General features: G+C 34.6%; 3 protein-coding genes across 4 annotated transcripts; all 3 read left to right on the top strand.

The window, feature by feature from the left end:
• The first annotated feature begins 17,992 nt into the window (after positions 1 to 17,992).
• Positions 17,993 to 53,312, top strand: LOC101900135 (protein late bloomer). Its single transcript, XM_005179637.4, has 4 exons — positions 17,993 to 18,392; positions 51,210 to 51,368; positions 51,433 to 51,771; positions 52,685 to 53,312. The coding sequence occupies exons 1-4, from the start codon at positions 18,333 to 18,335 to the stop codon at positions 52,754 to 52,756; spliced, it is 630 nt and encodes a 209-aa protein (XP_005179694.1). The 5' UTR covers positions 17,993 to 18,332; the 3' UTR covers positions 52,757 to 53,312.
• Positions 31,655 to 35,130, top strand: LOC131804033 (uncharacterized). 2 transcript variants are annotated; one of them, XM_059126265.1, is made up of 5 exons: positions 31,655 to 31,965; positions 34,041 to 34,126; positions 34,197 to 34,429; positions 34,509 to 34,662; positions 34,734 to 35,130. In XM_059126265.1, exons 2-5 carry the CDS (start codon positions 34,045 to 34,047, stop codon positions 34,847 to 34,849), a joined length of 585 nt encoding a protein of 194 aa, XP_058982248.1. In that variant the 5' UTR covers positions 31,655 to 31,965; positions 34,041 to 34,044; the 3' UTR covers positions 34,850 to 35,130. The 2 variants fall into 2 exon arrangements, with proteins under 2 accessions (XP_058982248.1, XP_058982244.1); XM_059126261.1 differs by having other exon boundaries at positions 31,655 to 32,025.
• A 7,757-nt stretch (positions 53,313 to 61,069) lies between the features above and the next one.
• Positions 61,070 to 70,816, top strand: LOC131804031 (protein late bloomer-like). The gene is made up of 5 exons (XM_059126254.1): positions 61,070 to 61,391; positions 61,519 to 61,692; positions 61,880 to 62,035; positions 62,103 to 62,297; positions 70,661 to 70,816. Exons 1-5 carry the CDS (start codon positions 61,332 to 61,334, stop codon positions 70,736 to 70,738), a joined length of 663 nt encoding a protein of 220 aa, XP_058982237.1. The 5' UTR covers positions 61,070 to 61,331; the 3' UTR covers positions 70,739 to 70,816.
• Positions 70,817 to 72,089: the final 1,273 nt, after the last annotated feature.

Below are 72,089 nucleotides of genomic sequence, written 5' to 3'. Positions count from 1 at the left end.
TCACGTCGCTCCAGATTTCGAAAAATGTTCCCATTCGAATAGTCATTAATAGTATTTTTATTTGAATTTATCTTTTTATACCACGGAGATGTTTTTGAAAATTCGTTTAATAAGCTAATGTTCAATTTTGTCTTCATAAACTGTGTTATATCTCTAAAATTATAGTTGTGTACCATTTGTAATGGGGCATTAAGGGCATCTTTAGCCGATTGATCTGCAAATTCGTTTCCTTTAATTCCGCAATGAGCGGGAACCCACATCAATTTTATTAGGGGTGAACTGTTAATTAGATTTGTTCTTATGTACTTTGGATAGTAGTCATTGTTATTAATGTTTTTCACTGCTATCACCGAAGCTAGAGAATCTGTGCAAATTATAAATTTCTTTTTATTATGTTTGGCATAATTAACCGCATTAAATATGGCAATAATTTCAGCTGTAAATATTGTTGAATATTGTTCTGGTAAGAAAGCCTTGTGTAAAATAGAATTTTCTGTTGTGATGCTGAATGTAGCTAATTCATCCTTCTTTGACCCGTCAGTATAAATGAAGTTAAAGTTATGATATTTGTTCTTAATTTCTTGAAAAATCTGAAAAAAGGTCTCTTTAGATGTTGATGGTTTTTTGTTTAAACTGAGTTCATCTAATATACAGTCATTTAAGTTTTTAATATAATGTTTAGATGTAGGTAATTTTTTGACAATTAAAGGTAAGTTGTTGTCATTACAATATTTAATAATTCTATTATTTGTCGATGTTATTCTTTTTTCTCTTTTTGCTTTTATATTCTTTTTTATTAGAGTTGAGTTTGGCGTTTCCCCGCAAAATAGTAAGTTTTTGTATAAACGTCCTGTAGCATTTTCTCTTAGGACTTCAATTGTGGGAGATCTGGATTCAAAGAGCAAGTTGTTAACAGGAGTAGTGCGAAACGCATTCAGAGCTATTCGTATAGCGCTATTGTATAATGTTTTTATTTTATTTATATTTTGCTTTGAGGTATATCCGTAAAGGAATATTCCATATTCAATTTTACTAGTTATTATTGATCTTATGACAAACAGTATAGTATTAACATTCGTTTTAAATTTAATGCAACTGAGACATTTAATGATATCGAGACGTTTAGATAAGGAAACCAATAGATATTCTATATGAGAAGTCCAAGAATATCTTGAATTAAAAAATACACCCAAAATTTTCAATTCTCTTTCTGTTGGTATACCAAATTGATCAGTATTAATTGAAAAACTGCAACTTTTCTTTCGGCAAACGTGCAGGTGCTTACACTTTGTTACTGATAAGACGGATCCAGAATAAAGGCCCCAGCTATTTATTTTAGAGATAATTTGACTTAAATCGAGATTAACTGAATGTTTAGAGAGTTGTTTGATTAATAGAAAGTCATCTGCATATGCACAAAATTGTATTTCTTTGAATTCTTCTAGAATACTACATAATTTATTATATGCTATCAGGAACAAAATCACAGATATTGGGGAACCTTGTGGAATTCCATTGTGAAGTGGATACCATTGAGACTCTCTATTGCATACTCTAACCTTAATTTGTCTGTTTCGCAAAAAGTTATACACATATTTTATTATGTAAGAACCTAGTTTCCACTTTTTCATTTGATCTATTATAGCGTGTATACCTATTCTGTCGTAAGCCTTTTCAAAATCTAATGAAATTAATGAGACATGATTTTTTTTTGATAAAGAATCTGTTATTAAATTGTCTACATATAGTAGATTATCTGCAACTGATCTACCTTGTACAAATCCAATTTGTCGACTGCTAAGTAGTTTATTTGAATCAATAAACCACCTGAGTCTATTTGAAATTATTTTATCTAAAATTTTGGAAAAACAGGAATTGAGTGAAATTGGTCTATATGATTTTAGTGAGGTTTTGTCGCTTAATATTTTATGAATTGGAACGATAACACTAGTTTTATATGATTGTGGTATATATGAAATAAATATGTGGTTATATAAATTTAAAAGGCGAATCTTTAGTTCACAAGGTATCATTGAAATCATTGTGTAGTTTATACGGTCTTCGCCTGGCGTTTTCCCTTTAAGAGTTGAAAATGCTGAATTTAATTCTAATAATGTGATTGGATCTTCTATGGACATCGCTGAGTTAGTGGGTACATAATCTATTGCGGGATAGGTTACTATTTTATTTTGTACAAACTCTGATGAAAAGTTTTTATCTTCAGACTCTTTTGACCAATGTTCGGCAAAGGCATTAGCAATGTCATCTTTTTTCATTACAATGTTATTGTTGTACGTTTTTATGCAGTGAATATCTCGGTTATGATTCAACCCGCTAAACCGTCTAATATTGTTCCAAATTTTGGAGACCGGTGTTAAAGGGTTTATTTCTCCTGTAAATTTGTCAATGCTAAACTGCTTTGAAATTTTCATTTCTCTTCTAAATTTAGCATTTGCTCTCTTAAAATTTATCAGATTATCACTTGACATTTCACGATTAAACTTGTTCCACAACCTATTTCGTTCCTTTTTCAATTTTTCCAATTCAATGTTCCACCATGGTACATTCTTAGATTTGTCGTTTTTTATAATAGGAATAGATTCATTAGCGGCCTGATGAATTATCTTTTTTATATTGGCTGCTTCTTTATTTACCTCTGAACTTACGGGACGAGATTTACTGTAAAATATTATACGATCATTATATTTGTTCCAATTAGCTCTTTTAATGTCAAATTTAGGGTGTGTTTTAACATGATCTGTTGATGTTTCAGGGAATATTGTGATAAAAATCGGAAAGTGGTCACTTCCATTAAGGTCAGGAAGGACATACCAGGTAGAACCAATTGCAAGTTCAGGTGAGGAAAAAGTGAGGTCAATATGAGAAAATGTACTATGAGTTGAAAAGTGGGTCGGAGAACCATCATTCAATAGGATAAATTTGGATTGATTTATAAATTTTGAGAGATTATTACCTTTTGCATTGTTTAATGAGGATCCCCACCGTTTATTCCAACTATTAAAGTCACCGGTAAAAATGGTTGGAGTTGTGATGTTACCAAAAGTGTTGACTAACTGATCTAAACTAAAATTTGTGTTCGGAGATATATAAGTTGATACTATGGTAAATTTAGATTTGGATGAAATTGTTGCATAAAGGGTGTCGAAAGTGGTGTCAATGAACTTCACATTATGTTGAAGAGAGTCGTGGATTAACAAAGCAGAACCACCATATACATTTCCTGAGTTATTTATGTTGTACATTTTGTAATTTACTGGAATTGGTATGTTTCGAATAGAGCATAAATGAGTTTCCTGCAATGTTATAATCTTAGGGCTGTGCTCTTTAATTATCAAGAGTAGTTCATTATAGTTATTGACGTATCCCTTAATATTCCACTGTATTATTTTAAGAGACATATTAAAATAGAGAGAAATATAAAATAAGAGTGTAGAGACTATTAATTAAGGTATACAATTTTTTAAAAAATTATTTTGAACTTAGTGGAATTCGTCAGTTATAGACTTATTTTCGTTATTACACTTTGTTAATACTTTTGATTTATGACTATTAATAGATTTAAGTTGTCGTTTCAAACGATTAGAAATCTTACGTGGCAAAATCTTTGCATTTTTTTGAGATTTTAAATTGAGAGTATTTGTTGTCTTACAATCTGCGGTACTAGTAATATCTTCTCCTAAAGAACTAGTTTCTCCTTCATTCTCCTTTATCATCTGGACATCATTTGTTTTCAATAGAGAGTGACTCTCTTCGTCATCGTGTTGAATTTGGTGAGTTGGCTCCAAATCACATATTAGTGGAGACATTTGTAAAGTTGAGAGTGAATTGTTGTTTTCTTGTTCTTCACTTGCTAGTTGTTGCTCTTTGGAATGATGTGGTTGGGTATTGGAGAACTGCTGTGTTTTGGTTGGTGGGGTACGGATGGCAGGGGTTTGGTTGATGTTGGTGTTTATTTCAGGTAGTTGATTAGCGTTGGAGAATGTACTCAAAGATCTATAATTTGTTGTTTCTCTGGGTGTAGAGTATGCTGCAGAGTAATTAAATCTCTGAGAAAAAATTTTACGGGCAGTTTGTATGTCAACTTTTTGTAGAGTTTTGATTGCTTGAATCTCCTTTTCTCTTAAAAATATGGGACACTTTTTATCAAGGGAATTGTGTAGGGTGTCCTCCAATTTGTAAGAATAACAATTTACACAATGAGTTGTTAATGTGCATTTTTCGTTGTTATCTAGGTTGAGGTGATGGGAATTGCTGCAATTTGCACATATTTTGTTGTCTTTACAGTATTTTGTAGGGTGGCCGAATTTAAAGCAATTATAACATCGGAGTGGGTTTGGTATGAAAGGTCGAATGCGAAGGCGCTCATAACCTACATATATGTCTTCTGGGGGGGCACTGGTTGAGAATGTCAAAATCACAAGTCCAGTTTGTATCATATTGTCATTGGCTTTTCTGAGAATTTTCTTCACTTCAATTACATTGAAAACTTTAAGTTCCTGTAGAATTTCGTCTTCTGTTATTTCAAAAAGTTCTCGTGTAAATATAACACCTTTTGAATTATTTAAAAAATTGTGTTCTGTTACATCCACAATTATAGTTGCTGATATTTTTATTAATTGAACAAGTTGTTTAGCTTGATTTAGATTTTTCGTTTTTATTAGAACACATCCATTTCTTGTTTTTTTGCATATCTCCACTTCTCCGTCGCATGTGGAGTCAATTACTTTTTTCAGTAAGAAGGGAGAGACTCTTTGTAAGTCTCCGCCATACTTTCTTTGCATCACAAGGTATTTACCACCAGGTGTTTTGTTTTTTAGTTCTCGTTTTTTGTCATACATTATTGGAGACTCTTCTCCGTTTGTCTCACACTCCATTGTATGTAACGGGATGGCAAATATTTTGTGAAATTTTGTTTAAAGAACTTTTTGTTTTCTTTAAATGTTAACTTTAAATGTTTTGTCTCAAAGTCACGTCCGATCGCTTTCAACTCTCAAACAAGACTGTAAAGCATTCTTAGTTTACCAACGAACACCCAAATTACATACTCCACACATGTGTGTATTTTCTTACGTCGAGTCTCTAAGGCAATTGAAAGGCTTCTTTCGTTTCCAACTCAGAAGAAGTTAATTTTGGCGTTCTGTAAATGTATGATTCTGTCTTGTACATGAATGGTAATTAGAATCGACAACTCGAAATAAAACTAAATGGGTCGAATTCTATTGTTAAATTCAGTCACTTGCTTTTGAGTTGTAGAGTTGTACAAAACCCGTGAAATTATTACAAATATTCGGAAACTTACCAAAATCATAATCTGCATTCAAAATTAAGACTTTTTGTATCAAAATTAAGACTTTTTGAAATCACAGAACAAATATTTATTTTTAAAAACATGTTTTATTTTTCATTTTTGTATATTTTGCAATTTGCTTCTCATTTATTGATCAGTTCTATAAAAATATATCTTTGCTGGAGTATCGTGTAGGCTCAGAGAAGCCCAATTTATCTCGACTTCGAGTGAGTACCTAGGTTTTGCTTCCATATTAGATTGCTCTGGAAAAACTGAACATTAGTACACTTTACATTATATACATTCAAAGCAGTACTTCCACAACAAAAGGCCAAATTTTTAAATGATCTAAGCCCCATTAGCAGTGTGAGATGAAAAACTGCAACCAACTTCAGATTGCTGAAATTTCCAAGCCACTTGTACTACATTATTCCAATGACAGCTCATTATATTGTTTACAAGCGTACAAAAGCATTTTGGTGCGAATTTTCCAGAAAAAAAATATTCGTGATGGAATTCAAGCGAGATAGGGTGATTTCTTTATATTTGGCTGGAAAACCACAAGTGGCTATCGTTGGAGCACTACAGCATTTAAATGTAAATAAATCTTTTGTGTCTCGTACCATCGCTCGTTACCGTGATACTGGTAACGTAGCCCGACGTCAAGGAAATGGACGGAAGAAAACAACAAGATCAGCAGAAATGGTTCGAAAAAAGCGACTTGATCGAAACCCTCGTCGCAGTGGCCAAAAAATGGCTCGTAAGCTCAACATATCGCAATATTCCATTCGTCAAGAATTAAAAAATGAGCTCGGGGTTAAGCCATTGAAATTCCAAAAAGTGCAAGAACTTACACCGCAACAGAAAGAAAATAGACTCAAAAGAGCTCAAGAGTAGCTTTGCTTCGCCGAAAGTGGTGAACCGCTGAATTTGGTTTTCTGCGATGAGATTTGTAAACAAACAAAATGATTGAGTTTAGTTGCCAAAGAGGTCAGCTGAAAATGTACACCTTCGGTTGGTCACCAGGATTCAAGCGCCGGTCATGGTGATGGTGTGGGCCGCCATAACAGCCGATGGTCGCTTTCCACTCGTATTAATCGACCGTGGTGTCAGAATAAATGTCGAATATTATCGCGATAATATTCTGGGGGTGTATTTATGCCTTGGGAACGCAATCGTTTTGGCAGCAGACCTTGGACATTTCAACGGGACTCAGCACCATCGCTATCAAGAATGGTTACAAAATGAGATTCCTCGCTTCATTTCCAGCGCACAATGGCCACCAAAATCTCCGGATACCAATGCGTTGGACTATTGTGTCTGGAGTATTTTGAAAAGGTTGGCTCTAAAAATACCAAAGTGTCCATCACATCATATAAGTGACGGTTTCATTGGCCGTTTGAAGGCCATAATTCGAGCCAAAGGTGGTTACTTCTAACAAATCTAAACTTATTCTAAAATTTGATGCTATTTCCGATTTGTTTTGCTTTGAAAATTTGAAATTAAAAAAAAATTTAAAAATTATGGCGTTTGACTTTGTTGCAGTTTTTTTTATCTTAACCTATATATAAAAGTTGTGTTAGTTACTACACTTATAACTCAAGAACCGCTGATCCGATTTTAACGATTCGGATAAGTTCGGGATTGTCTCTTGGCTGAAAAGGATAAAATCCAAAAATACGCGGAAAAAAATTGTGCGTTAAAAATTGCTTGTGATGTATTTTTTTTTTTAATATTTCATAATTTTAAAAATCCTATGCAATTTTATTATCAATTTGAATGCTTTATTTAAATGAACATTTTTTTTTTGTTTGAATTCTGAATGTAAGCTAAAGAAAATTAGTTTAGTGCACAATACGATGTTAAATTGTGATATTTGGAAACAAACAAAAAAACGGCCGATACAGCTAAATAGGGGTCATATTAAAAAGTGGATCTACTCCTTTCATTTGGCAGTAATACGCCCATGAGAACTCGAAATTCAAATTCATTGGGACTGGGATCAGTAAAATATCGAATATAAAGGGAATTGCAATATGCGGACTTAGTGAGAAAAAATTCATATCCTCCGAAAATGTTTCTGTTATTTAAATCGCAGGTACCATCATAAGGGGGTTTGTGCGCAATAGAGGGAAATAATGGCACTGTGCAACACCTAATGTGAGGTTGGGAAATTCTAAGTGAATAGTATTCGGTTAGTAGATCAAAATCCCGATTTGGCCGGGTTCCTAGGCCAAAATTTTTTAGGGACCATTACATATAGCCTTAACAATACACAAAGACTTCGCAAATTTGATACGTTTATAGAATCATTTGTAAAAAATATGGGTCATGTCGGTCTACGATTTGGTATAGCCCCAATGCAAGGGTATACCACGTTTTCAAGTATTTTTATATTAAAGCCATATTTTTCAAACTAATAATAATATAAGCTTTTAGAAAAAAAAACGTCTTTTCCAAATAATTTAAGTATGGGTCCACGTTTTGGCTATTTCCAGTTACAGTTTACAGTTTTCAATTGACTTGAAAAATTTTCTAGAGTCTCGACCACATTTTTCAATCGATTTGGTTAAAAGGACAAAAATGGCAATATATGCACAAAATTTGGCATAGTCCGCAGTAACAATACCTCCCAGGTCCAACGATAGTGATGTGTACCGATAGGTGGACAAACGGACATACAAAAACATAGACGTTATGTGGACTCTAACTCACAGGTATTGAGGTATTATGGCAATGCGTATAAAAGAGCAATTAACTTTGACTATTCTCAAGTCATTCTGCTCTTAATTATGAGGTGGACAAAAGTAAATTTTTATATATTTTGCAATTTGTTTCTCATTTATTAATCAATGTTTTGAAAATACTCTTCTCTTCTATATTTGATTGCCTTGGAAAAACTGAACATTAATACACTTAACATCATATACATTCATTCCTATACCTTCACAACAAAAGGTCGAATTCTTGAATAATTAAAGCCCCCTTTAAAATGTGATATCGATATCCGCCCTTCTTCAACAATTTTATATCCCAATACTTCTTTATATATGAGAGCAAGTGTGATAACAAAACAAATGGTCGAAAAAACTTTTTGAACAATTATAGTTTACGTTTCCAAACCAACCAACAGAGACCTCAATATCAAATTACGGTATTCCAGCTTTATATAGGGTGAGATAAAAATCTGTAACAAGGTCAAACGCCATAATTTTTATTTATTTATTTTTTATTTATTTATTTAAATATTTATTTATTTATTTATTTTTTGAAAAAAAGTCGGAAATAGCATCATATTTTAGAATAAGTTTAGATATTTAATTGGCCAGCTTTGGCACGAATTATGGCTCTGCATTTTTTTGGCCCATTCCCGGTGAAGCGCTTGCTTTTCCAAAATACTCCAGACAGAGTACATGTTACCAAATTTTGTCCAGATTAGTACTTTACTACGTCTCATTCGTACCTAGAATTCTATGTCAAATTATCTTTGATTGCGCTGCACTAATGCATCAAATGCATAAAACTATTTTGTCCAAACTCATTTAAAAACATAAACCTTTTTTCTCCGCCTTTTGGAATACAAACTGTGTTAAAGGTAATAAAAAATATCGAAATATTTATGACTTCACACCTTTACTAAATTCTGGAGCAGTATTCACTTACTGATTATTTTTATTGCTTTTGATTTTTATTTATTTATCAAATGTAATAAAAATATAGGAATTTCAATATCATTAAACGCCTCCATAAAATGGAGAAGAAGACAAAAACACTAACATGTTTGAATTTGATTTTAAGACATTAACTTTAATATTTTCGGAGAGATTTGTGATTTACACTACTTTTGTCATGTATGCTTCGTAGATATGTATACGACATAGGGTGCACAAAACTTCAACTCCCGCACTATGGTGAAATCGTTTATTTAAATATATGTTGACTTGTGTGAAAATTATTCAAACTGTTGACCCTTTATGGGGGATGTTCCAAAGGAGTGGGACAATGTTGCCCATTTCGTATCTTACGTAATTCTGATATAAATGTGCCACATTTGAACTATATCGACAACTCAATTCACCTCTACATGGGATATATAATTTTTTTTTTTTTTTTTTGAAAATTTGGAAATGTGCGTGAGGTATCAGACATAGTGGACCGAAGTATTCCACCTAATCTTATTCTGAAAAATATTTAGATTAGAAAAATTTCAAGAAAACATAACATTCGTTTCCAAATTATGCGAATAATTGTTAATATAAATGTGTACATTTTGTGGGGGAACGCCAGAAGTAGTAGGCCGATATATTCATCTTCACACAGGATCTGGTGTTCGCCACAGAAATTTTATATTGAAGTGACTGAGAGTGAAGCATGTTGTTTGTTCGCTTACAAATTCGGTATGTAATGCTTTATTATATACAATTTAAAGACTACCAATTTCGGCATGGTACTTATATTGATTGCTGCTGTAGGCTGATACGGCTTGCTACTCTAGATGAAAGCTGCTGATACTTGTCACTGCTTAAGTCGAAGGCCCATGACGGTTCCGATTCTGATTTAAAATATCAAAGGCCCGCTACGCCTCTTTGATTCGGCCTTGTCTTTGATTCAGCGTTGCTAATATCGAAGGTCCACGACGGCACTCCGAGTGAAATGCCCAAAACGGCACTTGGTTCCCGTTCCAATCTGATTTTTTTTTCTTTAAATAACCGAAGCCCACGACGGTACTCCGAGTCAAATGACCAAAACAGCACTTGGTTCCCGTTCCAATCTGATTTTCTTCTTTAAATATCCGAGATCCACGACGGCTCATGTATTACACTTAAATTCAAGTTTTACTTCGAAATTAACAGTTTTCTTAAATTTTCCGTGATCCTTGTGTTCTATCTTTTCCCTTTCCACCCACCTGTTAATATTGTTCGTCACTCGCGCGTTACCCTTTCCTTGGCCTTTGCAAAGTAGGTGTACAATCGTATATACCTTTTCTTCACCTTGTGCCAATGTTTCTTCAGTTTATGGTCAGATATCTGATTCCGCAATGGCCTGTCAACATGCCTAACGCGATTCAAGACCATCCAGAGAAATTCATGACTAGCCCAAGCGTTGCTGTCAAGTATCGTTACGTGAATGTAGCTGAAATCAAGGAATGTGGACATGCAAACATTAATATTATCACATTCTTCTTAATTATTTCGACTTATTGGAATCGTGCAAGACAAAATAACTTGAATGCTATGGTTGGAAATTAAGTATAATATTCAGTGCATATTGTGGAGTGCTCTAGAGAGCTCCGGTTGTCAGTAGGGTTGCGGCTCTTTACACTGTGGTTTATTTAGAAACATGCGATATGTACTCAATCGTATGTCATTAGACGGGACAGACGGTGGCTTACATCCAATGTATGACTTGTGGTCTAAGCCCCGTGCTCCTTTCTAAAGCGCTTCTTAAGAATACCCTTCTTTTTATTACGTTCTTGGATGTTCCTGCTCCAGTTTAAACGCTGGTCCACATATTGAGATATGTGGCGCCCAAAGAAAGATCCAGTGTCACTCCATCCAGCGAATTGAATAAATTTAGTCTTTGCAGAGTTTATTCCCAGACCATTGTCGTGGGCTCAAACAGACAGCTGTAATGGTGCACTTTGCATTGGCCAGCATCACCACGTCATCTACATATGTGAAGTTGGTCGAAACTCACTAGATTAAATTGATTATGCTGCCTTTTAGCATCCTATCCATCTATTCAATCAGTATAGGGGAAATGCCAGAGGCATGGGGAGCTTAGCGAATCGACTCCAGCTTAACATTGTTCAAAACCTTCTCTAAATCTTCTCAATGTATACGACAACTTCGAGTTTTCAGTGACCGATATTTAGCATAAACGTAGTGCGATGTGCTTATTGTACGGGTAATTTGTACGAATTTCCGTTTCCAGTAACCTTTCTAAGGTCTTCATCAGAGAGGGAAGAAACGGTCTTTGGGCAAGGTGGGTCTACGATTCCCGTTTTTGGGAATATAGATCACCGTTACCACTTTCCACAGACCAAGCACGAAACAAACCCTAAGACAAGATTTAAAGACTTGATTCCAGATGACCAACACCAATTCACCAAACCATAGTTGGTCCATGTACCATCATTTCGCTTTAAACTCAGTGTGGGCTTGGACCGTATTTTACGAAATCTGACAACATTTGTCCACTCCCTCACAGAATCTGCAATAAGTTTAGTATTACTAGCTATGTTTTAGAGCAACCTTGCTATTCCATGAAGAATGATAAGGTATTTAGCTCACCATACCTGCTAGGATTTCCCCCCAAGGTATGTGATTAGACAAGATTTCTAATAGCTTGAATGATCATCGGTTGAGAGAGTATTCTTACGGCATTCTCAATATCATTGGTCGAGAAAAATATTTCCACTCCGACGTAAGGAATTGAATTTGCTCTAGTCGGTTCTTCTTGTTTTTCCATAAGATTTCTGTTTAACTCCACATTTGGACTATCGAAAGGATATCAACTGGTGATCAGAAGTATTTAAAGAAGTATAAAATTTGTAGATGTTCGCACCAGGCGATATCGATATTTGACTCCGAGAAGGTTAACTGGAGTGCACTGGAGTGGAGTGATGCATATTGATGTGCACTAGCCTTAGGCTAGACTCCTGGTCTACTACTGCTTGCTTCGTTGAAGTGAAAGCGAATCATTCTTAACCCAAAGAAGTCACCCTTGACTTCATAACGAGTTAAAAAGCAGTAAGTTCGGCCGGGCTAATTTCAAAAATAAAATCCTTAAAAAATTCTGTTAATATTTTAAAAATACTGATTATAGCCGTTATATTGGGGTCTATATGACGTGGACCTACATAGGCATTGTTTGTCATAAGCCATTACCATATTCAAATTCGAAACTTGAAATAAACGGTGAATAATGCAGCTAAAATCATCAAAATATCGTATATAAGGAGGTGCCGTTAAATTGGAGCTGTGCAAAGACCTGGACCACCATAGACAATTTTCTGCCACAGACTGTAGTTCCCATTACGAACTCTAAATACGTAATTTGAAACAATTCCGGTGAATAATGTCGCTAAAATAATCAAAATACCGAATATAGGGAGGTACTGATATATGGGGGCTATACGAAGACGTGGACATGCACAGACAATTTTCTCTCTTAGGCTGTAGTATCTATTTCGAACTTCAAATACCAAAGTTGAAACAATTCCAGTGAATAATGTCGCAAAAATATCAAAATAGCGAATATCGGATGGTGCCGTTATATGGGAAAAATAAACACTTGTTCAAAATTTTAGCCTTCTATCTCAATTTGTTCGAAAGATAGCGTGATTACAACAGACAGACAGACATGGCTAAATCGACTTAGAATTTTACGCTTATCAAGATTACTTTGTTGGGTCTGACATGAGTATTTCGAGGAGTTACAAACGGAATGACAAAGTTAATATACCCTCCATAGTATGGTGGAAGTATAAAAATACCGGTTCAGCCTTACCAGTGGCTAATTTTAAAACCTTCCCGTTGTTCTTGGTAAATGAGTTTAACTCACTCCAGTTTCCAGTACAAAGACTTCTGATTCTCAACAAGCTTTAGGATCTCTTTGAAATCTTTTAGACAGCATGTCAGCAGCCAACGATCTTCGCTGATGTATCCACTGGGACCAGACTGATAAATAACCGCTACTCTTAGGTCCTTCGATGTCATCCGTTGAGCAGAAACATATGAAAAATGTTTACATTTTTAAAAGTTTTTTTTTTATGGACCTTGCGCATATGGGTAATAATGTGTACCCACAGTGGATATAGTAAGGACATATTTTTGTACGGCACGTCAAGGGCCTAAGCTTGTGTTTATCATGTCCCCTAAGAATGGAATTGGAAATTTCATGTAAATCGAAATCGTTTTTAAAGATGTCTTCGGAAACCATTTCAAAAACACATTAGTTATTTCATCATTGCTTGCAATAAAACATGTCATAGCAACTTCTTTCATGACAGTGCGTTCCAAATGAATCGCAGGAAAAATAACCTGTCAACTTTTATTTTTAAATCTAAAGTTTATGACCAGATGCCCCCAAAAAAGAATACGCCTACAATTTATTGTTGACTCATTTTCGCCACACTTATCACCCCACCCCCTTAACAGCATAAAAATCTCGTCTCGCTGTTATTTGACAATGTTGATGTCGTGATGAATTTTTCTACGAAAAAATAAATATGGCAAAAAAATATTTTATTATTTAAATTTATTATAGAAATACATTCATACGAATTTAAGAGAAATGCAGAAAACATCAATTACAGACATCTGCGAAAGGAATTGCGAATGCAATTCAATTTTATTTGTGTATGTGGGGATATGGAGGAGTATTTAGCCGAGTACGATACCAATTTGATTAGTATTATTGTCAATAAAGTATCTTCATTTCCATGGAATTCAAGGAATTGGTTGACCATTCGTTTGAGACTCTTCAAAATAATAATTTCAGAGCATGGATAGTTTTTAATTTTTTGGATACCGTAGCAATTTTTTTATCCGATAATGACACTATGGTCAGGTTATTAATTCAAACAAAGTCTAGCAACATGGAGAAAGAAGAGAGATACCCTCCCCCCCTTTCCATTGATGACCTACATAGAATTTATGCATGTCCGTCGGTTCGTCCGTCCGCCTGTCCATGTTTTATTGTAAACAAAATACAAATCGCATTTATTGAACGATGGAGATGAAATTTGCCACAAAGCCCTACTGAAATTGGAGATAATCGGTCAAAATTTATGTATTAATCCTATATATTTCATCGTCCGATTTGTCTTGTAATTTAAAATTTGGCACATACGACCGTATTATTCCTAGAAGTATATATGTAAAATTTGGTGAACACAGCCCCAATATGCACTCCACAACAACGATCTTCGAGAAAATATATAAAATACAGCTCAGAAATACCTTTGCCAAATTTTATCGAGATTGGTTCAGATTTAGATATAGATCTCATCCAACAGGATTAACTTTGGCACATTCGGCCGAATTTTGCCTGAAAGTTAAAAATCGGTTCAAATATAGCTACATCGGAGCTATAGTTTTAATGTAATGTAAATGTTTTAATCATATCATACCCTCTCTAGCAATGATATTTGGATTGAGAAGCATAAATGCCTCCTTTAAATTTAGAATGAAATACATTAGTTTCTTTCCGTTTCAAATTATGTCTGATCTAAAACCATAGTAAGCATTCAAGTCGATCTCATAATCTGCTTCACATAAATTTCCAATACAAACGTTCATTTAGCGTAGCTCTACTAACTATGCAAGGTATCATAAATTCGGCTCGCCCTCCTTTTCACATTTCTTTACTGGGTTTAGTTAGCTAGCCTTCTGTATGGTTTGAATTGGCGATCTGCTGATTGGTAATCGGACACACAATGCACTTAGCCACTTTTATGAGAATTTATTGTAATTAATCGACGTGTATGCGGTGGTGAGGACATTGGAACCAGAGACTTTAGGTTTTGTAGTCTATAACGAGTGGTTTTGAGTAGGACTTAACCCATAAACCTTAAGTGAAACACGAGTCGTTATAATTTCTATTGATCTAATATTCATTTTGCGTCATCGATGGTGTTGACTTGTTTGCAATCGGATGTTTGTTGTCGGTTCGATGGTATTTGACTTGACGGTAATCGGGATATATCACAACTGTCGGTGTTCGGATGCTGTCGGTTCAGGTGGGTGGTAGCCGATTCGACAGTAGTCGGGTGTGTGACTCTGCCCTACGGCAATCGGATGGCTGTCGGCTCTATGGCGTAATCGTGTGGTTGTTTTGTCGGGTTAAGCGGATGACTGTCGGTTCAACAGTTGTCGTGTATGTGGCTCGGCTCTGCTCTACTCGGATTGTGTTTGACTTGGAATAATCGAGTGTCCGTCGTGTCCAAGCAATCGCGTGGCTGTTTGTTACACAGTAGTCGGGTGTGCTTTGTATTATACTTTTTATACCCTACACCACAAGGTGGTCAGGGTATTATGTCTTTGTGCATTTGTTTGTAACAGGGACAAAAAAAAAACGAGATACACCCATAGTTCCTTTTAATGATCTGCATAAAATCACATTCTGAGTCGATTTATGCATGTCCGTCCGTCCGTCCGTCCATTTATGTTTGTAAAAAAGTACAGTTCGCATTTATTGCCTGATCCAGATGAAATTTTGCACAAATCATTTGTTTTGCACAAGGACGAACCTATTGAAATTGGAGATAATCGGTAAAAATGTAGATATAGCTCCCATATATATCTTTGTCCGATTTGCTTTTTATTGTGCACCAAACGTGTAATATCAGCCCGAATAGTATGGAATTTGGCACATACAATAAAATTAGGCCTGAAAATAATTATGACAAATTTGATCGAAATCGGTTCAGATATAGCTATAGCTCCCATATATATGTTCATCCGATTTGTTATTTTTGTCCTCCGCAGCCGTAATATGCACTTTGTAACAACAATATTTGGGGAAATATATCAAATGCAGCTCTGAAATACCTTTGCTAAATTTTATCGAGATCGGTTCAGATTTGGATATAGCTCTAACTTCGTCCGATTTACCTTTTATTGTGCATCAAACGTCTAATATTTGCCCAAATTGGATTGAATTTGGCACATACGACCGAATCGGTCTAGCCGTATATGCACTCCATAAAAACAATATTCAGGGAAATATATGAAATACAGCTCAGAAATATCTTTGCCAAATGTTATCGAGATAGGTCCAGATTTGGATATGACTCCCATATATATCTTTATTTGATTTCAAATTAATTTTGCACCAAATGGGCAATACAAGTCCGAATTTAAAAGTACAAATGCGTCGGCATATTTAGTCCTTTGAACTTTAAATTACAATTATAATCATAGCGTGTATGATTGAATTCTCCCATAAAAACTTTTAATTGTTATGTGGAATTCTACTAAATTAGCAAAGTGGTGTAGGTATCATAAAGTCGGCCCGTCCGACTTTAGGACATTCTTCACTGGTTTTTATTTGTGGTGGAGAAGAGATCGGGGAGCTGACTGAGAGCTGGGAGCATGCTGAACTGTGAGAAGGGTTGTAGAAAACGGCCACTTTACAAGTCGAACAACCTCAGTCAATACTGCCATTTACTCAATACATGGAACGATATAAATAAGTCAGTTTGCTTGTAAATTTTATAGGATTAACTCATTATTTCGTCTTTATTTTTGGAATGTTTGTAATGAAGAGGATATGTGGTTCTCATTAGTAGCACGCATGTCTACCTAATTGTTGCTGGTTTAAGTTTTATTTATTTATTATTATTATTATTATTATTTTTTTTTTTTTTTGAAAGTCCGATTTGAAAATCAATTGTTTGATTGATTTGAAAAATCAACAAGTAAAAAAGCAGTAAATTCGGCCAGGCCGAACTCCTTGTGTGGAATTTCAGACAATTCCATTCGAACTTGACCTGCCTGCATACAAAAGACAGATCTGTGCAAAATTTTAGCTTTTTTATGCGTTTTGACTATAGCGTGATTACAATAGACGAACGGACGGACAGGGCAGAATCGTCTTAGAATTTTACGCTGATCAAGAATATATATATATATATATATATATATATATATATATATATATATATATATATATATATATATATATATATATATATATATATACTTTATTGGGTCTAAAATTATTATTTCGATGAGTTACAAACGAAATGGCGAACTTAATATACCCTCCATACTATGTATTGTGGAGGGTATAAAAATTATTTACTACGTATCCCTCATTGATTCTAGTTTTGGTATAGCACTCATATAAATGTCCTTTAAATTTGGGTTCTTTCTCAATGTAATCTGTGCCCAATGGGTATGCAACCCTTTTCCCTGAAATTACCAGTAGCGGTCTACATTTCATGGTTGGTAAGCATATGATCCACTTTCAACACAATACTACATATCTTCAGCATTAATAGTAGATCGAAAATAATGAATTACTACCGTAACAAGTCCAGACGGTCCAGAAAGTAAATGTTCGACTACTCAACGGTTGCAAGGCTTTGGGAAATGACACTATTTTCCACCCTTTATTTGAGTTGTTTGATTTTCAAATAAAACCCCCTTCAAAGTTCTCTCCCGTTATGTGCACATTTTTCATTTTCCCCCACTTTGACCCAATCTAATGTTGGTGTATTGTGTTTATAAGCCTTATGTGGACCGATGACTGATGTTCTACGATGGGGGGTGCATAAACGCTATATTCTTTTGATAATTTGTGGCTTTGATTCTCCTTTTTTGTTTTGGTTTGGTTTTTTGGCAAACTGACTGTCTGCTCGCTCACAGACCACGTTCTACCTAATGAGACTTTTAGCTATTTAGTCTGGCGCTTCGCAATTCTCATTTGGTCGAATGAGGAGTGACGTCATTGTTGTGTACACCGATTCGACTTGGTCCCGATTCTATCAGGTCTGTTCGCCGTCACAACACAGACAAACAGACTAGACCGACCAGCCATTTCCATTGTCGGTCGCTGTCATAGTCAGTCATCTGGTCGTGATGGCATGGTGCCCGACGCTTTCGTTGGCGTTGACGTCTCTGCTGCTCTGTGTTCATTGATTCTATTCAATCTATTTGGTTTCGTAGTGACTCTGAGCTCATCGCAGCAGTAACGGAGCGCAGAGACCCGACAGAAAGTGTGAGTGCGAGACAAGCAAACTGCTGGGTGACTGCTACACTCGCTTTAGTTTGTAGATGAACAGCAAACGTGAAAGATTGAAAAGGCCTTTCGAAACGACAGTCGCACGGTTAACCGGTTTTTCATCTCGTCCAAACGAAGTTACGACCAATTTTAACATTTAACAAAAAATACGGAAAATAAACGAAAATAAAAATACCTAATTAAAAATTGCAAAAGCTATTAATAAATTAATTAATTGAAGAAGAATATTTGACTAATCTGCAAAAGAAAAACAAAACCGAAATCAGATAAAATGGGTTGTGCCACTACGACAGTGAAAATTTCTTCAATCGCTTTCAATATTATTTTGGCGGTAAGTTTTCAGAATCAGAATCCGTAAAAAACGAATGGAGGATGTTCATTAAAACATATGTATGCTCGATATACGTATGTACATATAACGGACTATATAAATCAATATTTTTGTTAGTGAAATTTTCTAAGAACATCCGCATTTTTCGTTGAAGTGTCACACGGCCAAACAAACACCATTTCCCTTGTAAACGTCGATTGTATTTGAAAATTTGTTGAACATTCTAAATGAAATGTGTAAGAAGTGGGCAGGTCTAATTACAGTTAAAAATTTTACCTACTACGAGGAAAAATATTTTGAAAATGGTTCACAAAAAGTAGTGAAAACTGTGTGAGAAAATAAAAAGAAATGGGGAATAAAAGTGCGAACTTTTTTGATTCTGTACCAATTTTAAAAAGGGTTTTTTTTCTACAGATCTAAGAACTAATTCCATCGAATTACTGCAAAACACTTGTTTGGTTCTGAAGTTATGGAAGAAAAAACAAATCAGTAGTGCGATTCTCAAGCTCATTTTTTGAGTTTCCGACAAAAGTCGGTTAAATTAAAATGCTTATAATTTCGGTACTTAACGAAATTTATCGGTAAGTTATCGACAAAATATACCTTCCGATAAATACCAATGTTGTCAACCTTAAATTGATTTTTTATGTATAAAGATTATGGGTTTCAAAGCTACCAATTTTTGTTGGTAACTTATAAAATGAGTTAGAGAATGGTACTACAGATCGACATCTGTAAACATTTCGGACAACAAAAAGCTTTCATACACAATAGAAAAAGCCAGCTTATTTTGAAAAAACCTCTCATTAAAATTTATAAATTTATAAAAAATATGATGTACACATATTTGTGTGGACAAATAGGTGTGTTACAATTAGGTCTAGGACCGAAACTCAAACCCTATTTGTTCAAGGAGTGGTTATTATACATTTGCAAGCAACTGCCTTCACTGCGGTGGTGACCCTAATCCCACAGAACACATCTGGGATTTGTGAGACAAGAGGATTGGGTAGCATGAATGTATTTACTTATTAATATTCATTGTACTAAAAAAGACCTAGTACTAAAAAACTTAAAATACGTTATTTTCATTTTTTCAAATATTTAGTTTAAACGCATGTAAAATTTATTGGTGTGAACTACTGAGTTTTGGATTATTTTTTGTTGTTTCTTCATAAACCTTAAAAGTGTGAATTTGTGTTCCTAATAGACTTAAAAAAAAACAACAAAAACAACAACGAACTTTGAATGCCCTTCACCATTTGGACAATTGGCAATTGGCAATTTGACAATTTTCAAAAAAATAAAATCAGTTCCAAATTCTGTTAAAATCTTAAAAATACCAAATGTAGCCATTGTATTAGGGTTTATATGACGACGTGGAACTGCATAGTCATGTTTTGTCATAAGTCATTACAATAATCAAATGCGAAACTTGAAAAAAAAATTCTGTGAATAATGTAGCTGAAATCATCAAAATACCGAATATAGGGAGGTACCGCTATATGGGGGTTATACGAAGACGTAGACCTGCACAGCTATTTTTCTGTCTCAGGCTGTAGTATCCATTATAAACTCCAAATACAAAATTTAAAACAATTCCGGTGAATAATGTCGCTTAAATCATCTATACCAAAACGTGGACCTACATGGCCCATTTTCAATATCAAAAGTCCTGCAGCCATAATACACATTTGAGCAAAATTTTATCAACCTACTTCATTTTGTTCGGAAGCTTAAGTGGTTTCCACTGACGGACAGACGAGCGGACATCGCTAAATCGACATGAATTTTACGCTGATCAAGAATATACTTTGTGGGGTCTAAAATGTATAGATCGAGGTGTTACAAACGGAATATACATTCCAATGCATATCACTGGCTCAATACTATGAGTGTAGTGTGTTCGTAAACTTTATTATCTCACTGTAAATATATCGCCAGAATATTACCACTTTTTTGTGCATGTTCAAATAATGGGTTAATAACATAATTTGTGATGAGTATTTTTGCTGGGAAACTAAGCGTATGCAGAGTCTTTTCAAACTTCATGCTTAAATGCCGATTTTCTCACTTGCCACTCTTTTGCATATTTGAATGATCAATAGGTGTCTCGTTGTGATGTCATTGAGCCACGGAAGCGTGTTAATTTGAATGTTTACTCAAAGCTCGCATCAGTGATGTTTTTGAACAATTTAATTATTGGACGGAGAGCCGAAGTTTGATAACACATCACCGAAAATCATAGCACTGTTTTTACTCAGAACTTTCACGATGGCCTTACTGTTTTCCAAATTCTGATTTTGTTACTATTTTACTGTGGTAAAATTAAAAGGGCAACTTAAAAAGGTAAGGTAAAAATTTTGATACCCTCCACCTTTGGGTAAAGGAAACGTTGTTATATAAAAGTATATCTGAATTTAAACGTGTTCCACTTTTAACTATATATACTGGTAAGACCGTTTGGGTAATGCTGTTAATCTTTAAAAAACAGAATAAAGTGAGTGAGGCCGTTCTACAGGGTGAGATGAAAAAACTGCAACCAGCTTCAGACTGCTGTCATTCCTAAGCCACTCGTCCGACAGCTGTTAAAATTATTTTAGTGACAGCTCATTATATTGTTTACGAGCGTACAAAAGCATTATGGTGAAAATTTTCAAGAAAAAAAAGTTATTCGTGATAAAATTCAAGCGTGATAGTATGATTTCTTAATATTTGGCTGGAAAACCACAAGTGCCTATCGTTGAAGCACTCCAGCTATTAAATGGGAATAAATCTTTTGTGTCTCGTACCATCGCTCGTTACCGTGATAGCGTAGTCCGACGTCAAGGAAGTGGACGGAAGAAAACAGCAACATCAGCAGAAACCCGCGTCGCAGTGGCCGAAAAATGGCTCGTGAGCTGAACACATCTCAATATTCCATTCGGCAAATATTGAAAAATGAGTTCGGAGTAAAGCCATTGAAGTTCCAAAAAAGAGCAAGAACTTACACCGCAACAGAAAGAAAATAGACTCAAAAGAGCTAAAGAGTTGCTTCGCTTGGCCGAAAGTGGTGAACTGCCGAATTTGGTTTTCTCCGATGAGAAAACATTCGTTGTCCAGCAGTTTGTAAACTACCGAAATAATCGTGTTTACTCACCACAGAGGTCAGCTGAAAATGTGCACCTTCGGTTGGCCACCAGAAGTCAAGCGCTGGCCATGGTGATGGTGTGGGCCGGCATAAGAGCGGATGGTCGCTCTCCGCACGTATTAATCCACCGTGGCATCAGAATAAATGCAGAATTTTATCGCGAAGATATTCTGGAAGGTGTATTAAAGCCTTGGGTACGCAAACATTTTGGCCGCTCAGCACCATCAGGGCTCAGCACCATCACACTCAGCACGTGTCACCCAAGAATGGTTACAGAATGAGGTTCCTCGCTTCATTTCCAGCGCACAATGGCCACCAAAATCTCCGGATATCAATCCGTTGGACTATTGTGTCTGGAGTATTTTGGAAAGCAAGGTTGGCACTAAAAAAATACCAAAGTGTCGATCACCTCAAGCAAGCGCTTCGCCGGGAATGGGTCAAAATCCCGCAGAGCAACATTCAGGCAGCGAGTGATGGCTTCATTGGCCATTTGAAGGCCATAATTCGTGCCAAAGGTTACCAATTCGAACAAATCTAAACTTATTCTAAAATTTGATGCAATTTCCGATATTTGTTGCCTTCATTCAATAAAATTAAAAAAAAATGTAAAAATTATGGCATTTGACTGTGTTGCAATTTTTTTATCTCATCCTGTACCCACCACCAAAACACATCAAAACAACTTTAGTTTAAAAAGTCAAAATCTATCGAAGCCATAAGATCGACCATTGCGAATATTGAAAAATGTCGAAAAGTCTAAAAGTTGACCTTTTTCCTGAACTATATCAATTGCATATTTTAAGATATGTCAAAATATGAACGTTTCTGCACACCCTTTTTGCAATGGGTATTTGGATATTCTGAATGCAAGCAATTAACATCCCCTAAGGTAATTTTTATTCCTTAATGTATTAATCTTCTTCTCATTGAAATCAAAATATTTGCCTATGGAAATGGTGTTAAGTCATCTTATTTAGATTTGTTATTTTCGTATGGCGAAATAAATACGAAACATAATTTAGATGACTTTGGGAGTGTGATGTCATTTTTAAACAAAGCACCACAACAACACGAACAAACAAACCTTTATAACTTAATTGACCAACAACAAAAAAATCAGATTCGAGAAAAACACGTCGCTCACAGGGAAGTGTGGCATCCAACTGGAAATGTCAAGGAAGATTCACACGAATTGAAGGCTGAAATGTGGGTCAGGCGGCAGGTGCGCTGTTGACAATTCCATTTTCCTTGGCGCCTCATGTTGCTTCTGCTTTGTTGCTTTGCATTTTTTATTGTGTGTGGGGGGTTTTATTTAATAAATTATTTATTTGGACATTTTCATTGGGGATACACGGTGGCGCCATATCCATATTGTCCAAATAATAGACATTGTTGTTGTCGTTGTTGTTGTGGGCGAATAGAAATTGTGTGTTTAAGACAATCTATCAAATATCGTTTAATAATGGGGGTCATTTAAAAGAGAGAAGTTGAGGGAAACTTAACAATTGAAATGTCCTTGTAATCCCAAAGTACGAATTAGCCAAAAAACAAGTTCTATTGTTATTTCGTGACTGATAATCTCCCAAATATATTCAAACGCACACACGCACACATTCAGTTGTTTATGTTTAATGCCGGTCTAAAGCCGCTTAACAAAATTTGCATTCACATGTCTTGTTTTTTTTTCGTTCTGTTTCGCAAAAAACTCGCACGAAATATAATCGTAAAACTGTTTTCAATATCACCAAAACAATCGATATAAATGGCTAATACTACTATCGTCATTAGAATTGGTGTCTTTGTCTGTGTGTGTATTGGTGTATTGAAATTTGATTGTCTATCATTTCTTCATTACTACTTGCCAATAAAATCGAAACTAAAAATATAGCAGCCAAAATGTCTATTTTGAATGTTGGAACAAAAAGAAAAAAAACATATATATATATAGTATACTACGTACGTATGTCCAAATGTATATAAATACAGAACACACCCACAATGAACTTGAAATTTTTCGTTGTAAGAATGTCAATATACCAAGAAGCAATTACAATAACATTTATATGCGATGTTTTCTTATTAAAAGCCACCGTTAATAAATACTTATTAACTTAATATTAGATGTATTACAAGCCATGTTCGTTTCAGGCCGCGACGATAGTTCTGGATGTGGAACAATGAATACAAGCTCTTTGTATTAACAATTACTAGCCTAAAAATCGCCAATAGTATTGTAAATCCAAGGCTGGTCATAGCTTCATTTGTATTATCTATCATTTGTATTATTTATTTATTTATATTTAGTTTATTGAAATTATGTCGTATGAAAATTGTTTACAAAATATTCAAATTCAGTTGAAACCAAAATGCTGATTACGATAATGTGTGAGCAAAATTTACCCATAACGGAGCAACATATTGCACATGTCTTTATTCCAATTCTGACAGTACAATCCATACAGATGTGTCCCTTTTCCCAGAATTTCTCAAACTTAGTCTACCTCGTGTCCATTAAGTCATCCTGAAATATGCATTTTCGAGCGTCGACACCTTTAGTGGACATCAGTGCAAACATTAAGGACTATATGTACCTATGATAAAAATTGGGAAATCTTAAGACTCTTTCATGAATCCATGTCAACTTTATTTTTCTAAGAATTCCAATGGTACAATAATATAAGGCAGAACAAAACAACCTCCTCACTACCATTTTTCTTTCTTTCAAATCATATACACTGTTTTTCCATGATTCTGTATTATTTTGAATAAAAAAGGAAATTATTTCAAATTCAGTTGCAACAAACCTACATATTTTATGTAAAAAATGTATAATTTCAATTTTGTGGAAAACGCTAAATATTTCATTCATCTTTTATCTGGTTTCCCCAATATTATAATATTTTAGTAAAAATCTTTAAAATTCCGTAATGTCGATGGCACCGATCTATTTCTACAGTGGTTGGTATTTTTTGGGAATCTGAAATATCAAATTTAAAAAAAAATGACTAAAACCACCAAAATACCAAATATTCGGAGGTACCTCTATATGGGATATTCAGGGTGAGATAAAAAAAAACTGCAACAAAGTAAAACGCCATAATTTGCACCTTTTTTTAAATTTTATTGAATGAAAGCAAAAAATGTCGGAAATAGCATCAAATTTTAGAATAAGTTTAGATTTGTTAGAATTGGTCACCTTTGGCACGAATTATGGCCTTCAAAGGCCAATAAAACCGTCACACGCTGTCCGAATGTGCGGTATTTTGGCCCATTACCGGCGAAGCGTTTGCTTGAGGCGATCGACACTTTGGTATTTTTTAGTGCCAACCTTGCTTTCCAAAATACTCCAGACACAATAGTCCGCACATTTTTGTGGCCATTGTGCGCTGGAAATGAAGCGAGGAACTTCATTTTGTAACCATTCTTGGGTGGCGCGTGCTGAGTGCGATGGTGCTGAGTCCTGTTGAAATGTCCAAGGTCTCCGGCCAAAATGTTTGCATGCCAAGACTTTAATACACCCTCCAGAATATTTTCGCGATAATATTCGGAATTTATTCTGATGCCACGATTAATACGAGCGTAGAGCAACCATCGGCTTTTATGGCGGCACACCATAACCATGGCCGGCTTTTGAGTTCTAGTGGCCAACCGAACGCGCACATTTTCATCTGACCTCTTTGGCAAGTAAACACGATCATTTTGTTTGTTTACAAACTGCTGACAATAAATGTTTTCTCATCGGAGAAAACAAAATTCAGCAGTTCACCACTTTCGGCCAAGCGAGCAACTCTTTGGCTCTTTTGAGTCTATTTTCTCTCTGTTGCGGTGTAAGTTCTTGCACTTTTTGAAATTTCAATGGCTTTTCCCGGAGTTCATTTTTCAATATTTATCGAATGGAATATTGCGATATGTTCAGCTCACAAGCTATTTTTCGGCCGCTGCGACACGGGTTTCGATCAAGTCGCTTCTTTACTTTTCGAACCATTTTTGCTGATCTTGCTGTTTTTTTCCGTCCACTTCCTTGACGTCGGGCTACGCTACCAGTATCATCACGGTAACGAGCGATGGGACGAGACACAAAAGATTTATTCACATTTAAATGCTGGAGTGCTCCAACGATAGCCACTTGTGGTTTTCCAGCCAAATATAAGGAAAGCACACTATCAGGCTTGAATTCCATTACGAATAACTTTTTTCAGCAATCTGAAGTTAGTTGTGGTTTTTTCATCTCACCCTGTATAGAGGCATTTCCGAAACTACTACTACCACTATGTACTATAATTGTTTATAATAATATTGACACTTTCATTAAGTTTCTCCAAAATTATACAACATTGATAAAGCCTTAGCTCTTGCAGTTACCTTGTAATAATAATACCATTATATACCACGATTTTTCATAATCGTGCTATTATTTACTTCTTTTTTAAAAACTGTATAGATTGAATACAATTAACCACACCGTCAACTTATCAAATGTATAAATCTGCAAATTTAAACAGTGAACCGCACTCATTAAGCTGTTCCTAAACACTTCCTTCATTTCACTCCAAAATGACACACCATTTTGTGTAGTGGCAAACAAGCATTCGCAAAGCAGAACACACAATTAATGGTGTCTTAAATTCTCATTTATGTTTAGAAATCAAGATACACATACATTAATTATGCCAATGACTTTAATTGTTAATTAAATTCGAGACTGTTGAAATGTTAAAATGTTTAACAAATAACAAAAAGTATTTGTTCTGGACATTTTCATTCTTTGTACAAACACATTTTTTATTTCTGACATAAGAAAGCACAATTGTTCGCTCGTCAGACAACACATGGTCGCAGCGAGCTTTAACAGCTGAAGAAAAAAAAGATTTATTAATTTTGGTTTACTTTTTATACCAGAAATGCAATGATTCCTTTTTTATTTCCCAGATTTTTTTTTGTATTTGCCCAACGATGAAGTCAGAAAAGTGCGCTTAAAATACCACACTCACGATCTGCCAAGATGACTGCATATATTTACACTTTTTGTTCCAAGTTGGATTACCCGATGGAATAGTAAACAGATTGCTCATTAAATTGTGAATTGCCATAGCATTTCATTTCATTTTGTTTTGTTGGTATGGCTTTTAACAAATGGACTTGTAGCGCGTATTTAACCACTTTTATAGATAATGCTCAAAAGATTATTGTTTATTCTCTATGGATTCGTCAGAGAATGCAAATTCTCTATATGTAGCAAAAATTGTACACATATTGTTCATTTTTTTTTTTGGATTGATGATGTTTACAGCCACATTTGGTCAACTCGTTTAGTATCCTAAAAATTTAAAATCATATCTTCTCTTATAAACTGCATTATAATTTCGTTATTTATAGCCAAAATTTACTATTTATTCACAGGCGTCCAAAAATGAGTCATTGAATATATCAGCAATGAACCTCGCTCAGATTGCCTAAAAAGTTTAGGCATTACAGACAGCGAGCACATTCAATAGAGTAAACACGTTAATTATACAAATTTTAAACTCCCTTGACCTAAAATTAACAGGACGTACTACATTTTTCCGTTTGCTACATAGAGCTATTTTTGAAGCCAGTAACGTTTAATTTTTTTAAATATATATTTTTTTAAGTTATAAAAAAAGAGAAAGGTTTAGTTTGTTATACCTTCCAAAAGTTTGCCAAGCATTTTAGACCTCACAAGTCAATGGTACAATAAGGAGGAAGAAGAACTTCGAAAAACTACAGAAATACACCTCTGAGGCCATCCCCGCTTCCACGGATTTGGTAACATTTTGCATTGAGCATTCTATCTTTCTTTTACCTATCGTATAGCCCCCCATAAAACACTCACTTCGGATTTTCGATATTTTGACGAAGTCACATTTTTAGGGATCCTTAAAACTCGAAGTTACTCAGAAAACTGACTACAAAATTTCAAGGTTTGGTATAGCCACTATATAACTGGTTTAAAAATTGAATCTCAATACTTTTATTCTTATATGGAAGGTACTTACATTTCGGCGCGACAGAAGTTTTTTGTATTTTTTAAACCCCTTTCCATTTTTATACCCTCCACCTTGGAGAGGAGGGTATATTAACTTTGTCATTCCGTTTGTAACATCCTTGAATATTCGTCGTAGACCCCATAAAGTATATGTATTCATAATCAGCATAAAATTCTAAGTCGATTTAACGATGTCCGTCTGTCTGTCTGTTGAAATCAAGATACAGCCCACATGATTTGACGTAGAGCGCCAAAATTTAGCAGAGCAATTTGTGTTGTGTCTAGGATGGTTGGTATTGAAAATGAGATATATCGGTCCATGTTCTGGTATAGTTCCCATATAACGGTACCTCCCGATATTCGGTATTTTGATGATTTATGCCACATTTTTTCACGGATTTGTCTAAAAATTGGTATTTGTGGGTCATAGTTCATGTGGCGAAGCATTGTATGTATAGGTCCACGTTTTGATATAGTCCCCATATAACGGTTCCTCCCAATATTCGGTATTTTGATGATTTTTGACACATTTTTTCAAGAATTTCTCTGAAAATTGGTAGTTGTAGGTCAAAATGGGTCCCAGTTCGTGTGGCGAGTCATTGTAATTATAGGTCCACGTTTTGGTATAGCCCCCTCCCGATATTCAGTAATTTGATGATTTTTGCCACATTTCTTCACGGATTTGTCTGAAAATTGGTATTTGTAGGTCATAATGGGTTCTAGCTCCTTTGGCGAAACATTGTATGTGTAGGTCCACGATTTGATATAGCCCCCATATAACGGTACCTCTCGATATTCGGCATTTTAATGGTTTTTGCCACATTTCTTCCAATGTTTCCTTTACCCTATTATTACAAGTTTGGTCCGGCCGAACTTAATGTTTCTTTTTATTAAATTTATTATTCCATTTGTAACAGCGCGAAATATAAATCTTAGACCCCACAAAGTGTATATATTATTGAGTAGCATAAAATTCTATGCCGATTTAGCGATGTCCGGATGGTTTTGGTAAAGCCCCCATATTACTGTGCATCCAGCTATTCGGTATTTTGATGATTTGTATAAAACTTTTTACCGAAAATGTTTCAATTTTGGAATTTGAAGTTACTAATGGGTACTACAGCCTTTGACAGAAACGTGCATATGCAGGTCCACGTCTTCGTATAGCAAACATATAACGGTATCTTCCTATATATATTCGGTATCTTGATGATTTTAGTGACATTATCCGCTGGAATTGTTTCAAGTTTCGTATCTGAATATTATAATAGTCTTTGACAAAAAATGCCGTCGTGTGCCGCCGTTAGTCATTACCGAGTAGTAAGACCATAAATTCTTTTGCTTTTAATTTTTAAGCTTTGGCTTCTGGTAATCCATTTCATTGATGATCAACTGAGAATGAGAAAAGGCCGTTTACTTTTTCCAACTATCGCAAACTTAATGCAAGGTGAACTAGTACAGTTGTCTGATTAGGCCCGTGACTACGTTTTGGGTAAAAACCCCTACAAAACCTGAAGTAGTACAATTTATTAGAAAACAGAAAGTAGACAAATTTTCGATGCCAGTAATGAAAACACTGAAATTTTCTTCGAGTTCTAAATATCGCAGTACGATTCTGGACAATCGCTTAAACTGGGACAAAATTGGTATTGGAAAAAGCTGGGGTCTGGAAAAGCATTGAATGTACGTCACAGCGGTCATACATATTCTGACCTATGGGTGCTTTGTCCTGATGCATGCGATCGAATTCAGGTCACTCATGTTCAAATTAACCTCCTTGTAAAGAGCCACGTCCTTACTGATAACTTTAAGTCTCAAGAGCACTCCTTTGTCCGCATTGGACGTGATATTTAACACCCAGCCATTAGATATATTGGCAGAAGATACAGTCAAATTACCTATAAGCTATTAATTCAGCCAATTCAAACAGGCTCTCATCGAAGAAACTTGTAGAAAATGACGCCTGGAAACTGGTTGCAAGGTATCTATGGCTATTTCGCACGCAATTTTAAGGAAAAAAAACCTTTCCCAACTTTCAATTATTAAGTCTGATCTATGAATCGCGGTAGCCATATTTACTGGCCACTGCAGCATCAGATATCTAACTACTATAATTTATGTACAGACAACGAAGATGTAGAGACGATTAAACATCTACTACGCAGATGTCCAATGCTGTCCAAAAGAAATAGGCTGTTCGGTAGGTGGGATATATAAACTCCAACGTTCTTCTCAGACGTAGATTCCATCATCATTCAGAGGTTTGCTAAAAGCATTTCATGGTTAGACAAGCCTACGTATAACTACAGTTTTTTATGTAATTCGAAACATTTTAATCGTAATTCGCAACATATCATTTGTACTTCGAAAAAATAATTTTTAATTTGTAAAATTCGATTTGCAATTCGAATTATTTTCTTTGAAATTCGAATTGTTTCACTTGTAATCCAAATCATTTTATTTGTTATTGGAAAAAAAACAAACATGAAACCAATGCAAAAAATGCGATTTTTTGTTTCGAATTTCAAATGGAATAATTCGAATTACAAATTGAGTAATTCGAATTTCTAATGAAATAATTCGAATCAAAAATGAAACAAATTCGAATTACAAATTAAATAATACGAATTAAAATGGACTTTTACGAATTAATAATGGAATTCTCGAATTACAAATGAAATGTTTCGAATTACATCTGAAAAAGTTGTAGAAGTCACTATTTCTTTTTTCATTCCCACTTTGTATCTTTTCTATCATTTCTAATTCTCGTTTTTTGAATGAACACAATGGACTAATGGTCTGCAAGTGAAGCATACCTTCCCTAAGTTTATCCCAGATTAACTCGGCATACTTATAATGCAGAAGTTTGTTTTTTAACATTACCTCTTAACACGGGTTATTAGGCTCATATAGCTTCCAGTGCTACAAGTAATGACACCACATACCCTTTGCATTACCAGTAAGCTAAAAGATAATAAACTATTTCTATAAATTTACAAAACAAATTACTCACTTTATGATTCCAAGTAGTGAGTAACGGCGGCACAAAATGAGCTTGTCACCACGTATGTGGTGATAAAATACTACTCTGATTCAAGACGGTCTCTCGTTTTTACAAATAATAAGAATACAATATATTTCCTTATTTTGAACGGCGTACTATGATTATAAGCAAGCTCTTATGAACGAAATTATTTGTAATGCAGAGGATAATACGTTGCCTTGTAATGCATGCGATATTGACGCCGGTGTATCACCAAATATTTGCTGGACTTTAATCTCATCATTGCATTCCTTAACAGAAACTTGACTAAATCTTGGCACACTTTGTATGTATACCTTTGTCGACCGAAAATTCTTTCCCTCAATATTTGGATAGTGTCCAATTTAATTATATAAATCATTCAACATTTTTACCCAAGAAATATTCCACATACATATATTATGTAGTGCCAAAATATATTGTGTTTCATAAGGGGGAGAATAGATAAACAGTTGATATTGTATTTTCGAATTTATTTTTTGTCGATTTCTCAAAAACTTGATACCGGAATTTATGGCAAGATATTGATTTGGTTTCATATTAATTAACCATTATTGTGTGATAAATGGTTTTTATAGCGGCGAAAGAATTTTGTTTTGATTGTTAAATGGGTGATCTGATATATATGAACATGATCAAATCTTTTTCTAAGAAAATGTTAGAAAATGCATAAGAATTCAAGAGATCCCCTTATTTTAAGAATTTCATAACAAAAATATTTCATTATAAAATGTCTGAAAAGTAACATTGTGCCCAGGTGTAAATCCCCTGAACATGTCCCTATTTACCCTTGTGTGTAATTTGAAACGTTTTCTTCACGTGACACTTGCCCACCTGTCGTCCCACTACCTTCCCACCCATCTGCCATTTATGTCGATTAAGTGATGTTCGAGGACGACTTTAAAACTAATTTTATTTACATAAAAAAAAACATGTTGTGACTTATCCTTCTTTTCTCATGACCCAAATAAACAAACAGACACAATAACAAACAAGTACACGCTCACAAGGATGTGACATCACCTCACCTCACCTTCGGCTGGACAAGTTGTTCAGACAGCTAGACAACTGGCATACCCAGTAAAAAATATTTGGAGTAATCCTCAACCGAGCAATAGAGGAGTAATGATTTCTTCATCCATTTGGAGTAATAAGCGAGCAATGTATGAATTTTGTTTTGCCAAAAAATTCCACGAAGTTGGAAAAAAATTGATGTCTCGCCTTATGCTCCAAATGGATCAATAAGGGATGCATCAAAGCATTTTTGGCATGTTTTTTTTTGTTTGATGTAACTGTTGTTTAACTGTTGCTTTCGTCATGTTCGATTATTTCTTTATGGTTGTCCGTCCATTTGCTCAGTTTTCTTGTGTCCGTCTGAAGTGAAACACGTGTTGTAAGTGTAAATAAAGTGTAATTAAAAAAATTAAAAAAGTGTAATTAAAAAAATCAATTGGTAAAATAATGTGTGATAATTTTGTTTCTAAACGTCATCTTAGACGGCTTGTAAAAAAAGAAATTGAAAATTTCTCAAATTGTACTCGGCAGACTCTTACTGATCAGGAACTTTCGGCACCTATAGAAATTAATCAGTCATCAAATGAGGGTAGCCAATCGGAAAACTTTAATATTCATGACGAAATGAATCCAAATGATACGAGTTTCAGCAGTGAAAAAAAAGATTGTATTGATCGGAAGCTTGCTTCGTGGGTAATAAATAATCGCGTTTCCAACGAATGCTGTAATTCGCTTCTTAGCATTTTAAAAAGTGAAGGTATTAATGTTGCACTATGCAAGGAAACATTGTTGAAAGCGTTATATGCAGAAAACTCTTATTGCCCTAATGAGAGCCCGTCAATATCACAAATGCCACCAGGTGAATATTTTCATTTTGGATTAGAAAAAGCGCTGATGATGCATGGCCAATACTTGCTGTTGAATGCAAAGTCCGAATTACTTCTTGATGTATTTGTGGATGGAATGCCGCTTTATAAAAGCTCATCAACGTCATTATGGCCAATCTTATGTTCTTTCTCAGAGTTCAAAAACTCACAACCATTTTTAATTGCTACTTATATTGGTAAATCAAAACCTCCGGATGTAAAGGATTTCTTAAAAAGATTTGTGGAGGAATACATCTATTTGAAAAATGAAGGTTTTAAAATTGGTGATAAATACTTTACACCCAAAATTAGACTTTTTGTTTGTGACACACCTGCAAGGGCTTTTTTAACCGGTACAGTGGGACACACTTCTGCGCAAGGATGTTCGAAATGTGAGCAAGAAGCTTCATATAAAAATAAGAGACTAAATTATGCTATAGTACCCGGAAATGCCAGGACTGATGAAGCTTTCCTAGCACGAAAAAGTCAAGCATATCACATACAGCAATTTCGTAGCGAAACTCACCCTTTGGAATTATGCAACATTAAGATGGTCACACAATTTCCGCTTGACACTATGCATTTGATTGACCTTGGAGTGTTTAAAAAGATGTTGCGTTTAATTTTACAAAACAAGCATACAAAATCAAAGTTAAATGTAGCGGAAATAAATGAATTAAATCGCAAAATATTGTATATTGCGAAGTATACCCCAAAGGAGTTTGCTCGAAAAGGTAGACTATTTGACGAGGTATGCAGGTGGAAGGCAAAGGAATTCCGGCAAGTTGTGCTTTACACGGGAATAATTATTTTTAAAAACATATTGCATGAGGATTTATATACACACTTTTTACTATTACATACAGCATATCGGATGGTTTCGTGTCCTTCAAATTGTCATAAGAATTTGCAATGCGTTCAACAACTAATGGAAGCTTTTGTTGCCGATTTTGCCTTGATATATGGAAGTGATAAGATCAGTTATAACGTGCACAATTTACTACATTTGGCGAAATGCGTGGAAAACTTTGGAAATGTAGAAAATTTTTCATCATATAAATATGAGAACTTTTTGCAAACCTTAAAAAAAGATTGTCGGAAACCATCATACATTAGCCAACAGCTAAATAATCGATGCATGGAGCGGCATTTGCTTTTGAAAACAAATGATCCTAAATTCTTACCACTTGGGCAAAAACACAGAAACAACTTGTTTATGAGATACAAGTTCGACACATATTTCTTATCCGGAAAATCTCCTGACAATTTTTGCTTCACTATGAGTATGGTTCCAATTAAAGTATATGGTTTCTTGGTAGATAGCGGCGAAGAATACGTAGTCGGTAACGCATTTACAGATGCAGTAAGCTTGTTTCAGTACCCAGTGGACTCTAAAAAGTGTTTAGGAATTTGTAAGGCGAAAACACTAAATATCCACCGAGAGAAAATTAACATGCGTGACATATATTGCAAGATATTTTGCGTACCTGATGGGGAATATTTTGTATTTATTCCTATTCTACACCACTGTCAAATTTAGTAAATACTAATATTTAAACTATATTTAAAACTATTTTTCTACCTTAAGAACCATGAATTTTAATGCGAACATATTCCAAACTCAATCAGTTTTTACGGATGAAACTGTACAAAGCACACCGAATAATGTCGCAGGTAATGTTAACTCATAGCTCTTTTTATATTTTTTATCATAGTAATTATTTGATTTTATGTTCATTTCTAGAAACAAACAATGAAACAAAAAACACCAATAAAAAATTGGAAAACAAAATTGATCTCCTTCAAACTGAAGTCGAAGCTTTAAAGAAAATTATGTGTAAACAGACAATTTTGTTAGAACAGGTCGTTAAACACATACGCCCAACTAGCAAGGATCTCAAAATTTTTCCAATAAATTCACTAGAGGAATTAAATTCGGCAGAACAATTAGTTAATAACGAGCCTGAATCAGAAGTGGTAAGCCAGAGTTTTTAATGCATAATTTAAGTGAATTTGGTACTAAAAGCTAATTATATTTATCTTTAATTATTTTCAGATATCATATATGAAACTAAAATTTGGCAAAGACAAAATAGAAAAGGCGTTACATGCAATGATTGGTGACAATATTTTGCTTCGGGTAAATTGGGATGGAGCTAAAAATAAGACAGCCATAAACAAATATCGGTTGTTTAACTTTTTTTATTTCGGTAATAGCTTGATTTTATAACGTGTTTTAAATAATATGTACATGATGTTTATTTTTCCTTTATTTTTGCAGAATCACTCAGAGACACCTACGAAACTTATCCTGAATTTGAAAAATCTTTTAAGTTGGCCTTTCGCAAATGTAAGGCAACATTTTACCGGCAAACCTACAGCCTAAAATCTAAATAAATAAAGTATTTAATATGTTTTTTTAATTATAAGAAATTATAGTACAAAAATGAATTATTTGTTTTTTTTTCGTTAAAAATAAATGATAAAATATATATTCTTTATTTTACTCTTTTCTTTTACTTCTTTACTTTCTTTTACTCTTTCAGGAGATAACAAAGATTACTCCCTTGATTCTCCTTTCCGAGATCAAAAGGAGTACTCCCTATATGCTTTTTCAGGAGATAACAAAGATTACTCCCTTTGTCCTCCTTTCCGATATGAAAACGAGTACCCCGTCTATGCTCTTTCAGGAGATAACAAAGATTACTCCCTTTGTCCTCCTTTCCGAGATGAAAACGAGTACTCCGTCTGTCATCCAATGGGAGCTCAAAAGGAGTGCTCGCCTCCTAGGACATGCAATGTTAAAAAAGAGTATAAAATGCAAGAGAGTCGGAGATTTAAGGAGTACTCCATTGCTCGAAAAGGAGCGTCCTACGATTAATCGTTGGATGATCCAATTTTTTACTGGGTACAGACACAGACACACACACACTCACTTTTGATTCACTCTTAGCCATTTAGTCAGCGCGTAAATAAATAGAAACAAGTTGCACGCATTCGGTTGACCTGCCCCCCAGCCGATAAAAGTCGCTTGTTGGTCGTGTACAATGTAACATCTGATGACTTCATGCCGCCACCACTACCTAAAATTAATGACTGCCGACAAAAGTGGAATATCAAAAAAAAAAAGCACTAGCAACAAAACATTACTGTTTCTCTACTTTTTATATTTCACAAAAACAAAACAACAACAAAGCGAATATGTCATTTCAAGTTTAAAATAATATGTTATGGTTATTAGCTAATGCCACCAAGACACAATAAATGGCGAAGAGGAAAAGCAAAACACGAATGTCTCGAATGATTGAAGGAAGAATTTTTAGCTAATAAATTCTCGAAATAATAAATGTGTTTAATGGGGTAATGGTTATGTCTGTATGTTTTTACTGTTTCCAGATGCACACATAAGAGTGTTCCGAATGTTTGGTGGCTATGAGATTTTCTTAGATTTAGAACATGCGTTTTTTTCGTAATTTTTCTTGTTTCTTGTTTTTAATTTTTCTTTAAAAAGTGGACTACTTATTGCCTGCTTTAGGTGATTTAAAATTAAATTTTTCACAATTATACTTTAAACTCGGTTGCTTTATTTTGTGTAAAAGCCGTTCCTGGCCAAATGCCAATTTTGGTAAATACTACCTATATATTTTTCTAATGAATAATTCGAACGTCGCTAGAATTAAAAAAACACACTTCTGACCATTACATTGATGCTTATTTCATTGACGAATATAGGCAGATATCTAAAATATAGCAAAATATGTGCCAGAATCAAAATTTTAAAATATGCTATTTGGCTCCTATTAGCACAATATGGCTCTGGTAATGTTTGAACGGATTAATTTAATAATGACAACAATGACCTTAAAACAGGAATTTATGTCATTATTTGTAATCCGTTAAGAACCAGACTTGATATTTAGAATAATCTTTTAAGTAGTCAAATCATGTATCCCAATAAAAGTAAATAAAAGTTTCGGATCTACAGAAACTTTACTGTAAATTGTTGTAGGGTATCCCATAGTCGGTCCTGAAAACCAAACTCGGCAGTTCACCACTTTCGGCCAAGCGAAGCAAGTCTTTAGCTCTTTTGAATCTATTTTCTTTCTGTTGAGGTGTAAGTTCTTGCACATATTGGAATTTCAATAGCTTTACCCTCAGCTCATTTTTCAATATTTGCCGAATGGAATATTGCGATATGTTCAGCTCACGAGCCATTTTACGGCCACTGCGACGCGGGTTTCGATCAAGTCGGTTCATTACTTTTCGAACCATTTCTGCTGATGCTGCTGTTTTTGACGTCTGGCTACGCTACCAGTATCATGGTAACAAGCGGTGGCACGAGACACAAAAGATTTATTCACATTTTAATGCTGGAGTGCTCCAACAATAGCCACTTGTGGGTTTCCAGAAAATATAAAAAAATCACACTATCGCGCTTTAATTCCATCACGAATAACTTTTTTTTGGAAATTTCTCACCAAAATGCTTTTGCACACTTGTAACTATACAATGAGCTGTCACTGGAATAATTTTAACAGCTGTCGAACGAGTGGTTTAGAAATGACAGCAGTCTGAAGTTGGTTGCGGTTTTTTCATCTCACCCTGTATATAGGTCAAGTTTTCTTGCAGATCCTATACAACGACACCTCCAGAGATGTAGTATATATGTTTATGAGTTTAAGCCACATTATTTTACGGAAATGTCTTAAAGTTGTTTTTTGATGTTTAAAAAAGTCATCATTTCCTCCAACTGGATATAATCAATATATGTCCACGTTTTCACACATCCCCCATGACTGTACATTGATATTTTGACATTTTTGAAGTTTAGTGTCTCATTTTTACAAGAAATTGTTTTAATTTGGTACTTGGAGTTCATTACCACCTCTTATGACAGATAAAAGCTACACAGGCCCACGTCTTTATTTAACCCCCATATAAGTGTACTTGCCGCTATTCATTGATTTAAGAGACAGTGTACTAACCGAAGTTGGTTTTTGATTTTCGCATTGGGCATTACCTGTTATGTCGGAAATCGTCTATACGTTTCCGTACAGACCCATATAACTGTACCACTCGATATTCAGTATGTTTGATACGGCCAAAACGTGCCTCACAGAAACTACGGGTTTAGACCCTAGGTCTCTTTGGACCAAATCCGTTTCAGGATATTTGGAGTCGATCTAGCGATGTCCTTCGGTCCGTCTGACTGGCTAGTGCGCACGATAACTCTCCAAGGTAGTATCCGATTTGGTCCAATCATGGTGAATCGTAATATTATTATCAAACTTAAATCGATTTCGGAGATGGGTAATATCGGTCCACTCCCTCTGGTACCTTCCCCACAAAAGCAAAACATTTTCAAAAAAAAAAGAATATTTTACTGCACAGAAAGAGAAAGGATTATCCGATTTTGCTCCAACTTTGCAAATCCTAATATTTGCATTAGTTCTAGGTCCGGTGCAAAAATGGATAATATCGGTCCACTCTATCAAGTACCTCCCCCACAAAAAGGTAAAATTTTTTGAATAATTAAAACTCTTATAAAAAGTGATTAAAGAGCCTGATTGTCTTTAAATTTCACAGATCCCAATATTTTTATTACCCCAAGGTCTGGTGTTAAGATGAAAAATATCTTTCCACTTATTACCACTTTGACCTGCTCCAGGGTCAAAGTTTTGAAAAACCAAAACTATTATAAAATCTGAAATAAGCATTTGGTTCTTTTTATATTTAACACATCCCATTATTTCTACTAACACAGGATCTGCTGTGAAGATCGGATATATCGGTCAACTCCTTCTGGTAACTCCCCCTCATAGCGTCAAAACTTTTAATATCCATAAATTAAAAAAAAAAAAACGCTAAATTAACATCTGGTCCCGTTCAGACTTGGTAGATCTGAATATTTCTATTAACACAAGATCTATTATAAAGATGGTACAGATCGGACCATTTATTCTGGTACCTCCCAAAAAAGGGTTCAAGATTCTGAAAAAACGCTTAAAAAGCGAAATAAGCATTCAACGCTCTTCAAATTTCACACATTCAAACATTTTTGCTAGCACGAGATCTGTTGCTAAAATGACCCCACACAAGATCACAATTTTCAATACTTTTATCAGTCATAACTTGCGAAACAAGTCAGCGATTCTTTACAACTTGCTATATCTAAATACTTCTCTCAACCAGAAACCGCACATTGTTCGATATCGATCCACGATATTGTTTATCCCCAATGGAACAGTACCTCCCCATATTCGGTATTTTGATGATTCCAGCAACATTTTCCAATGAAATTGTCTAAAAATCCACACAGATGTTTTTTCCAAACATTTTACTCCCTGGAAGAGAAATATCTACATAGGTTAAAGATATCGTATAGTCCACATACAATGGAACCCCCCGATATTAGATATTTTGCGATTTTGCGGAGGAGTTGTTTGAAATTGCGCACCTAGAATTCGTAATGGGTAATATAGCCTTTGACAAAAAATTGCTTATGCAGGCCCAGGTCTTCGCGTAGCAACATTATTCAAATTTCGTATTAAGAGTTCGTAATGGGAACTACAGTCTATGACAGAAAATTGTCTATGCAGCTCCAGGCCTTCGTAAAAGCCCCATATATCAGTACCTCCTATATTGGGTATTTGGATGATTTTAGCTACATTATTCACTGCTTTTTTTAAGTTTAGCATTTAATATTATAATGACTAATGACAAAAGTTGCCTATGCAGGTCCACGTCTTCGTATAGACCCTAATTTTTGCTATATTCGGTTTTTTTAAGATTTTAACAGAATTTTTGGCGAATGTTATCTTTTTGAAAATTTCCAAATTCGTTTCAAATGGTAGAGGGTATTCAAAGTTTGGTCCGGCCGAACTTACTGCTTTTTTACTTGTTTTATATTAGACATCACTTGAATTAAATCTGTCTAATATTATTTAAATCAGACTGCTAAAAATGCAGGAACAGAGTCCAACTAGACACGATCCTGAATGCTATTTTTGCAAGTTGTTGAAAGATTTCACCACAAGTTAATTTGTTTAAAATTTTTAAATGATTTCATAATCTGGATTTTCATGACTCAGCAACAACAAAATTTGGAATAGAATTCGATTACAAGTATGTAAATACAATTTCCTTTATGCTGACACATTAAAAATCTCATTTGGAAATTTAAACAAAAATGAAGAGAATTTAAAAATTTATGAGGTCATAAAAGCTAATTGAAACTAAAATAAAAAAGAAGAACAACAATAAATGCGATTGGCTTTTATTTGTTTACCTCCAGCTGTGACTAATTGATTTTTGAGTGATTTTTTCAAATCTTTATTTAATTATTCAAGTGAGCTGAGAATTGAGAGCGAAACAAATAGGTATAAACATTTGACATTCAAGCGTCACAGACAATGACACCCCCCAGAAAAAATGGCAATTGTTTTCACGCAATGCTAGGCAGAAATGATTTATTGCATACCTGTTGAAGTACCCCCTCTAATTAACCATTTTTGGTTTTTCGAAATGATTTGAAGTGTGAAATAGGCCATCATTTTGAAGTAGACAATCGTGTCAGCTATTCTTTTAATTGCCAGTAACCGAATCAAAACTATTTAGTTGTCAAGTAAAGTTGACAGCCTACAAGTAATTAGTTCTTCAAACTACAATATTTTCAAAAAAAAAAAAAAACTGAAAGGAAATATGTTAACTTCGTCTCCATTGCAAACAATTTGTTGGGTGTGATAACAAAACAAACAAGTGCGAAATGATAAATAAACATAACGCATCTTTTCATTATCTTCAACTTGTAACCATATTTCAGAAAAAAAATAGTCTAGAGTCATTAACTTAGATATGTTTTGGGGCGCCAAGCCCCTTGAAATTACTGGAATTTTTTGCGGGATTGCGAAGAGGAAATGTGTAGTACATTTATCTTCGAGATAAGCTGTCATAAAAACAGGTGTGAAGTCATATAAATGGATAGTAAGACATTGTAAACGTAATAAGATGTAGGCATTGTTTACTCACACACAAAATAATTGTCCCAAAATATGTGCGTACTATACGGAGAAAAATATGAGCTGTTGTTTAAAACAAAGCAAAAAAAAAAAATGATGTCTTGTTCTTCCATAAAAATTTTTTTTACTGAATTTGTCTATTGAACGCAACGCAGTTTTCCATCAAGTCGACTGACGACCGACCCACAACAAAACTGAATGAAGCTGATTTGGTTCGAATAGAGGAAAATGAAAAAGTGAGCTGTAGGAAATATGATAGCTCATATAGGTATAAAGAAGTTTTTTGAATCAATCGGTTAAAAAGTAACAATAGTATGAGAAGGTACTAGAAGAAATGGATCGTTGCATTGAGGTAGATGTGGAAAGTTCTTCAATAATTGGTTTCTAATTATATTAAACGACACAAAAAATAATTACGAAAAAAAAGTTTACATCGAAAATGACCAAAATAAAGGGGGGGGGGGTGGTAAATCCTCTCTCTTCCACACTTTTAGAAATTTTCGGATTAGAATTACAGGGTGAGATAAAAAAACTGCAACAACGTCAAACGCCATAATTTTTACATTTTTTTAAATTTTAGCATCGGAAATAGCATCAAATTTTAGAATAAGTTTTGATTTGTTCGAATTGGTCACCTATGGCACGAAGTATGGTCTTCACACGGCCAATGAAACCGTCACACGCTGTCCGAATTTTGCACTGCGGTATTTTGGCTCATTCCCGGCGAAGCGCTTGCTTGAGTTGATCGATACTTTGGTATTTTTATTCCAGACACAATAGTCCAACGGATGGTGACCATTGTCCGCTGGAAATGAAGCGAGAAACCTCATTTTGCAACCATTCTTGGGTGGCGCATGCTGAGCCCTGTTGGAATGTCCAAGGTCTGCGGTCAAAATGTTTGCGTGTCCAAATATACTCCAGACACAATAGTCCAGCGGATGGTGACCATTGTCCGCAGGAAATGAAGCGAGAAACCTCATTTTGCAACCATTCTTGGGTGGCGCATGCTGAGCCCTGTTGGAATGTCCAAGATCTGCGGCCAAAATATTTGCATATCCAAGGCTTTAATACACACTCCAGAATATTTTCGCGATGTCGTTTAATACGAGTGGAGAGGGACTATCGGCTGTTATGGCGGCCCACACCATCACCATGGCTGGCGCTTGAGTTCCTTGTGGCCAACCGAAGGTGCACATTTTCAGCTGACCTCTTTGGCGAGTAAACACTATCATTTTGTTTGTTTACAAACTGCTGGACAACGAATGTTTTCTCATCGGAGAAACCCAAATTCGGCAGTTCACCACTTTCGGCCAAGCAAAGCAACTCTTTAGCTCTTTTGAGTCTATTTTCTTTCTGTTGCGGTGTAAGTTTTTGGAATTTCAATGGCTCTTCCTTGAGCTGAGTTTTGAATTTTTGCGATATGTTCAGCTCATGAGCAGTTTTCGGCCACTGCTACGCGGGTTTCGATCAAGTCGCTTCTTTACTTTGCGAAGCATTTCGGCTGATGTTGCTTTCCACTTCCTTGACCTCGGGCTACGCCACCAGTATGACGGTAACGGGCGATGGTACGAGACACAAGAGATTTATTCACATTTAAATGTTGAAGTGCTCTAACGATAGCCACTTGTGGTTTTCCAGCCATCACGAATAACTTTCTTTCTGAAAAATTCTCACCAAAATGCTTTTGTACGCTTTTAAACAATTTAATGACAGCTCATTGTAATAATTTCAACAGCTGTCGGACGAGTGGCTTAGAAATGACAGCAGTCTGAAGTTGGTTACAGTTTTTTCATCTCACCCCGTATTGTCCGATTTAGATAAAACTTTGCACTGTGACTTTGCTTGCCATATATAATAATCCAATATATAAAATAAATAATAACTGGCCAAATAAATTAGATTGTCTTCACATTAAAGCCGTAATAGCACTCTATAAAAGTGATATTCGATACAAGATAACAGATACAGCAAAGAAATACATTTGCTAAAGTACGTCGAAATCGGTTCAGATTAAGAAATAGATCTCATATAATCTGATGTAAATCATATCCTAAATTTACTACGTTTATCTAATTAGATTGTACGGCAATGTTCTGAAAACAATAACTTATATGACACATATATATATTTCATCCGATTTAGAAAGTAGAAACAAGTAAAAAAACATTAAGTTCGGACGGGCCAAACTTTTAATACCCTCCACCTTAGGGTAAAAGAAACATTAGAAGAGATGTGGCAAAAACCATTAAAATGCCGAATATCGGGAGGTACCGTTATATGGGGGCTACAACAAAACGTGGACCTATAATTACAATGTTTCGCTACACAAACTAGGACCCATTATGACCCACAAATACCAATTTTTAGACAAATCAGTGAAAAAATGTGGCAAAAACCATCAAAATACCGAATATCGGAATGTTCCGTTATATGGGGGCTATATCAAATCATGGACCCATGCATGCAATGTTTCGCCACCGAAGCTGGAACCCATTATGACCAACAAATACCAATTTTCAGACAAATCCGTGAAAAAAGTGTGGCAAAAATCATCAAATTACCGAATATCGGGAGGTACCGTTATATGGGGGCTATACCAAAACGTGGACCTATAATTACAATGTTTCGCTACACGAACTAGGACCCATTATGACCCACAAATACCAATTTTTAGACAAATCAGTGAAAAAATGTGGCAAAAATCATCAAATTACCGAATATCGGGAAGTACCGTTATATGGGGACTATACCAGAACGTGGACCGATATATCTCATTTTCAATACCAACCATCCTAGACACGTCAAATAATGGCGCTCTATGTCAAGTAATGTGGGCTGTATCGTGATTTCAACAGACAGACAGACAGACGGACATCGTTAAATCGACTTAGAATTTTATGCTGATTATGAATATATATACTTTATGGGGTCTAAGACGAATATTTAAGGATGTTACAAATGGATTGACAAAGTTAATATACCCTCCTTTCCAAGGTGGGGGGTATAAAAAAACCTCCGTCAAATTTAGTGGAAATCGATTTAGATTAGCATATAGATCCCATAATGAATTCAATAACCATCATAGTTCCAATAATAGCATTTACACAAATTTTTTACGGCTTGCTCTGTTAAATATGAATAGCGCTGTAGCACATAATAAAGTTGGCCCTTCCCTCCTTACTGGTTTGATTTATTGCCATATTGCAATAAGAAACGATAAAATTTTAATTCCTTTTCCAATTCAATTTCAAGTTTAAAAAGTTTGAATGAACTATTCGGCTTGTCGGCGGCTCAGCCTATGGCCAATTATATATGTTTGCGAGCGAATGGTATGGGTTGTATTACTTCCAAATATTAAAAATAACAGTTCTCTTTCAGTTCGTTGTCCTTTTCTGGACTCTTAAGTTAAATGGCATCAATTATTATCAAAAATGGAGTAGATAGACTTATTATTTTGAAAAAGATAATATATATTCAAAAACAAATTATTTATAGATGTTATATTTTATGAATTGATAATTTAAATAATATTATTCATTTTTTCCATTAAAATGAATTATTAAACAGACATTTCTTATACAGAAAATATTATGTATAGAGTGACTTGTTGCATTTGTCATTAAGTGATTCTGGCAGAAACTAGCCGAAGTTTCAGCGTTACATTTAAGTATTTATTGCCCATCTGTAATATCTTCTAAAAATATTTCTCTATATAAACTTTCACAATATTCAGATCCCTATTTTCTTTCCAATTAAGCGGGTTTTCAAAAATTTTCTAAAATAAATCCACCTTCTTTTCGCCATTCATAGCGCTCATTTACTCGACGTATGGCAATGATAATCATTCACAAATTGTTAATTAGATCTTCTCTAATACATTCCAATGCTCAACATATGTCAGCATCATTTATTAAAAATTGTCAATAAATATTTTTCAATTAACTGCAATAATTTGAATGAATGAATGGACGAATCTTAACCATTGTCGTACGGAGGCCAAATGGGGTCACTCACACAAATGCCATGATGTGTGGTGTGGGAGGCAGTAATTGTTCGCTCAGATGTGGACAACAATGGCCACCCAATGCATTGTTGTGCAGCGCCACACAGCGAGTGATTCATTTCGTGGGTGCTTTGATCGACTGACTGACTGACCGACTAAACGAAATTAACATTTTGTGTCCGGTGCAAAATGAAAAGAAGTGATTCAATTTTGAGCATCTCCATTTATGTGAAGGACGGCGAAAGACAGACACAATGTTGTTAACAACAGGAGATGAGTTTTTAATCGAATTATGAACTAATGGCGTGGGACCTACCTAATCGAAACATGCAGGTATTGTAATAATGAAAACAAAAAAAGATTGTGATAGTGAAAATGGTAAGAGTATTGGGGATTGTCGCTTACAAGAAAATAAATTAGGTTTTATATGAAGGAAATCTTGTTTAATGTAAATAGTAACAAGATAGGTGATGAAAATAAGCTATAATGAAATTAATCTCATACATTTTTGTTTGAAGAGCTTGAAAGAAAAATAATTAGAGATTTTTGATTAAAAATTTAATTTGCTGTTCCTCATTTCGTTCCAGAAAAAATTGTATTGAATTGTTATTAGAGCCTCGTTTCAACACAAATATATTTCAAACAAAGGCTATAGACGTTCGGGGCCATGTGATACCCTACAGGCTAGTTCTCCAATTTGTTTGATAGGATCTTAAAAAAATGTATTTAATTCCAATTTAATGGTCGGAATTTAAATGTCTTATGGATCTGAAATCATTATTTTCCACAAAACTACGTACGCTAGAAGAAAAGTTCATGTCTGGTTCTCTTCATTCGCATTGGAGGGTTTTCTTATAAGAGGGTATTAAATATTTGACTGACAATTTCCCTTTATATACGCCCGCTGTCGTTCTAACAGGATTGCTGAACAGTATTCAAAAATTTTGATACCTGTGGCTTGTGGAGCAACTGCAAAATCAGAATTTTTTGGTTTTTAGTCCATCCACTAAATATTTTGGAATCATCTCAAAATAATAAGCTTCTTTTATCGACGAAATAGGAGGGTCCTTATACAACATTGTGTGGTACGACTTATATTTTTGGCTCAATTAAACACATAGTGGTGTGGGTACAACAACATGTTCGTATGATTTTTTACGGCTTTCATTCGTCATCAAAATGGTTCGAAGTAGTTCAATGACGACATTATGAAACTATCTTTGAATCGTCTTGTTTCCTGTTGTGTGTTACAAACAAATGCGCAAAAATTAATATCATTTATCACAGAGAGGCGTAAGGTAAATTAATTGTTATATATGGGAGGAATACTATAATGTTGATAACTTTTGACAGGGATGTGTTGCGCTGAATAATCTTGGCACTAGGAAAAAATGACTATAAATTTATATCACGGTGTACAGATCTATCATCAAATAAATACAACACGTGTCTCATAATGAAATCAAAAAATTAAATTGATCAGATGTTCATCTAGTTGTCTCCCTCATATGTTCTCTTCGATTTGTCGATCGATCTCAGGGAAAGGTTCATTGTGTTCTCTTTCTTGTGGAAGACATCTTATTCCTCCACAAATAAAACCTTGTGCTGAAGAATCCATTGCCCTTACTTGCAGATGGCGATGACAACATTTCGTTGCTCTACAGCTTTGTAATGGTATTTCAGAATTTTTATCAAATATTGGCCATTTTTGCAAACTGAGAGGCTTTGTCATCCTTCAGCAAAATAATACTCGGAATCATCCCCTTTATAAGAGGCATTATGGCTCGTGGTAAACGCACGTTAAATATATTATGTAAGTGAAATTAAAATTACAGTTTAAATCATTTATGCAATTTATTTTAAATTTTATTGAAATTGTTTAAAGAAACACGTTATGGATCAGCACTGTCCACTGGATAGCGACATGCAGTATTTCGCTGTTTGTCTAGTTTTTTTAAGAGACCTAATAATTTTCGTCGCTTCTGCAAAAGCGAAGGTCTACATTCTCCTTTGTGGCATACTGCTTCTTTGTCTTTAGGCTTGGCATTCTGCCCTTCTAATCCTCTTCGCCGCATTGTCTGTGTATCCTCTCATTTAATCTTTTCAAACTTTTCGTCTTTTAAATCTTTAATACCAAAATCATCCAAAGAGAGAGGGTTTACTCTAAGAGTGAAATCGAGTTAAAACAAGTAAAAAATTATTTTTATAAGGAATTAGGAAATTTTCAAAGAAATAAAATCCATTAAAAATTCTGTTAAAATCTCAAAAATATCGAATATCGGAAGGTGTCGATATATGGGGGTGTACGATATTGTGAACCTATATAGACAAATCAATTTCTCCTTGTGCAAAATTTCAGACAATTCCGTTGACAAATGTGGCTAAAATCATCAAAATACCGCATATCGGGAGGTACCGTTATATGGGGGCTATACGATATAATAGACCGATAAAGCCCATCTTGACCTGCCTGCAGACTAAAGACAAAATTGTAGCTTCCCATCTTAATTCGTTCTGACTGTAGCTTGATTAAAACAGACGGACGGACGGACAGGGCTAAATCTTCTTAGAATTTTACGCTGATCAAGAATATAAATACTTTGTTGGGTCTAAAATTATTATTTCGATGAGTAACAAACGGAATGACGAACTTAATATACCCTCCAAACTATGTTCGGTGGAGGGTATAAACAAGTTTTGGATGCTGATTTGAGTGTGTGATGAGAAAAATAGCCAAAAAAAGAGGATGGTGGATTTTGTGTACAAAAGCAACAACAATATCATATTATTTGAGGGAACAGATTGGCGACAGTGCTCTTTAACATGTTTGTTGAATGTTGAGAAAATACACATATCTACAAACACAACAATGGTATGAAAAAAACTAAAAGAGTGCTCGGCAAGGATAGAATTTTCCCGATTTCGAGCAAAATTTGCTCCCACTCTCAAACGAGCAAAACATGTTCGCTATTATTCGAGCGACATCGAAAAATTGAGTATACTAGACTTTTTTTTCCCTCAAGGAGTGCTCTCTCTCGAATTCGAGAGAAACTCCATCGTATTTCGAAGGTCTGCCTTTACCATATGTTTTCCATTAAGGGTTCCTCTATCCAAAAGCAAATGTTAAAAAAGTACATGTTGCATTTTATACAGATTAGTTAAAATTAGAAACAATGCACTTCCATTAGAAATTCTCATTATGAATCGGGGCTACCGAAATTTGTAGCTATTTATCGACTTTGGCCAGTAATAGCTGCTAATTAATAACTTATTTATCGACTTTTATTAGCCAAAAAAAAGGGTTTGTAATGATTACATTTTCTGGGCAGTGGGAAAATTCTCTATTTCAATATCAAAAAATTTCCATCGAAATTAATATTAATATGTCTATTTTAGCACTATTAAAGTAAAATTCTGGTAGAAACGGCAAAATATTAGAGTTTATATCAATCAAAATTATGTCAATCTAAAATGAACGTACTAATTTTTGTATGTTCAATCAATCGAAATTTTTCAATATCGAATGCAAACATTTGGTCTCAGCCCAATCTTCCAAAAAAAAATGAAATTTTCGACAACATTCTTTCGCATTTAAAAGGAGTATCAATTAAGAAATATATATTTATACTTTTTAAATATTCCAAGTATTTGCCTCGAATAAGTGCATTCCAATGTTTTATTAAAAATCAAAATCACAACTTAAGAGAATATCATTCAAGGCAAAGAAAAAAAGTTGGCAAAGTTAAATACTTATAAACAAAATAAGTACGATTTATATTTTTGGATGGAGATAAAAGCATTTTTAGGAAATAAATCTCAACAAGTGACAGTTTGACACCTTAGAACAAAAAAAAATATGGAAGTGCCAATTAAAATACCAAACTGTGTGAACTTTAAAACAAAAATTATTTCTGATCACCAAAGTTTAAGCAATGGCATCTTAAAGTAAATCCAATGGAAATCTAAAAATAGAAAACAATTCAAAATATTCACCAACAACGACAATACGAAGAAAAATTAATTAAATATGATTTGGTTTTTATTTGACCGAACACAACGTAATCCAGCATGACGTCATTGTTAATAACAATTGAAATGATCTAATTGATTTCGTTTAATAAAACCATTCAATGTTTTGTTAATTAATTCTGTTCTTATTGACTTCATTCCATTTCAATGGATCACGTCGCTGAATCATTGATCCATCATAATTCAAATGTCCAAATAACATTAAATAAACAAAAGCAAAATGCCACACAACAATAGTGCCGCCTTCTAATTTAGTCATTTGGTGCTTTTTGTGGACTTCAAAGGTATGTCACTGAAGCGTATCACGCAAAAACAAAACACATTCCTCCTCTAGGCGACTAACCTATAGCCATTATCAATCAGAGGTATTTGTGTTGACTTGACTAATCATCCATCCAGCCATCCACCCATTCGAGTATTTAACAGCCGAACGAGAAAACATTGAAATGACCGCAAAAATGAAGCATCTTTTGACAGTGAGATTAGTCATAATCTTGCCGATTGCTAGCAAAATCATCTCTTTTATTTTTTTGGAGAATGTATAAAGTTTATTGCCGATTTCTCAGAACTATAACTAAATATATGGGTTATTGTGTGGGACCTATAACCATAAAATCTTCATTTTAACAACGAATTCCTTAGGTATTTTATTGTGTACATTCAAATTTCATAATGATTTATATTTAAAGAAACAATTAAATAATTTATTTAGTTTCCAAATCAACTTCAATATTACAAAACATGACGAATGATTTTAGTACAAATTTTCATTTTTTTATTTAGGAATCGTTAATAGGAATCGTTTGATCGTGGTAAACATTAGAATTGATGCATAGCCATGACCTACCCTACATTCATTGTACCATGAAAGTTAGGTATGTTAGGAAAAATAATTTACTTTATTTAATTCCCTCGAATTCGAGTAAAGAGGAAAACTCGTCTGAAGTGTTTCTTCTGTTTTCTTCTTTGATTTGCCCCTAGTTCACAGCAACTTCAAATCAGTAAAAAAAAAATCTTTTATTCCCCCGATTTCACTCTTATAGCTAAATCTCACCCTTTTTCGAGAGAGCTCCCACCCCAAATAAAACTCCTACTCTTCGAACAATGCTGCTTGAGAGCAAGTTTCACTTCCGAGTGAAAACAAAGCTCTGCTAAAACTCTATTGAAAGCAGGACAGAAGATCATTTAATTTAAAAATAATCCAGGAATTAAAACAAATTAGCCAATTCGATTCGAAAAAACGTCAAAAAACAGGGGATTTCTTTATAAGGGCTGGTCCTATATTGATATTTTTGTAAATAGTGTTCCTACATAATAACAACACAAAATATCAACATTTGGCGAAGTTAAATGGAAAACATGGTCAAAACTTAAAATCAAAGTTATCCTTACAAAAAGTAAACTAATATGACCCATTTTCTGTACCAATGATTCTGGGTGTAATCCAAAGATCTTTATTAAATTTCAAAGTTCAATCCTATATATTGCGAAATTCATCTCCAACTATAGATGTTCCTTTATAGGATGAGATAAAAAATTGCAACAATTCAATTTTATTGAATGAATGCAAAAATTGCCGGAAATAGCCTCCAATTTTAGAATAAGTTTAGATTTGTTCGAATTGGCCACCTTTGGCACGAATTATGGCCTTCAAACGGTCAATGAAACCGTCATACGCTGCCCGAATGTTGTTCTGCGGTATTTTGGCCCATTCCCAGCGAAGCTTGCTTGCTTGCTTGAGATGATCGACACATTGGTTTTTTTTTTAGTGCTAACCTTGCTTTCCAAAATACTCCAGACACAATAGTTCAACGGGTTGATATCCGGAGATTTTGGTGGCAATTTTGCGCTGCAAATGAAGCGAGGAACCTCATTTTGTAACCATTCTTTTTGGAATGTACAAGGTCTGCGACCAAAATGTTTGCATGCCCAAGTCTTTAATACACCCTCCAGAATATTTTCGCGATAATATTCGGCATTTATTCTGATGCCACGGTCGATTAATACGAGCCGAGAGCGACCATCAGCTGTTATGGCCGTCCACACTATCACCATGGCCGGCGCTTGAATTCTAGAGGCCAACCGGAGGTGCACATTTTCAGCTGACTTCTTTGGCAAGTAAACACGATAATTTTGTTTGTTTACACACTGCTGGACAGCGAATATTTTCTCATCGGAGAATACCAAATTCGAGGGTTTACTACTTTCGGCCAAGCGAGGCAACTCATTAACCCTTTTGAGTCCATTTTCTTTCTGTTGGGGTGTAAATTCTTGCACTTTTTGGAATTTCAATGGCTTTACCACTAGCTCATTTTTCAATATTTGCCGAATAGAATATTACGATATGTTCAGATCACGATCCATTTTTCGGCCACTGCGACGCGGACTTCGATAAATTCGCTTCTTTACTTTTCGAACCATTTCTGATATTGCTGTTTTCTTCCGTTCACTTCCTTGAAGTAGGGCTGGGCTACCAATATCACGGTAACGAAAGGCACTTTTGGTTTTCCAGCCAAGTATAAAAAATCACACTATCACGCTTGAATTTTAACGAGTGGCTTGGAAATGACAGCAGTCTGAAGTCGGTTGCAGTTTTTTCATCTCTCCCTGTATATAAAAAACTTTTTTTGTTTAATAAAATCAATAACAACTTTTGCAGATATTAACTTTTATCTTATTAACTCTTATTTTTTGTTTATTTTTCCAGCTCTTTGCCATTGCATCGATAATTGTGATTTCCTTCAATCCCGATTCTATGCGTGAGGACATAGCAATCGGTGCCTACATTGCATGCTCGCTCATTGTGTTCTTTGCCTTTTTGGGATGTTTTGCTGCCATCCGTGAGTCGGTGTGTCTGACAGCAACAGTAAGTGAATTGAATTGCTAGATAATTTCAAAAACTAAAATTTATTTACACTTTTTTCTCGCAGTGTGCAGTTTTCTTATTGGTGCTGGCGGCTGTACAAATTGCCCTGACCTGCGTGGGAATGACTGACACGGGAGTCCGGAGTGCTGTCGAAACCGTCGATAAGGCATGGGAATCGAATGCCATGGATGCCATTCAAAGTGAACACGAATGCTGTGGCAAAATCAGCCCAAATGATTATATTACCCTGAACAAGGCCATACCAATCAGTTGCTATATTGATGAAGATGCCTCCAAGACCTCGAATCTGTTTTTCGAAGGCTGCAAGGATAAGCTACAACGGCACTATGAAAGCGAAGCGTACATATTTACTGTTGTTTCATGGTCCCTGGTGGCGTTTGTGGTAAGTGCGCTTTTTATACCCTACACCACAAGGTGGTCAGGGTATTATGTCTTTGTGCATTTGTTTGTAACAGGCAGAAGGAAACGAGATAGACCCAAAGTTCCTTTTGATCATCTGCATAGAATCACATTCTGAGTCGATTTATGCATGTCCGTCGGTCCGTCTGTCCATGTATTTTTGTAAACAAAGTACAGGTCGCATTTATTGCCCGATCCAGATGAAATTTTGCAAAGATGTTTTTTTGGCCCAAGGATGAACCCTATTGAAATTGGAGATAATCGGTCAAAATTTAGATATAGCTCCCATATATATCTTCGTCCGATTTGCCTTTTATTGTGCACCAAACGTGTAATATCAGCCCGAATTGTATGGAATTTTGCATATACACCCAAATTAGGCCTGAAAATAAGTATGCCAAATTTGATCGAAATCGGTTCAGATATAGCTATAGCTCCCATATATATTGTTCATCCGATTTGTTATTTTTGTCCACCGCCGCCGTAATATGCACTATGCAACAACAATATTTGGGGAAATATATCAAATACAGCTCAGAAATACATTTGCTAAATTTTATCGAGATCGATTCAGATTTGGATATAGCTCCCATATATATCTTTATCCGATTTCAAATTAATTGTGCACCAAATGGGCAATACAATTCCGAATTTAAAAGATACAAATGCTTCGGCATATTTAGTCCTTTGAACTTTAAATTATAATTATAATCATAGCGTGTATGATTGAATTCTCCCATAAAAACTTTTAATTGTTATGTGGAGCTCTACTTAATTAGCAAAGTGGTGTAGGGTATCATAAAGTCGGCCCCGCCCGACTTGAAGACTTTCTTTACTGGTTTTCTATTGAAAAAATAATTTTGAATAATTATTAAATGTTTTTTTGTTATTTTCAGATAATTGGATTCCTGCTGGCCGTGTTCTTGGCCATCAGTTTCCGCAACACTCAAAGACGCATGCAATTTTAAGAATTCCATTAGACTTCGTCACCTACCTACCTAACTATCTACCGACTAACTTTAGGAAGTACAAATTTATAATAAATTTGGCATCTCATTCTCACTTCTTGAAACGCTAATGTATTTTTTGTAATGTTAAATGTATTTTAAATTTGAATTGATTGGAGAAGACGCGACCACCAACACCGACCCCCCAAACTCTACCACCGAATCGTATATTTTTTATTCTCAAATATTTACAAAATTACACATTGAATATGAATTAATTGTTTAAACTAGAATGCGAAACAAGTGCAATTTATTAAAAGTCTTATTGTTGGTTATTCAAAAACAAAACGTATTTTATAAGTAAAGAACGAAATGTTTGTTCACCCCTCCTCCTCCTCTATCTATATGTGTATGTATTTTAAATTTTTTGATTTAGTTTTTTATGTATAAATGTTTTATTCTCTGCGTGTGTATTTATTTTTATAAATGTCTGTTAACTGTGTTGTAATTTATTTAGTAATTTATTTACAAAGACAATGAAACAAAATAAAAAAATCTAAGAAATAAACAAAAAAAACTAACAATGACACATATTTATTCATCGGTAAAATATTTAGCTGATAAGAAATTCAAATTCATAGATTAAGTTGGGATGAATAGATGCAGTATTAAACGTGTATGAAAACAAGTCAAAAAGTATCAGTCGGTTTTTCCGACAGATGTATGCCCTCAAATGATGTCTGATTATTTAAAAGATGACGTCAGAGACAAAAAAATATTAACAAGTAAAAAAGCTGTAAGTTCGGCCGGACGGAACTTTGAATACCCTTCACCATTTGGAACGAATTTGACCATTTTCAAAAAAATACCGAATGTAGCCCTTATATTAAGGTCTATACGACGACGTGGATCTGCATGGGCAACTTTTGTCATAAGCCATTACAAATGCGAAACTTGAAAATTAAATCAAAATACCGAATATCGGGAGTTAACATTATATGGGGGCCATACCAAAACATGAAACTTCACAGATATTTTTCTGTCATACGCTGTAGTATTCATTGCGAACTTCAAATAACAAATTGAAACAATTTCGGTGAATAATGTCGCTTAAATCATTAAAATACCAAAAATAGGGAGGTACCATTACATCGGGGCTATACCAAAACGTTGACCTACATGGTCCATTTTCAATACCAAAAGTCCTGCAGACATAATATATATTTTAGTAAGATTTTATCAACCTACTTCATTTAGTTCGGATGCTAGATTGATTTCCACAGACGGACGGACATCGCTAAATGGACATAGAATTATGCTTATCAAGAAAATATACCTTGTGGGGTCTTAAATGTATATTTCGAGGTGTTACAAACGGAATGACAAACTTAATATACCCTCCATACTATGGTGGAACGAGATCCCATAGAAAGCATTTGAAGTGGTATGTATACATTTATCGCATTTACGTTAGTTTCGAAATGGCAAACTAAGTCAATTTCTTCTGGTACCACCCCAAAAAATTATTTCGCAATCTTACGTTTGTTTATATTTGAACAGGATCATTTGAAAACCCTAAGCAAAGCTTTGAAAGCGCTTGTACCACTTTCAGCATTGCTAGCAATGACAACCAGATGCCCTCTGGATTACTAGCATCCCAAAAATAATGATAAAGGCATTACCAGTAAGATAAAAATGATGAGTTATCTCCATAAAATTAGCATGGCAACAAACCGTATCTTTATCATACCAACAAATGAGTAGCGGCGGCGCAAAAGGTAGCACGTCCGACTACAAAACCTAAGATCGCAGGTTCGAATCTCAGCGCCATCAAACATACAAAATATATCGCTGATCCAAATCCCTCAAATAACAAAACGGAGTGTGTTCTAAATATACAGAGGGTATATAGCATTTGATACGTCCAAAACAAAATTCATTTCAGGTTATTTGGAGCCGATATAAAGTTGTATCCGTTCTATCCGTCTGTCTGGCAGGAGATTTTGGTATTAACTTGGTACATCGTAATTTTATTATCAAACTTAAATTCAGTTCGATGATAGGCAATATTGGTCCAATCCTTGTAGTACTTCCCCACAAAACGTAAACATTTTCAATAAAGTATTTTTCCACAAATAAAGAGAAAGGATCATCCGAGTTTGTTCACACTTTTGCAAAACCAACAGTGGTGAACAATATCGGCCTATGCCTTCCAATACCTGTCCCACAAAGAGTACAAATTTTGAACATTCACAACGCGTATAAAATGTGAAACAAGAGTCCAATTGTCTTCAAATTTCGCATATTCCAATATTTCTACCAACTCTAGGTCTTCTATTAAGATAGCATAAAACGGAGCACTTCTTCTGATAACTCCTTTGCAAAGGGTCATAATTTTGAATCCTTAGAAAATGCAACATGAGTATCAGATTCCTTCAAACTAGGCACATCCCAATATTTGGGATAGATTGGGCCACTCTCTCTGATACCTCCCCACAAAACTTCAACGAAAAAAAAACATATCTCATATAAAGTAAAGGAAGTAACTAATATAGTCGAAATGTCGTTATATTATATTTGAGTTAGGTCAAATGCGAAGAGGAAAATATTGGTCCACTTTTTCGGTATCTCCTTCACAAGGATCAACATTTTAAATAATCATAGCGCAATTTAAAATATATTTTAACAAGCAAAAAAGTAGGTAGAAGTTTAATACCGGCCGAACTTTAAGGAACTTGAAAAATTTCCAAAAAAATCCGCTCAAACATTCCGTTACAGGGAAAACTTTACCCTTATATAGCGGCTATACGAGTGGACCTATATAGACCATTCTCTTCCAGGTAGTAAAGTACTCAGAAGGAACTCCTTGTGTGGATTTTCCGACAATTTTATAAAGAAATTTGGCTACAATCATCAAAAAACCAAATATCGGGATTTACCGTTTTATGAGGGCTATACGATATCGTGGACCGATATAGCCCATCTTAGCTTTCTGTCTTAATTAGTTTTGACTTTAGCGTGATTACAGCAGACGGACGGACGGGCAAGAATAAATAAACTTTGTTAGATGTAAAATTATTATTTCGATGAGTTACAAACGGAATGACGAACATAAAATACCCTCCATACTATATGTGGTGGAGGGTATAATAAATTGACAAAGGCTGAGGGTCAGCAAAACCGATTGATGCTGTTTAACTTTTTTTTGTACATATTATGGCTTAAGAAATGTAAAGAAAGGAAAGAAGAAAAGTTAAAGTGTTTCTATAACGTTCCTCAATTCAGCAAATCTGCTGGGTAGCAATGGATACAATAATTTCATTTTATTAGAAAAACACTTGAAATTTTACAATTTGTAAAATTAGGAATTCCTACGTTTACATACATTTCTACACACTGTGCAATAATTGTGTTTTGTTTATTTTTAAAGATTAATTTAATTTTTCACTGGGCAAGGTTTTTCCGCATTTCTATCGGATAATTCAACATATTAATTGACTTTCGATTGTTTTGTTTTCCATTAATGAAATTTCTTACTGGAAATAGCTGGAAAAGTTCTATGAACTTTAAGTTTAAGGGCATCCAATACCCTTGAATTGGGTCCGTCCATTTACACACACATGCATGTATGTATGCGTGTGTACATACATGCATGTCAACAATATATTCCACCGTGTTGGTGAACGTGAATAGAAACATGTGCGAGTAAACATTAGCAGCCATGTCATTCTTGTATACAAAATAACAAATTATAAAAAAAAGCTTTCTTTAAAAGCTCTGACATATCTGACATGTTGATAAAAATAATTTGTTTACAAATAGACATAAGAAGAAAATTTTGTATTTGTTTTCATTTGCAAATTGCGTGCAAACAACATTTAGTGGCAGTTTAGCAACATTGGTTAGGTTGGTGTCAAACGGAGGCGAAATATGAATGTTGAGAGAGCATATGGAGAAAACCTCATCAGCTCTCTTGCTACGGAAGAAAAATACTCGAACAACTTGTTGCTTCGGCAAAATGAAAATAAGAACGGATGTTGACATCAATAAAACGGATGTTGACATCGCCAATTGTAAACACCCAACACAATTATGAACATACTTGTTTCATTTTGGGAAAATGTTCTCTCACAAATTTGTATATGTACCTTTCCAACGTGCATTATTTGCGTGCAGTGTTTCGATAATAAACAAATAAACTAAACATAATTATACACGAAAAACATTAGTGGGAGTAGTAGGCACTGGTGTTTCTGTCGCATGAGTAATAATTATATACAATGTTAAAAAAATGTGTCACAAGTTCAACAGTTGTGTGTATTACCTGCTTAAATTGGGTTAATCACTTAAGGTGAGGTTTTTTATTAGTTTCTCTGTACAACATGTTGTATGACGTTACAACATTTACTGGTCTAAGTTTATTACGATAACAAATCTGTTAATGAACTTTTTATTGTAGTCTTTGTGCCTCAATTCTCGTTCTATGAAAATGTGAAATTAAAACTTTTATAAAGGAAAGAAATGTGAGATGAAAAAATTAAAAACATTTTTTTAGAACATAAATTCAGTCCCTGCTTTGGGAAGGATGTCGTAAAAATTATGAGACATTAAGTTTAGAAATAGGTCCACGTTATGACATACAGGGTGAGATGAAAAAACTGCAACCGTCATTTCTAAGTCACTCGTCCTACAGCTGTTAAAATTATTCCAGTGACAGCTCATTATATTGTTTACAAGCGTGCAAAAGCATTTGGGTGAGAATTTTCCAGAAAAAAACTTATTCGTGATGGAATTCAAGCGTAATAGTGTGATTTCTTTATATTTGGCTGGAAAACCACAAGTGGCCATCGTTGGAGCACTTCAGCATTTAAATGTCAATACATCTTTTGTGTCTCGTACCATCGCTCGTAGCCCGACTTCAAGGAAGTGGACGGAAGAAAACAGAAGAAATGGTTCGAAAAGTAAAGAAGCGACTTAATCGCAGTGGCCGAAAAATGGCTCATGAGCTGAGCATATCGCAATATTCCATTCGACAAATATTGAAAAATCAGCTCGGGGTAAAGCCATTGAAATTCCAAAAAGTGCAAGAAGTTACACCGCAAAAGAAAGAAAATGGACTCAAAAGAGCTAAAGAGTTGCTTCGCTTGGCCGAAAGTGGTGAACTGCCGAATTTGGTTTCATAGTCCAGCAGTTTATAAACAAACAAAATGATCGTGTTTATTTGCCAAAGAGGTCAGCTGAAAATGTGCACCTTCGGTTATCCACTAGAACTCAAGCACTGGCCATGGTGATGGTGTGGGCCGCCATAACAGCCGATGGTCGCTCTCCGCTCGTATTAATCGACCGTGGCATCAGAATAAATGCCGAATATTATCGCGAAAATATTCTGGAGGGTGTATTGAAGCCTTGGACACGCGAACATTTTGACCGCAGACCTTGGACATTCCAACATCGCACTCAGCACGGGCCACCCATGAATGGTTACAAAATGAGTATCCTCACTTCATTTCCAGCGCACAATGGGCACCAAAATCTCCGGATACCAGTCCGTTGGACTATTGTGTCTGGAGTATTTTGGAAAGCAAGGTTTGCACTAAAAAATACCAAAGTGTCGATCACCTCAAGCATGCGCTTCACCGGGAATGGGCCAAAATACCGCAGAACAACATTCGGGCAGCGTGTGGCGGTTTCATTGGCCGTTTGAAGGCCTTAATTCGTGCCAAAGGTGACCAATTCGAACAAATCTAAACTTATTCTAAAATTTGATGCTATTTCCGACATTTTTTGCTATCATTCAATAAAATTTAAAAATAAAAATGTAAAAATTATCCTGTATGTGGGAGATATATGCAAATAAAGTCGTGCATACACAAACTTAATTTTTTTGAAGTCTGATGCTACATCTCCCTTTCCAAGTGGAATTTCAAAAATTTATACAGCCTATGTTGCTTTCAGGCTAAGCAGTAGTATGTTTGGAAATTTTCACAAAAATCTCTTCGGTTGTTTTTGAGCCTATAAATTACAAACAATCAAACGTATAAACATTTTCCTTTTTTTATAGATATAGAAGAAGAATAGAAATATGACTATTCAAAATGTTGACCTCTTTGTGGGGAAAATACTAAAAAAAAATGAACTGATATATCCTTATCCTCACTATATCTTGTGTTGGTAGAACCATTAGTTTGTATCAAGTTTGAAAATAATAGGATTGTCGTTTTATTCAAAAATTAACCGTTTTAGATTACCCAGATCTTGTGTTGATAGAAATATTGATGTGTTCGAAATTCCGAAACTCTGAACTCGATTTAGGTTTAATAATTATATTATGTGTTCGAAATTCCGAAACTCTGAACTCGATTTAGGTTTAATAATTATATTACAATGTACCAAATTTGGACGAAATCAGATACATATCTTCCTCTCTATACGAGAAATATATGTATGTCCATATGATAAGCGCAAACATCATAAACAATCCTTAGAGAAGGACAATTATTCGTGCCTTAAAAACGTTAAGGTGGCTAGTAGTAACTACAAATTTTTGTAATTTAGTTTGATTCAAATCAAATCAGCTGTTAAGCCCTGTAATTGATCCAGATAGAGAAAAACAAGAACTCTTTATTCTATCAGTAAGGATCTCCTCCATTCTTCATCTCCATTAAAACCAAAAGCCCACATCGCCTAAAAACGGTTAACACATTTGTCATCGATTCTTTTATTCGAACAATGTTTATGAAAGGCGGATTATTACTCAAGTCTTCGTGTAGATACGGTAAACAACATAACATTGAACTTATTTTTAACTTTTCACTAATACACATACAAACACTTCGTCCTTAACGAATACTCAATAATACTCAAATAATGCTCTCCGCTGTAGAAGTGTTTATTCGGCGAACAATGTTGCCAAACATTTTGACTTTTTTTAATATGGCCAAAAAGTGTATCTCATTGTATTATTAATGTTTAAGGTCTAATGTCTCTTTGGTCGAAATCCATTTTAGGACATTCGATATGCAGGATATTTCCGTTCGTCTATCTGTCTGGTTGGTGCCCACTTTAACTCTTTAAGGCAGAACCGATTTAGTCCAAATTAGGTCCATCTTAACATTTTTCGAAATTTTTATCGAGTTCTATGATACGTAATACGGGTCAACTTCTTCAAGTACCTCTACCACAAAAATAAAACAATCACAAAAACAAGTTAGTCTGTATATAAACAGAAATTTTAGTGTACCGACAGATATATAGTGTAGGATACGAGTATATATTAAATACTCTCAGCATTTGTCCATAAATTAATGTAGCATAAATATTGGTCCTATATTTACACCAGATCTAATGTTACGAGAGTTATGATTACTGTCAATTTAGTGGAGGCTATAATATTCGGTTAGTAGATCAAAAGGTTTTTTTTTGGATTCTTAGACCAAACATTTTTAGGGTCCCTTATATATTAACTTACCCATAGGGTCTTTAATATTTTTATTTATGCTTCGCAAAATTTGAGATAGAAAGATTTCAGATTTGAAATTTGATAGAGAACTTTGAATTTCCTATAGAGTCATTAGTATTAAATATGGGTCGGTCCAATAATTTCCAATTAATTTAGTTAAAATCAAGATGTACCTTGATGGCTACTCAAATACATTGACCTACATTGAGAATTTTTTGCAAGAAGCTGTACTACTCCGTCAAAATAAAATACCAAATAACTTTAAATTTTATTTTGGTCAACTTTTGGTACTAAAATCAAGAAGTAGCTTCAAATTAGGCCTATAGCAGAATGTGGGGATATATTGATCTTTTTCCTTTTACTCAGCACAGCCATAACTTTACCCAATGACTATTTAAAAATACAGATTTCAATTTTTTTAATTTGCCGTTTTTATGCTCTTACAACGACTGACATATTACAGCTCACAATTCTAGCTTTATTCTTTCAATTTATACCATAGTACAGCATTTAGTAGATGCTTGTTCTTTTAGATCCTTTTTATTAAATTTCGAAAAACTCATCCGTATCACACCGTCAACATCTTAAATACCCCCCCCCCCTCCCCCCTTAAACCCGCCAAAACAAATTGTAAAAAACGCCACAATTGACATCACTAAAGAGCAACGATTGAGAGATTGAGAAAAAAGGAACTCAACCCATGACATCATTGCTGGATGCCATGGCACACTACCCTCCAAATGAAAGTAGCGGAAAGCGGAGCAAAACAAAATGGACAAACAAAGAAAAACAACAACAAAACAAAGCGTTAAAAAGGACTGCACAGCAGAACGCACAAAATTCGAAATCCAATTCAAGATGAGAACGACACAGGCAGAGCGATTAGTAGTTCATTGTCGGCTGTGAAAGCAAGTGGTGGTCAGTACAAAGTGAAAAAGAAGAGAAACGACAACGCAGTAAATAGTGAAGTGAAGTAAATTGGAGTGTTTTATTGTAAAGAAAGAAAAAAAACAGGAAAACTGCACTGAATGTGATGTTCGATATTTGTTATTTTGTGTATTTCCTCCTGTAGTGAAAATACAATTAAAATAAACAATTTTCTTCAAATTTCCCGTCACAAAACGAGATTAGGGGAAGATGAGTTGCCAATTGTCCTTTTACAAAGTGCTCTTGAGCATAGTTAACACCGTGTTATCGGTACGTATGAGCAATTTTGAAATATATACGCACTTCATCAATTTTTTAAATACTCTCCAGTAATCATACGCCAAGTGGTTTGAATATTTATTTAAACTTTGTGTATTCATTTTCCTTTTCTTTACAGTTACTTGGCATTGGTCTGATAGCATTGTCTGTGTATGAATTGAATTCCTCCACACCTGGCACCTTCGAACATGTAGCTGTGGTAGTGCAAATATTCATTGGATCCTTTATTATACTCACCTCATTCACGGGCTGTATTGGAACTTGTCGTCATTCCTTGAGTCTAATATGGAGTGTGAGTATTTTCCTGACACAAAAAGAGAGAGATAGAGAACAGTATGAGTTCACTTTTTTTAAACAACAACTTTCCCTTTCCTTTTTCGTTTTCGTTTGTTTACTTTCCGTTTTGATGCGTGGCGATGATGCGTTTGTTTTTATTGTGACCCCCTTTACGTCCTGCCAAACCGTATTCCGACACTCAGTATGTCATGTGTGTGGGATTTTTGTTGGCATTCCAACTTTACATTATTGTGGCAGCCCATTCCACGGACTACGTTTTAAATGCCCGTAATGATTTTAATAATTTGTGGTCGAATTACACTCTCAACGAAGACCGGATTTCGAGTATAGAAACAAGTGTAAATATTTCTTAAAGCGTTTTGCTATCCGAAAATGGGATAACAATCATTAATAATTCAATTTCAGAATCACTGCTGTGGCCGAAATAGTTCATTGGACTATGAACACATCGTTGGAGCAATACCGAAAAAATGCTACCTTAACCAGGAGAGAACACTTGAGAACCTCTTCAAGGAGGGCTGTTTGGAGGTTCTCGAAGAGAATGCATCGAAAAACAGTCAAATTGGTTTGACAGTGAAATGGATTATCTTCTTCCTGGAAGTATGTATACCATTGAAGTAATGTGACCTTGACATCATTTAGTGCTGCTCTAAGATTTGTTGTTGCATGTTTTTGTTTTCGATGAGAACGTTTTAGAACTCAAGTCAGTAGCTTAGTGTGTTTGGCAATATATTTTTCGCAAGGGTGTTTGGTTGTGGAATGTGGTAACAGTATTTTCAACTCATCCATCATAAGCGTCATAACATGCCTAAAACGTAAATTTTATAAGTGGAAAGCCAGATATAAAACACAAAGTGTGGATTTAAACAATTCAAAACCAGTAAGGAAAAATCATAAGACCGGCAGGGTCTACCATGTTATACCCTACACATATATACATATTTAATAGAGCTCCGATAACAAAAGAAGTTATATTGCATTTTTTTTTTTTTTTTTTTTTTGAAGTATATCATACCACCTATCAACCTGTGGCTTTAGAGCAATTATAATTTGATTTCGGAGGGAACAATTCCGAATCGATTTTCACCAAACTTGACGGAGACATTTTGATCATTTATACCAAATAACTTTGCTATATGCACTCATTGTTGTGGAGTGCATATTACGAAATGAACACGTAATGAATGTAAACACCTAATCAGATGTAATATATATATGGGAGCTACAGCTATATCTGAACCGATTTTCACCATATTTGATGTACTAGCTTCTAAACTGAATTCGGTCGGATGTGCTGAAATTCACGTCAATTGTTGTGAGATTAAAAATTTGGCGCACAATTAACCCGAAATAGGCTGGAGATATATATGGGAGCTATATCCAAATCCAAACCGATCTTGATAAAATTTGATAGATGTATTTCTGGACTGTATCTAATATCTGATACCAAACACCATTATTGTGGAGTGTATATTACTCATGTGAAGGACTTAAAACACCAAATAGGATGAAACATATATATGGGAGCTATAGCTATATCCAAACCGATTTTCATCAAATTTGACGTACTTGAATTCGGTCGGATGTACAAAAATTCATGTCATTTGGACTGATATTAACTTGTTGCTCTTTGAGATAATTGGAGAAAAACAACAAGATTTTGGCTTAAAAATACCAGAATCTTTTTTAGGTGGATAAAATGGATGCACCAAAAACTCATACATTGGAACTATGCTGCCCAAATTGCTTCTCTAAGCCCATTTACTCACTCATTTTTTTTATTTTCGACAAATATAGGACTTTTTCCGAATTCTTCATATCTTCTTATATCTTCACTGCTCAATAGCCCGTCCGGGTTGGGGAATAATTCAAGTGGATTTCATAGATAGATTTCATATTTTGTATTCAATTTTTATGTATACGAAGAGACCCCAATATTTTGCCATCAATTTCTTAATATTTAATATAGACCTTTCAACATTTATAGAGAGCTATGGATTACCTCAAGTAACATTATTCCAAAACGTGGATCATGTTATTAAAACAAATGAATACTACTTATTTTACAGAAGAAAATTGTCTGTACACATCCACCTCTTCGTATGGTCCCCATATAGCGATGCCTCTAATATTCCTATTTTGAGAGTTTTAGCTACATTTTTTAACAGAATTGTCACAATCTTGCTATTGAAAGTTTGTTATTCAATATAATTGTTATCCCCTTGACAATTTCTGGTACAGGGTATTTTGTGTTTGTGTAATTGTTTGTAACGTGCTTAAGAAACTGAGATAGACCCATAGTTTCTTTGATAATCTTAGTCAGTTTATCCATCATTCATTCCATGTAAAGTATTGTCCGATTAATATGAATTTTTCCACAAATCATTAGTTTGCTTAATGACGTACACTATTGAAATTGGTTATGTTCGGTCCAAGTTTAGATATAGCTCCCATATATATCTTCTTTAGATTTCAATTTTATTGTGCTCCATCGGTATAATATTCGTCCTAATACGATGCATTTTTGTACATACAACTGAATTCAACATAGAGGCAAATTTGTAAAATTTAGTGAAACTCGGTTCAGATATAGCTACAGCTTTCATGCATATATTTCATCAGAATTAATATTTACACACTCCACCGCCTTAATATACACAACATAAAAACGATATTCGGTAAAATGGCTTAGAATAACACGTGGCAAATTTTATTGAGATCGGAACAGATTTGGTTATAGCTCCCATATATAATTTCACCTTCATTGTACACCAAATGGTTATATCAGCCCAAATTGAATAGAATGTGTCATATTTGATGAAATTCGGTTCAGATATAGATATAGCTCAAATATATATGTTTCATCCGATTCGGTATTTATGTTCCTCACATCCGTAATACGCACTCCACAACAATAATATTTGGTGCCACATGCCAGACACAGCTTAGAAATGCCTGTGCCAAATTAAGTTCAAACCCAATGCACTCTATAGCAATGGTATTGGATGGGAAGGGTACAAATGCGTTTTAATATTATAACTGCTTTAAAACAATAATATGCATTCAAAATAATCATAGTTGGTATTATCTATTCCTCATAAATTATTTGTTATGGGTAGCTCTACTAATTATGTATAGTAGTCTAGGGTATCATATATTCGGCACCGCCCGACTTTGATCTTTCTTTACTGGTTAATATATTCAAATTCCTGTTGTTTAGGGAAGATTTGGACTTTTGATGTCCTCTGAGTTAATTTATTTAAATGAACTTTTAAAACATTTTAGCTATTTACGAAAAAATCGAGCGTTCTAAACCAAATATTTTTGTGGGAGACTTTTGTGAAGAAGACTTTTGTGATTGAGTTAAAACACAAATTTTAGAAAACCAAGAGCAGCCAATGTTTGTTATATTTTTCGGAAAAAAAACCTCGAAAAGTCGAATTGGTGTGGTAACCAATTTCAGGACCAAATACACAGTACTATGTCGACAAAGGCAAATGAAAAATTCTTACAATCGCAAATAATCAACGAACCCTGACTCTGGGTTGCTGGGAAGTATCCTTGATTCTTTGATGAAGCTGCCAAAGCCCTTCCTCCTTTAACAACATCTTCGGTTGGGAAAACTCACTGCAACTCAAAACTGTCAATAATAGAACTGATGCTAAGCCTATAATGACAAAAAGTTAAAAAGCAAATATAATCTTCACATTGAATTACATTGTTTGTAGGTTGCTTAGTAATGAATAAACCTTTCCCCACCGACATTTCAAACTATTTCCATCACATTTTTCGAAAGAAGATATATAAACTTATTTTACTTTTGTTAGATTGGTTGGAGTCTATAAAACATTGGGAAGCAATGGTCTGAGACGCATTAGATGTAATCTAATGTCATGTTTATGTTAAAGTTTTTTGTAGGGTTAAACTACTTTGAAAGTATTTGAAAAACAAGTAAACGTATTTATATGTAAACGTATTATAATGTCATTTCTTTTTAAAAAAATAATGTGCTGCTGTCTATCGAATTGATGTAGACTTTTGAAACTCTAAGAAGCTCACATGCATGATATATGAGCCTCTTCTTTTTTCTATATTCAATAAAGTTTATTGTTAGTAGATAATTTCTGTAGAAATTTTTAATAAAAATAAGCACCTAATTTCTGGTAACGGCCTATTTTATGTGTTTGGAAGGACCTAATCACATTATCCGACTGCTCTTTAATGCCCACAATCATAAGATGGGGGTAAACTATTTGCCATTACTTGTAATACCTCAAACTATTGGGAATCCCGATAGTGAAATTCTACATTTAACTATGTCATCTGCCGGCCGTCAAGGGACAGATGTTATGACATTATTTAAGATAGATGCTTGAAATTTGCACAGACGTATACGTCATTCTTATGATGATTGATATTGAGGGTCCTCGTTAAGGTATAGCCCTCAAATAATTCCACTACCTGATACTCGTAATTTTGGATAAATCTGTCACTTTCGACCGAATAAGCTCTAATATCTAGATTTGGGGAATCTTTTTCAAATCTAAATATTAACATTGGCTCACCGCGGTAGCCGACTATTTCGGCGGGCCCAACAGACAAAATTAGTTTTTTTGAAACAAAATAATTCAAAACTTACCAGACTAATTCGGTGTATTGGTTCTCTTTTAGGCACAATCTTATTATAACTGTATCTGCAGACTTTAAGTATTTTGATGTGATAACAATCTCGATTTTCGACAAATTGGGCTATAATTTAAAATTTGAATTATTATTGAATGTACATTTGCTATACGAAAATAAAATGCCCACGCTTTGATATAAGCTCCACATAAATATGTTGGTCAATTTAGGATCGAAGTCGCAACCTCCATCTTATTGGGCAATAATTTTATTATCTTTGCTTTTTGAATGTGTAATCAAACACAAAACACAAAAAAAAAATATTAAAAAATGTGCAATTCAAAATTGAAATTCAAATTGAAAAAAAATTTCACGGCATATACAAATTTGACAAAAAATAAAAAAATATATGACAAAATGTGACTAAATTATTCATATTTTTACTAACGTATTTTTACGCGGTTTTATTGTTTTCTGTCAAGAGAAGTATTGAAAAATTAGCTCGGGATAAAGGCATTGAAATTCCACTCCGCTTGGCCGAAAGTGGTGAACTGCCGAATTTGGTTTTCTCCGATTAGAAAACATTCGTTGTCCAGCAGTTTGTAAACAAATAAAATTATCGTGTTTATTTGCCAAAGAGGCTAGCTGAAAATGTTGACCTTCGGTTGGCCACCAGAACTCAAGCGCTGGCCATGGTAATGGTGTGGGCCGCCATAACAGCCGATGGTCGCTCTCCGCTCGTATTAATCGACCGTGGCATCAGCATAAATGCCGAATATTATGGCGAAGATATTCTGGAGGGTGTATTAAAGTCTTGGACACGCAAACATTTTGACCGCAGACCTTGCAGACCAAGAATGGTTACAAGGTCAGGTTCCTCGCTTCATTTCCACCGCAGAATGGCCAACAAAATCTCCGGATACTAATCCGTTGGACTATTGTGTCTGGAGTATTTTGGAAAGCAAGGTTTACACTAAAAAATACCAAAGTGTCGATCACCTCAAGCAAGCGCTTCGCCGCGAATTTTCATTCAATAAAATTTAAAAAAAAAATGTCATTTGCCTTTGTTGCATTTTTATACCCTCCAACTTGGAAAGGAGGGTATATTAACTTTGTCATTCCGTTTGTAACATCCTTAAATATTCGTCGTAGACCCCATAAAGTATATATATTCATAATCAGCATAAAATTCTAAGTCGATTTAACGATGTCCGTCTGTCTGTCTGTCTGTTGAAATCACGATACAGCCAACATTATTTGACGTAAAGCGCCAAAATTTAGCAGAGCAATTGGTATTGTGTCTAGGATGGTTGGTATTGAAAATGAGATATATCGGTCCACGTTCTGGTATAGTCCCCATATAATGGTACCTCCCGATATTCGGTAATTTGATGATTTTTGCCAAATCTTTTTCACGTATTTGTCTGAAAATTGGTATTTGTAGGTCATAATGGGTTCTAGCTCCGTTGGCGAAACATTGCATGTATGGGTCCATGATTTGGTATATCCCCAATATAACGGTACCTCCCGATATTCGGTACTTTGATGGTTTTTGCCACATTTTTTCACTGATTTGTCTAAAAATTGGTATTTGTGAGTCATGATGGGTCCTAATTCGTGTGGCGAAACATTGTATGCATAGGTCCACGTTTTGGTATAGTCCCCATATAACACTGTACGACACGATTTTTCACCCATGATCAAACTGACAAAATTCTGAAAATATAGCTCAAAATAAAATATACGTATCTTCCAGTTTTTCTAGATCAATTCATTTAAGCTTTTTACGAGCAATTTAATTTTTGGAGTATTAAACAATAAAAATGTAATTTTTATAGTTGTAAATTAAAAGGTAAAACTTAACAGTTAAATTAATTTGAAAATTTTATACGTTTATTTTGACGTTTATACATATCGGTTCTTGTCTCACGGCAAAGTGACCAACAGTATTGAGCCAGCATATACCTCATGTCTTTGCCTTTGTATCTCTTTTCAATTTATGCGATGCTCGTCGCTGAAGTCGCCTAAGTTCGGCGGGTTGTGAAGAAAATGTATTTTGAGGGACATATTGACTCCCATCGCAAGATACGAAGCAATCAGTTCTTCTACAATTTCCTTATAATTTCCCGCCCTCTTTTTTCCCAAAAAATTATTTATAACGTTTATGAACGCGGTCTATGATCTTTTTTCTATGGGACTAAGCATATTTTTCTGCTTAACAGTTGTTTGATTTGTGGACCATTGCAAACACCTTGAAGAGAGGAACAATTAAAAACTAAAAAATGAAAAGAGAGACATTAAGCACTTACCCGCCGTGATCTTAGCTTCGCTCATTTTTGGAAAGATAGCTTTAATAAGCTTAAACGCTGCACTGTCTGTGTTAAGTGCTCTTATAAAACTTTGAATTAAACCCAACTTAATATGGAGAGGGGGTAAAATTACTTTGCTGGATTCAACCAATGGTACATTGTCAATACTAAATTGGCCCAACTCAGCATCTGTACGAGGTTCCCATTCAAAATTGGTATAGTGAAGATCTTTTCTGCGTCCCTCCCAAACGCACAAAAAGCATTGGTGCCTCGAAAATCCTCTTTTTACACCTTTTAAGCAGAGAAACAACTTTAAGATCACAACAAATTATCCATGTGTGTTTCTTGTATTCTATTGAATCCAAAATTATTTTCATATTTTCGTACGTTTCAACCATACAAGTTGCGTAAGCAATTGGTACATTTGGTTCATTTCCAATATGAAGCAATACCGCCTTCAGCTTGCTTTAAATGAGAACCCACTATTTCTGCCGACTCTTTTGACATTTTAGCATCGCAAACCAAGTCATTAATGTCCTCTTGTGTCACAAAATGTACTGCTTCTGAACCGTATTCACTTGTCGGAAAAAATTCTGAAGGAGATAGTTCTCTTATGGACAATGAACCAACTTCAATTTCCTGGCAAGCTATATTCTTTTCCGAAGGAGCTGTTGGAAATTGGGTGCATCTTAATTGTGCCCTTATAACTGATTGAAGGTTAGGGTAAACCATTTTTTCGCGTGTGTTATAACGGAACCCACGAGTCTATGTTAAACAGAAATAACATTGTTCAGATGAGTTCTCAGTCCGTCGTAACCAAATTGTAGGCCGGACATATTTCATTTTATGTACAACCGATTCACTTTTCCATCCATTTAATCACCGATAGCAATAATCGCAGATTACTTCTGGCACGTACCATAGGTTTGGAACATACAAAACAACGAAATACTCTTCAAAACCTTTTTCAACACTTGCTTTAATACATCTTAAATGCTTTGGAGGTGCAAATAAGCCACAAACGTAACAAAATTTATTTTTTTTTGACACTCCATTTCTTAACCGTTTGAACACTTACGCACTGTTGTTGATAACATCAATGTTTTTAAAATCTAGGGTCACTAGGACATTAAACATATATAGGTATATACTGGCTGAATACTCCAAAAATTGAATTACTCGTAAAAAGCTTAAATGAATTGATCTAGAAAAACTGGGAGATACGTATATTTTATTTTGAGCTATATTTTCAGAATCTGGTCAGTTTGATCGTGGGTGAGACCAAAAGTTTAAATTTGTCGTACAGTGTAACGGTACCTCCCAATATTCGGTATTTTGATTATTTTTGACAAATTTTTCACGAATTTCGCTGAAAATTTAGTAGTTGTAGATCATAATGGGTCCCAGTTCGTATGGCGAGTCATTGTAATTATAGGTCCACGTTTTGGTATAGCCCCCATATAATGGTACCTCCCAATATTCGGTAATTTGATGATTTTTGCCAAATTTTTTTCACGTATTTGTCTGAAAATTGGTATTTGTAGGTCATAATGGGTTCTAGCTCCGTTGGCGGAACCTTGCATATGTAGGTCAACAATTTGGTATAGCCCCCATATAACGGTACCTCCCGATATTCGGCATTTTAATGGTTTTTGCTAAATTTTTTCTAATGTTTCCTTTACCCTAAGGTGGAGGGTATTAAAAGTTTGGCCCGGCCGAACTTAATGTTTTTATTTACTTGTTTTATCTCACCCTGTATATATATATGTGGGCAATTGAATTTCATAATCTCACTTTTAATATGAAACCTGAAACAAAACTTTATCAAAGAAAAAAATTTTTAGGGAAGTTCACAAAATCAAAACAAGCAAAAAAATGCTTGGTTAATAATTATTTAAGTTTTAATTCATAGCCAAGTGTCCTACCTTCGGCACTTCACTGTATGTGAAATATATATGATAATAATGTTATCTAATATATACATCTAATATAATCAAATATTTAACTCTTAAACTCTTTGTCTCTTTTTAGTTATGTGCCTTAGGATTAGCATCCTTGCTGGGAATAAACTTGCGTAACAAACGCCGAAGGGAACAATTTGAAAATTAGTCAAATACTGACTTTGTCGAATCGAATGAGGAATATACAAACAAATAAAACGTATTTATATTTTTGACTCTTTATTTTTGTTAAAATATATTTTTAATTGTATCGAATGCAAAACGGAATCGTAAATTATTGACATATTTATAAAAAAAATAGAAACACACACACGTAAAAAGGGATGACAGGTCACTAAAAAGTACCTACGAATAATAAAAAACAACAACCAAAAATATATATAAATATTTATTTATTTATGAAGCGTGAATTGTATTTTTATGATTTTATATATTGCCATATAAATGTTATAAACCTACAAACATACATACATGCAAACATTCAAATCATATTATGTACAACATGTTATTTACATATACGACGTATATAAGTGAATATTTGTTATTTGATTCACAACTCTATATACATATGACGGTATGAACAAGAAAAAATAAAACAAAATATATATCACAGACTTATTTTATATAAGAAAATATATTAATGAAAATAATATAAAACTAAATAATTGTGTTTACATTAATTAAACTTATTGGCCTTAGTGTTGGTTTAGGTGATGGTGAATAGTTCAATAAACCCTAGAATCGTGGAAAAACCTCCTTTGCGCATAGTAGCCGTACTTTCATGGAGTCTTCTCTATCAGTTCTTTACACCAGATATTGTGTTGTTGGAAATATTAAGATATGTGAAATTTTATGACAATCCGATTTATATTTCACATTTCATAACAGTTATAATTGTTCCAAATGTTTACCCTTTGTGGGGGAGAAGAAGGAGTGAGCCGATACATCGCAACTTGACATCAGACCTTGCGTTAGAAAAAATATTCAGATTTGTGAAATTTGAGTAGAATCGGATGGTTATTTTGTGTTTCATAAAAAAATTTTGACCTTATGTGGGGGAGGTACCAGAAGGAGTGATCCGACCTATCCCATCTTCATACCAGATCTAAAGTTATTAGAAATATCGGATATGCAATTAACACAATTGGACTCTTATTTTACATTTTATAAGTGTTGATATTACTCAAAATGTTGACCCTTTGTGGGGGAGGTACTAGAAGGAGTCAGTCTATATTGTCCATTTAACCTTGCGCAGATACGAATATTAGGATTTGCAAAGTTTGAACAAAATTGGATGATCATTTCTTGCTCTGTGAGGTAAATTATTTTTTTTTTAAATTTTGATCTTTTGTGAGTGAGGTACCAGAAGGAGTGGATGGATGTTGCCTATATCCAAACCGATGTAAGTTTAAAAATAATACAACGAAGTACGAAGTTGAGATCAAATCGGATACTCCCTTCGAGAGTTATCGTGCGCACCAGCCAAACAGACAGACAGA

The sequence above is a fragment of the Musca domestica genome, unplaced genomic scaffold (assembly GCF_030504385.1).
Source record: "Musca domestica strain aabys unplaced genomic scaffold, Musca_domestica.polishedcontigs.V.1.1 10, whole genome shotgun sequence".
Taxonomy (NCBI): Eukaryota; Metazoa; Arthropoda; class Insecta; order Diptera; family Muscidae; genus Musca; species Musca domestica.
This window is presented reverse-complemented; position numbering and strand designations above follow the sequence as displayed.

What these genes read in the sequence shown, in the direction of transcription:
- LOC131804031 (XM_059126254.1), top strand. Translation starts at nt 61,332, where the DNA reads ATGAGTTGCCAATTGTCCTTTTACAAAGTGCTCTTGAGCATAGTTAAC. An exon ending in TAGTTAACACCGTGTTATCG is followed by an intron (nt 61,392 to 61,518) that starts GTACGTATGAGC and finishes TTTTCTTTACAG; the next exon opens with TTACTTGGCATTGGTCTGAT. An exon ending in GGATTATCTTCTTCCTGGAA is followed by an intron (nt 62,298 to 70,660) that starts GTATGTATACCA and finishes GTCTCTTTTTAG; the next exon opens with TTATGTGCCTTAGGATTAGC.
- LOC131804033 (XM_059126265.1), top strand. Translation starts at nt 34,045, where the DNA reads ATGAATTTTAATGCGAACATATTCCAAACTCAATCAGTTTTTACGGAT. An exon ending in CACACCGAATAATGTCGCAG is followed by an intron (nt 34,127 to 34,196) that starts GTAATGTTAACT and finishes GTTCATTTCTAG; the next exon opens with AAACAAACAATGAAACAAAA. An exon ending in GTTTAACTTTTTTTATTTCG is followed by an intron (nt 34,663 to 34,733) that starts GTAATAGCTTGA and finishes TTATTTTTGCAG; the next exon opens with AATCACTCAGAGACACCTAC.
- LOC101900135 (XM_005179637.4), top strand. Translation starts at nt 18,333, where the DNA reads ATGGGTTGTGCCACTACGACAGTGAAAATTTCTTCAATCGCTTTCAAT. An exon ending in CTTTCAATATTATTTTGGCG is followed by an intron (nt 18,393 to 51,209) that starts GTAAGTTTTCAG and finishes TTATTTTTCCAG; the next exon opens with CTCTTTGCCATTGCATCGAT. An exon ending in CGGTGTGTCTGACAGCAACA is followed by an intron (nt 51,369 to 51,432) that starts GTAAGTGAATTG and finishes TTTTTCTCGCAG; the next exon opens with TGTGCAGTTTTCTTATTGGT.